General features: G+C 35.7%; 5 protein-coding genes and 1 pseudogene across 6 annotated transcripts; 2 read left to right on the top strand and 4 right to left on the bottom strand.

Annotated features, from left to right (window-relative positions):
* The first annotated feature begins 263 nt into the window (after window positions 1-263).
* Window positions 264-3,269, top strand: LOC143532684 (aspartic proteinase oryzasin-1-like). Its single transcript, XM_077027668.1, has 13 exons — window positions 264-650; window positions 729-789; window positions 867-961; window positions 1,041-1,153; window positions 1,239-1,407; window positions 1,503-1,542; window positions 1,654-1,718; window positions 2,087-2,200; window positions 2,285-2,349; window positions 2,427-2,565; window positions 2,634-2,753; window positions 2,840-2,928; window positions 3,011-3,269. The coding sequence occupies exons 1-13, from the start codon at window positions 309-311 to the stop codon at window positions 3,093-3,095; spliced, it is 1,497 nt and encodes a 498-aa protein (XP_076883783.1). The 5' UTR covers window positions 264-308; the 3' UTR covers window positions 3,096-3,269.
* Window positions 3,270-3,434: 165 nt separating this feature from the next.
* LOC143532683 (wall-associated receptor kinase-like 1) lies at window positions 3,435-6,699 on the bottom strand. Its single transcript, XM_077027667.1, has 3 exons — window positions 5,456-6,699; window positions 5,204-5,365; window positions 3,435-4,724 (listed from the first exon to the last, which is right to left on the bottom strand). The coding sequence occupies exons 1-3, from the start codon at window positions 6,264-6,266 to the stop codon at window positions 3,559-3,561; spliced, it is 2,139 nt and encodes a 712-aa protein (XP_076883782.1). The 5' UTR covers window positions 6,267-6,699; the 3' UTR covers window positions 3,435-3,558.
* Window positions 6,700-8,756: 2,057 nt separating this feature from the next.
* Window positions 8,757-11,650, top strand: LOC143532670 (wall-associated receptor kinase-like 2). The gene is made up of 3 exons (XM_077027654.1): window positions 8,757-10,022; window positions 10,129-10,287; window positions 10,516-11,650. The coding sequence occupies exons 1-3, from the start codon at window positions 9,203-9,205 to the stop codon at window positions 11,574-11,576; spliced, it is 2,040 nt and encodes a 679-aa protein (XP_076883769.1). The 5' UTR covers window positions 8,757-9,202; the 3' UTR covers window positions 11,577-11,650.
* Window positions 11,651-20,632: 8,982 nt separating this feature from the next.
* On the bottom strand, window positions 20,633-22,484 carry LOC143532669 (increased DNA methylation 2-like). The gene is made up of 2 exons (XM_077027653.1): window positions 21,150-22,484; window positions 20,633-21,044 (listed from the first exon to the last, which is right to left on the bottom strand). The coding sequence occupies exons 1-2, from the start codon at window positions 22,162-22,164 to the stop codon at window positions 20,791-20,793; spliced, it is 1,269 nt and encodes a 422-aa protein (XP_076883768.1). The 5' UTR covers window positions 22,165-22,484; the 3' UTR covers window positions 20,633-20,790.
* A 3,747-nt stretch (window positions 22,485-26,231) lies between these two features.
* Window positions 26,232-31,317, bottom strand: LOC143532682 (gamma aminobutyrate transaminase 1, mitochondrial-like). Of its 2 annotated transcripts, none has more exons than XM_077027665.1 (19): window positions 31,158-31,317; window positions 29,851-29,933; window positions 29,674-29,764; window positions 29,501-29,573; window positions 29,259-29,356; window positions 29,079-29,171; window positions 28,919-28,992; window positions 28,801-28,839; window positions 28,629-28,717; window positions 28,473-28,549; window positions 28,307-28,381; window positions 28,165-28,212; window positions 28,009-28,092; window positions 27,697-27,784; window positions 27,515-27,593; window positions 27,113-27,203; window positions 26,959-27,037; window positions 26,586-26,872; window positions 26,232-26,434 (listed from the first exon to the last, which is right to left on the bottom strand). In XM_077027665.1, exons 1-18 carry the CDS (start codon window positions 31,188-31,190, stop codon window positions 26,709-26,711), a joined length of 1,458 nt encoding a protein of 485 aa, XP_076883780.1. In that variant the 5' UTR covers window positions 31,191-31,317; the 3' UTR covers window positions 26,232-26,434; window positions 26,586-26,708. The 2 variants fall into 2 exon arrangements, with proteins under 2 accessions (XP_076883780.1, XP_076883781.1); XM_077027666.1 differs by having other exon boundaries at window positions 29,674-29,758.
* Window positions 31,318-59,023: 27,706 nt separating this feature from the next.
* Window positions 59,024-60,948, bottom strand: part of LOC143532661 (zinc finger BED domain-containing protein RICESLEEPER 2-like) — a 2,124-nt pseudogene continuing 199 nt past the window's right edge.

The raw sequence follows: 60,948 nt of genomic DNA, 5'->3' as shown, positions 1-60,948 counted from the left end.
TCATTTTGGTATTATCATGTATTAATATCGTGTATTCATATTCATACAGTCTTATATATATTTTATTTGACAGCCAGGATTTATTTGTGTCAACTTTAATATATGTAGTCTAATCTGTCTTTTATTTATTTCTTTATTTTTTATTTTTTTTTCGGTTGTGAGTTTTATGCTTTCGACTACATTCACTTTGTGGTTTGGACTACTGTTGATTTACAATCAAACTTTTTTATTGTTTAAGCATTTACAATGTACAAGTTATGATACATAACTAATTTTAAAGAATTTCATTGATCAGGTCATTGTTCATCATGGGAAATCGTTATCTTTTGCTCGCTTTGTGTTTATGGGCTTTGTTGCCCTCAATGCTTGATGCATCCTCTGATGGATTACTGAGAATCAATGTCAAGAAACAACCGTTGGATATCAGTAGCATTAAATCCGCAAGAAAAGGAGACAAATATGCAAAAAGTCTTGAAAACAGAGTACTCGGTTTGGCTGATTCTGAACCCGATTCAGTGCCTCTAACCAACTACCTTGATGCTCAATACTACGGAGAAGTTAGCATTGGTTCTCCCCCTCAAACATTCACTGTCATATTTGATACAGGCAGCTCAAACCTTTGGGTCCCATCATCCAAATGCATATTTTCTGTAAGTTGTGTTTATTTACAATCTGCTAAAATTCATCACTATGTTTTTAGTTTATTAAATATGTTTAACCGTGTGCAGATTGCTTGCTACTTTCATAACAGGTTTAAGGGAACCAAATCATCTACTTACTCCAAAATCGGTAAAGAATCGTCTAACTTTTCTGAATTGATGGTTGGTTTGTCTTTAAGTTACAAGTTACAAATTACATATGATCAGGGGACCAGCTGCAAATAAACTATGGATCCGGTTCGATTTCTGGATTCTCTAGCAAGGATACCGTTCAAGTTGGTGATATCAGTGTTGTAGATCAAGTAAGTCATGCATTCTTGTGTCTGCCACATCATCAGTTCAGTTATTATTGAATCAACAATGACTTGCTTTATGTGTCAGGATTTTATTGAAGTTACTAAAGAAGGAAGCCTATCGTTTATCATTGGAAAGTTTGATGGAATTCTTGGACTCGGGTTTAAGGAAATTTCAGTTGGAGGCTTGCAGCCAGTCTGGTACTAATTCTACTTGTTTAAACTTGATCAGATTCATTTACTGTCTCCTGTATGTGACATGTTATTATGTTCTGGTAATTGATAGGTACAATATGGTCGAACAAGGGCTTGTTAAAGAACAAGTATTCTCATTTTGGCTTAACCGAAACGAGGCTGATGAAGATGGTGGCGAGCTTGTGTTTGGTGGTGTTGATCCAGACCACTTCATTGGCGAGCACTCATACGTTCCCGTCTCTAAAAAGGGTTACTGGCAGGTGCGCATCAATAAAAGTTCTTGGCCACAAAAAATGTTATTTATAAAAGAAATATTAATTGATCTGCAATTTGTGTTTCAAATATATTCATGCAGTTTAATATGGGAGATTTCCTTATTGGAAACCAATCCACAGGTAACCTTAACCATTCAACTCCACTTTGCTAATAATAATATTAAAAATAATTAATACCATCATCACAAAGGATCAACAATCATTATCTTATAATGGTTTCATTTTGTGCAGGTTTCTGCGCGGATGGTTGTGCAGCTATTGTGGATTCTGGAACATCCTTGCTCGCCGGTCCAACGGTAAGTGTTTCACATGGATATTCTATTTCAACATCAGTACATGCATATCACTTGTACTAGGTAGAAACCCGTGTAACACGGGTTGAATAAATTTAATATTATATAGTTAGTGATGAAGATTTAGGAATTATAATACGATATTTTGATATATGATATGATTGAAATTACGGTCAAGTTACTAAGTAACTAATAATTAAAATATATGAAGTCCAATATGTAACATAAATTACTATATTTCATTTAACATATAATGTTTTGTTACTCTAAGTACGAATGAGTGAAATGAGAAAAGCTGGAAAAAGAATCTTGGGCTCACGGAACCGTGACACGTGGTGCAAAAAGTAACTTAGCTACTTTGTACATTTCAGACTATCGTGACTGAGATCAACTATGCCATTGGAGCTGAAGGAGTACTCAGCAGTGAATGCAAAACACTTGTTAAAGAATATGGTGATATAATCTGGGATCTCCTAGTTTCTGGGGTTTGTATTCCGTTCTTTAATCTTCTTACCCTCTTTATGAGTTTTTGATTCTGAATAGTATCTAATGCTGATAATATGACTCAGGTAACACCTGGAAAAGTTTGTTCACAGGCTGGTTTATGTTTCTCGAGTGGAGCTCAATCTGTGAGGTACGTATCTGTTTATGTTTTAAATTATAACAGTTGATACTGAGTTTGATATTAAAATTTTACTTTTATTATTGCAGTTCAAATATTGAATCAGTGGTTGAAGGCGGAGTTGGGGACACAGTGTTATGTGAAGCGTGTCAAATGGCGGTCATTTGGATGCAAAACCAGCTGCGACAATCTGAGACTAAAGAAGCTGTGCTACGCTATGTGGATAAGGTAGGTAACTTTTTTACTATTATTTATATAAATGCACATGAATACGACTTAACCGCTTTTAATTAAAGCTTTGCGAGAGCATACCGAGCCCAGCTGGTGAATCAGTTATAGATTGCAATAGCCTCTCTCAGATGCCCAATGTGTCATTCACCATTGGGGATAAACTATATACCCTCACTCCAGAACAGGTATCATTTTCGTTTTTTGACTTCATCTATGTAACTTTGACTTTTGCAGTCCAAATGATTGTTTATCATGCCTTTGATTATTATAGTATATTCTGAAAACCGGAGAAGGGATTGCTGCGGTTTGCATCAGTGGTTTCATGGCTTTGGATGTGGCACCTCCAGCAGGTCCTCTATGGTAAGTTACATTTCGATCAAAATGGTATATACAAATTCAGTTACAACTAGGCGTGTGTCTGATGCTGTGTATTGGGGTGCAGGATTCTTGGAGATGTGTTCATGGGGGTATACCACACTGTGTTCGACTACGGGAATCTGCAGCTTGGGTTTGCTAAATCGGCTTAGTATGTTTGCTGAAGGTTGGTGTAAATAAGTGAATGGATGTATCACGTTTACTTGAATATGTTCATCACAGGTGTTGGGTTATGTTAGGACGTTTGTTGGTGATCTTCCATGGTCACATATGTAAAAGTGAAGTTATGTATCCTTTGTTTGTCATCTATTAAAAATACTTCCTATCCTAGCATGGAGTTATGATGAGACATTTGCCCTTATTTTGGCCATGTAATAATAATCTTTTTAATTATACAAACATCATATCATAAATAAACACCGTTTCAGTTGGGTGGTACCATTTATGAGGACCTACACATATCCACACAAAAGAAAATGGAAGTATGACAGCTCTAGCATTTAACCATTTATGATTTCATAAAGTTCTATTACATGCATATTTTACAACTATATGTCTGTCTGTGTGCCAACATCATTTTATTTATGATAAAATGAAGACTGACTTTTTTTTGCATCATTGAGTAATCCTATCATTGAAACTCAAAAATGCTGATGTCGATTCGCCATATGTTAGCATGGAGATTTCTTCACTATTCATCACTTGTTCGATATTGGTTTGAACCATAGAGGGAATGTGCGATGTTCTTATGGTTTCCAAGTCTGTAGCTACTTCTTTCATAGTTGGCCTATTTCTTCCAATTGGGTCCAAGCATCGCATTGCAAGGTTAGCTAAAACAAGAAGCTCGTCCCTACTGCCCTCTTTAATCACCAATGACTCAAAAATAGACATAACACGTCCTTCTTCCATAGCCAAAATAAAGTGTGCAACCAAACTTCTATTTTCACCAAATCTAGTTAGAGAAATTGGCCTTTCTCCCGTCAAGAGTTCAACCATAACAACTCCGAAACTATATACATCACTCTTATCAGTGAATTGGCTTGACTGAAAATACTCAGGATCTAGGTAGCCGAATGTACCTTTGACTAAGGTAGTCAAGTGAGTTTGATCAATCGATAAAAACCTTGAAGTTCCAAAGTCAGAAATTTTGGCTCTATATTTATCATCCAAAAGTATATTCGTGGTTTTTATGTCCCTATGATATATTGGAATAGAAGTAGCTGAATGCAAGTAAGCAAGTGCTTGAGCAACCTCTGTAGCAATTTGTAGTCTCATGTTCAAAGATAATGGGAACTCATGACTCTCTTCATGAATACGATCACTTAATGTTCCATTTGGAATGTACTCGGAAACTAGCAAAGGGACCTCTGTCTCTAAGCAGCACCCCAATAGCTTGACCACATTCCTGTGATTGACTTGTGAAAGAATGACCACTTCATTGATAAAGTGTTCTAATTGGCTTTCGTCAACTAACTTTGATTTTTTGACGGCCACAATCCTTCCATCAGCTAACATACCTTTGTAGACTGTACCTTGGCCTCCTTTTCCGAGAATTCTGTTCTCATTGAAGTTGTTAGTGGCCTTGGTCAACTCACGTGAAGTGAAAAGTATGGTTTTGTTAACTAAAGACGGGTCAATCTCTTCTTGCTGCTTCAACAGTAAACCACCATTAATGCGTTTAAAAATGCTCTTTCTTCGTCTTTTGGTTATTGCTTTCTTGATTAGTTTGTAAGATGTATAGATGATAGCTATTAAACCTAATCCAGAGGTTATGATAATACCTGAATGAAGTAACGAACACCAATACAAAAGCGAAAATCAGTTAGTAAGTTGCCTAAAGTTTTAAGATAAATCAATGAGTACTGTTTTAAAGGATATAGACTCTCCTTCAGCTGGTACTACTTAATCTGATTAGAAGTCTCTTAACGCTACAAATTTATTTTTTTTCTTACACCTAATCATATGGCAGTATTAAAGTTGTCCCTAATGGCTTGAATTTGTGGGGCAGATCTAAAAACAAAATGACTAATTGATAATTAGAGACCCAAGCTTTCAGTTTTGGGATACTTCAATCTAGTATTTTAAGTTAACATGGATAAGAACTAAACATTATCAAGCATGTTGTAATAAAGGGGTAAATGATTGATAAATAACGCGCGGTTGAAACAAATAAATAAAACGGTACTATAGTTATGAGCTCCCAACAATTTAAACGAATATGGGATGCAAATGGATTATAAGTATGGCGAACAGGCATTACCAACAATTATGGAAATCGTAACAGCCATGAATGAACCGCCACTATAGCTTGGGATATGAAAACAAGTGAAGTTCCATTCTTTAGCTAAGCCATCAACATCATATATTCTGGTATAGAGACATTCACCCTTGTCACCTTCGCACCTCACGCACTCTTCGGTAGCTAAATGCGCATCAAATAAGAGAAAGTTCCATGTTATAATCTGGAAAAAAAATGAATGAACAAATTAATATTATGTATAGAATTACATACCATTGCATCCGTCAGCTAAATAAGAGGTTCCTACAAAAGGTGCATCATACGAACATTTCCAAGTATCTATTGTATTACTGTTACCAATATCCACTCTGAGTGTTTCTTGGCTTCTATAACTTGAACAACAATTTACGTGATCTTTGTCATGGTCTGCTAGTGTCCACAAAAGTGATACCGGAATAAAAGAGGTATCGTTGGCAACATATGAATTCTTATCAACCAAGAGAGCAGACCTGCATGCTCCATCTCCACCTTGTCTTTCCATTCCTGTGAGATTGATGGTGTATGATTTAAGATGATGCGGAATTATTGTTTCGCAACAAGTGACACCAAGACAGCTGCTTTTGTCGCTCACAGTGTCATTACGACAAGAAGTAGAACACCCTGTGAGTGCGCTCCCATGGTCCATCATGACAGCATTACCACATCCCTCGACAACAAATTTATTGTGTGATTTGGAAAACAGGAAAGGGCTCCTACCAAGATCGATGCTCATGGTCTGACTGCTATTCCTATTTGGGATTTGGCAATCAGATATCTTTGGCGTATTAAGACTGACTATTTGATCTTCCAAGTTTATACCCAAGACTTCTAGATGGTTGAGTGCAGATAGATATGGCTTGGAGGAGTTGCAATCAATGATGTACCATTGATTGACCGAACAATTGGTACCGATTCCAAAAGGGTATGGAATCCTCACGCTCCCGCATGTATCGTTGCAGCCTGGCTTGGAATACTTCGGGACAGCTCCTGGTGCTGCTGCTAATGAAAGAAAAATAAGAAATTGGTAAGCCTGAAACAATTTCATTTTGCTAGGAACAACGATTGATACCAGAGATGGAAAGATATGAATATATACATAGATTAAGACACTGATAATTATTGCAGACCGAGTCTATGCCTTGCATGATAATTATTCTAAACATGGTGGACATTTTTCTACTTCATGTTATAATTAGATTAAGACACTAGAAATATGTGATGGTAGTTATGAGTTATTTAATGATCATCTGTCAACATATTCTTTTTTCCTTACAAATCATATATTCACCTCTTTTGAGTTTGGTGAAGATCAAGTCTTGTTTAGTTACTATATTTAAGTTTAAAGTCATGGAATACGCTGGCAGGTCACAATTGTCGCGATCAAAAGAAAAGTCTAAAGTCATAAAATTATTATCTGTACTTCATGTGGGTTCATAGACATTTGCTAGCCCCTTTATAAATTGATATATCTATCCTGCTGTCCAAGATTTTTATTTTTATTTTTTTGAACGACCAACTAAGTAACGCCGGGTACTCTGTACGCGCCCCCCATTGTCTCAAGGTAGCCCGAGCCGGCTACTAGTCCGGACGGATGGAGCCCCTAGCAGTCCACCTATTGAGGGATTCACCGGATAAAACCCGACCCCCACGCCCGCCAAATGACACGACAGCGAGGAACCGGTAAAACCGGGTGAGATCAGGACTCGAACTCTGGCAAGCCAGAGTCATCCCTCATATCTCCCATATAAATCGGTGATAGTGAGGTTTGAACCCCCTACCTCTCACTAGTAAAGTGAGTGCTCTACCATTGAGCCACATCCAATTTATTCTTGCTGTCCAAGATTAAAAAATAAAAAATAAAATCATGCTGAATATATTGTCTTCTGTAATGGAAAGAGATCAGCTTCCTGTTGCTTTCATTTTGGTTGAAATGGTAAAACCGTTAATTGTTATCACTTAAAAATAACAAAAGTTTAATGATCAGCAAATATATCAGCTAGTGATCTGGTCTACTTTGCTGTCCCAATCGATACATTTTTTTTTATTATTTTTTTTTGGTATTTTCTCTTGTTATAGTCAACCATTTGTGATAGCCAATGTATCAGAAGTCAACGGTAGGAAAAATACAGATCTTATTCAATTAACTATTGTGATATTTATTTCCTTAAATTAAGCTGGTCACCCCTTGCATACGTTATTGTTAATGCCATATTAAACCAAGGATTGTGGAATGAAGTTAGAAGGAAGCAGGTAGGAAAAAGAAAAGGTTACTTACAATTACATTCACTACAAAGTACATATATATTATGAGAGGACATTCACTCACGGACACTGGCGAAGGTTAGTTAGGGCCATGGGTGGCCTGGGCCCCGGTTTTTTTTTGCATAGTAGTTTAAATATACCCGTTTTCGGCCGAAAATTTGAGCCGGCCCTCTCCGTTTGTGAAATTATGTATACATTTTGAGCCCCCCCCCCTCGCGCGGTGTGTTAGTCCAAGTTTCGTCACTGCTCACGAAGTTCCTCATTATGTTACCCGAAAACTTTATGAAGAAAATATTGACTATAATGTAATAAATAGGCGACCTTATATTAAAATAATTATAACACTAACAAAGATACATAAACAAATAAATATACTTAAAACTTACTTGATCAATATAGAAATGATTCTAATTATTGTCTTCTCTGAGTGGGTCTTCGAGTTTGTTCTTCATTGCAACAATTGAACAAACTAAATCCAGTAACATTGCTTGAGGATTCGTGTTAAGAACATGTCCCTCAAAACATATTGCGTGTCTCTTCTTAGAAGAACGCATCAGTCTCCCAAGGTACAACGACCGGAAAATAGGTGTATTACCAGATATTGCTCTCGCACCTTCTCTTTATACTAAAATGAAGTTGAAACCAAAATGCGATAACATTTCCATAATATTGTTGGTGTAAAATAAAACGAACATCTTGAACTATAGAACTAGCCATGTTTTAGAAAGTATTGTTAAAAGATTATCAATTCCTAATGAGATGGATTAATGTGTAATCAACACAAATAAAGTACACTAATATGGATTAAATTGGTCAAACAAAACTGTCAGAATTATTAACCTCCTCGCATGGGAGGTGGATGGACTAGATTGACTCACACTAGGAGCACCACAGTTCATGCGAACAGCCACGTCTTCTCAAACCATCCCACGTGTGCTATGAGCTACAATATGCAGTCCGTAGGAACCACACATAGTAGTCCTTGCGCCAACATGACAGGTTATTAAATAATCCTTTGTGTAGCGATGGCTGTTAGGAACTAAATAAAAAGAATGATTCAAAATACATCAAATGATTCGATGTATAATATTATTTCTATGCAGCAAATGTTAAAAAACAAGCTGCAGAAAGGTAATAAAGAACAAGCTCTGCTTCTTTACCATACAACTGGAGTAACAACTGAAATCTATTAGTTCGTTTGAGTTTTACTAATCAATCTTGCATTAACTTGATGATTATTCCGTCGGAAAAAGAAAGAGTAACCATCAGAGCATCAAAGTACTGTTATACATTAATACTTTTATCAAAATGGGAGCCCAAAATGATAGCTTGGTTTATAATGCTGTTGGGCCAGCCCTTATACATGCAGGAACGCCAAGATTCCATACTCTTACAGAATCGGTGAGAATTGTTCCGTCAATAAATAGGTACATCATTGATTGCAACTCCTCAAAACTGGACCATTAGACTTTTATCTTCAAGATACAATGTGATAGTGATATCAAGTATAGACAAAAGAAAAAAAACAAAAACATTGTGAACTTAACAAAGAAAAATCCACAATACTCCAGGCTAGTTTCGACTTTTCCAATTAAGGCGTCGAATCGTGGGTTTTTGGTTTATTTATGGGCATGTTCCTTCAATCATACATATGCACCATTATAAACATGATCACCCCCTACATTTTCTGCTATATTCCTGTCATTCTTTATTACCAATATGAAGTTTTTTCAACCTTGCCTTCATTTTGTCATTTTTCTTTCATTAACAGCTACATCAGTTGCAACCCCAAAATACGCAAAGACAGGGTGCAATGATATGTGTGGGAACGTGAGGATTCCATTTCCTTTTGGAATTGGTGCAAATTGTTCTGTCAATCAATGGTACACCGTTGAGTGCAACTCCTCCATACCACGTCTCTCTGCACTCAACCACCTAGAAATATTAGGTGTAAACTTGGAAGATCAAATAGTTACCGTTAATATTCCAAAGATATTTAATTGCCAAATCCCGGTTTGGGAGAGCGGTCAGACCATGAGCATGGATCTTGGTAGCAGCCCTTTCCTGTTTTCCAAATCACACAATATATTTGTTGTTGAGGGGTGTGGTAATGCTGTTATGATGGATGCTGGGAGCGTGCTCACCGGGTGTTCGTCTTCTTGTCTGAATGACAGTACAGTTAGTGACAAAAACATTTGTTTTGGCATCGCATGTTGCCAAACAACAATTCCTTATTATCTCAAGTCGTACAACATGAATCTCACACGGTTGGAAAGACAAGGTGGAGATGGTGATTGCGGGTCCGCCTTCTTGATGGATAGGAATTCATCCAATGAGGGAAGGTCTTCTGACTCTCTTACTCCGGTATCACTTCTGTGGACTCTAGCAGACGATGACTACAAGCAAGTAACTTGTTGTTTAGAGGCAACGAGAGAAAGACTCAAAGTGGATACAGGTAATGCAACTACTATGGTTACTTGGAAATGTTTCAATGAAGAGCCTTTGGAGGGAACCTCTTATTTGGAAGATGGATGTGAAGGTGCGTAATTCTTTCTATGTTTAGTATATATTTGTTCACTGGTTTCTTGAATTCTACCGTTTATTTATTTTAACATGGAACTTTCACTTATTCGGTGTGCATTTAGCTACAGAAGAGTGTACAAGGTGTGAAGGTTATCATGGTGTTTGTGACTACACAAGAGTATATGATGTTGATGGCTTAGCTAAAGAATGGATCTTCACTTGTATTCCTATTAGAGGCTATCGTGATGGTTCAGGAGCGATTTTCATTACAATAGTTATTGGTAATGCATAGTCTCTATGCTCAGTTACCTCCTATATCATGTCTCCGTTTAATCAAGATGCCTAACAAAGCATGCATATCATGTCTCTCATGTACTAAGACTGATTCAAGTCTTATAAGGATTTGTGAGACATTTTATACAGTTTTTTGGTCTATGTAGGTACCTTGATTTCATATAATTTTAGGAACCTACTAATAGACTTTTTGTTTTATATTGGTGTTCTTTCAGTTGTTTGCATAACCTCAGGGTTAGGTTTGATAGCAATCATCTATACATCTTACAAACTGATCAAGAAAACAATAACCAAAAGACGAAGAAAGAGCGTTTTTAAACGCATTAATGGTGGATTACTGTTGAAGCAACAAGAAGAGATTGACCCTTCTTTAGTTGATAAAACCATACTTTTCACATCACGTGAGTTGGCGAGGGCCACTGACAACTTTAATGAGAATAGAATTCTCGGAAAAGGAGGCCAAGGTACAGTCTACAAAGGTATGTTAGCTGACGGAAGGATTGTGGCTATAAAGAAATCAAAGTTAGTTGACGAAAGCCAGTTAGAACAGTTTATCAATGAAGTGGTCGTTCTTTCCCAAGTCAATCACAAGAATGTGGTCAAGCTATTGGGGTGTTGCTTAGAGACAGAGGTTCCTGTCCTTGTGTCTGAGTTCATTCCAAATGGGACCTTGTATGATCATATTCACGAGAGGCAAGAGTTTCCATTTTCTTTGAGCATGAGATTACAAATTGCATCAGAAGTTGCACAGGCACTTGCTTACTTGCATTCAGCAACATCCATTCCAATATATCACAGGGACATAAAAACCACAAATATACTTTTGGATGATAAGTTTAGAGCAAAAATTTCCGACTTTGGAACTTCAAGGTTTGTATCAATGGATCAAACTCACTTGACTACCTTAGTCAAAGGTACGTTTGGTTACCTCGATCCAGAGTATTTCCAATCTTGCAAGTTCACTGAAAAGAGTGATGTCTATAGTTTTGGAGTTGTTATTGTCGAGTTGTTGACCGGAGAAAAGCCAATTTTCCAAACTAGATTGAGTGAAAAAGTAAGTTTGGTTGCACACTTTATGTTGGCTATGGAAAAAGAGCAGTTTCTTTCTATTTTTGATGCAATGGTAATTAACGAGGGTACAAAGGATGAGCTTTTGGCATTATCTAACCTTGCAATGCGATGCTTGAATTCAATCGGGATGAATAGGCCAACGATGAAAGAAGTAGCTACATATTTGGAAATCATACAGGCATCGCATATTTCGTCTACGGTTTGAAACTAAATCACACAACTAATATCCATGCCACCTAGCGAATTAAAATCAACGTTATTGAGTTTCATTGATTAACAAGTCAACACTGAAAAAAAATCAGTCTATGTTGGTAGTTTAATAAATTGTTATAAACATATGGTTGTAATTATGTAATGTAATTATAAATGGGCTAAATGCTATAAAGAGCTAACATACTTCCACTATTTCTTTAACAACAATATGCTTGGCATTATGCTTCAAAGATCTGTCTTGGATAATTATATCTAAACCATGCCATTAACCTTAATAAGGTGCATGCATTAAGATGTCAAGAATCTAATGAAAGCATGACCGAAATGAAAGTTTGGATGCCAAAGAGCGATGTTAGGTCCAGGCAATTTAAGCTACGACTGGTGTGAGGTTTATAGCTTAAACAAATCAACGACATGTTTGGTCCGCCTTCGTTGTTCAAGAGGATTAAAAACAGAAGTGAAAAACTCACCTTTACTCATCATAAAAAAAAATCAATTATTGATAATCTCTTTCAAGTTGTAATAGAATAGGCTCCCTATCTCGTTGTAACATCATATAAAATCCAAATTAACATGCTATCATAAATTCATAACCTCATAAATCCACGAGTATCGGTGTATATTTCATTATCGTAAGTAAAGTCTTGATAGACCATGGGATGGATAAGAGGTAGTTAAGTTGTAGGCTCCGATTAGGATCGGTCAACTGTTGGTTCCAAACAAACCTAGCTACCACCATGTTTACATCTAAAACATGAAATGCATCGTATCACAAACCACTTGCTCAAGTAAAAATTAATACTGTAGACAAACAAAAACACAAGATTTCCATTTCTCCATACAGATGTATGAAAGCGAAATAGAAACTTGCAATATAAAAACACATGATATCTGCTAGAAGCAAAATATGAATAGTAGTAGCTGCAAGCAAGCAAGCATGCAACAAGAAGCATAGAAAAGAGAAGTTTCCTTGTCCTTGTTGTCTCCATCAATTTCAAAATGCTTGCATCTCTGTATAAAGATCACCAAGAAAACATAAGTAATCAAACAACCATAAAAAAATAAAATGTTTCATTACTATTAGAATAAATCATCCTCATCTTTTCATTAACAATTCCCATGGGTATAAATAATACAAAGTATCCCGTATAAATGGCAATAATAATCAACTAATAATTACAAGAATAATCAACTATATATAAATATTCTATTACACCCCCGCAGTCGAAGCGGGAGGCGACCGGATGCTGAGACTGGATCTGAAGTCTTCAAACAGAATGCGCGGTAACCCTTTTGTGAAAATGTCAGCAACTTGATAACGAGACGGAACGTGGAGAATTCGAACTTGACCACGCTGGACTTGTTCACGGACAAAGTGGATGTCAAGTTCAATGTGTTTAGTGCGCTGGTGTTGAACCGGGTTACCGGAGAGATAGATTGCACTCACATTGTCACAGTAAACGATGGTGGCTTTAGACAGTGGACGATGAAGTTCCAGAAGTAGATTGCGAAGCCAACAGATTTCAGCAACTACGTTTGCAACCCCTCTATATTCAGCCTCGGCACTAGAACGAGAGATGGTAGGCTGCCTCTTAGAAGACCAGGAAATGATGTTGTCGCCTAAGTACACACAGTAACCACTTGTGGATCGACGAGTGTCTGGACAACCAGCCCAGTCGGCATCGGTGTAAGCAAGAAGCGTGGGATCACGGTGAGAAGTTAGGGTGAGGCCGTATGAGACTGTGCCTTGGACATATCGAATAATGCGCTTTAGAGCATTCCAGTGATCAGTTTTGGGCGCGTGCATATGCATGCACACTTGCTGTACAGCATAACAAATGTCGGGCCGTGTGAAGGTGAGATATTGTAGCGCCCCAGCCAAGCTCCGGTAGAGTGTTGGGTTGTCAAAGGCGGTACCCGAGGTTGCACTGAGTTTGGAGTTCGTGTCGACCGGAGTGACAGCTGGCTTACAAGACGACATGCCGGCACGGTCAATAATTTCAGTCGCATAGGTTTGTTGAGATAGAAACATGGTGTCTTGGCGTCGGGTGACCGAAATCCCGAGAAAAAAACTTAAGTCACCGAGATCCTTCATGGCAAATTCAGTGGAGAGATACTGCATAAGATGCTGGCGGAGAGAGGTAGAAGAAGTAACCAAGAGAATATCATCAACATAAAGGAGAAGATATGCAGTGTCACCATTTTGATGCAGGATGAACAAGGACGCATCGCAGCCACTTTGAGTGAATCCCAAGGTAAGAACATAGTCTGTGAACCGTTGATACCAGGCTCGAGGTGCTTGTTTTAAACCATATAAAGACTTTTTCAATCGACAAACATGATCCGGGAACTGCTTATCCCGAAAACCCATGGGCTGGTGCATGTACACAGTTTCATGGAGATGGCCGTAAAGGAAGGCATTGGTGACGTCGAGTTGATGAACCAGCCAAGATTTTGATAGAGCAATGGTTAGGACGGTGCGAATAGTAGCAGGTTTAACCACCGGACTAAAGGTTTCGCCACAATCAATACCCACCTGTTGAGATCGACCGTCACAAACTAATCGGGCTTTATACCGTTCAAGGGTACCATCAGACCTGAATTTGTGTTTAAGTAACCACATGCTTCTAATAATGTTCATATGTGGTTCACGTGGCACCAAGTCCCAAGTATCATTATTAATAAGGGCGTGAAACTCATTGGTCATGGCAGTGTGCCATTCCGGTATGGACAAGGCTAGGGATGGGTTTTTGGGTACAGGGATGATGTTTGTGGAGTGAAAGGTGAACGGTTGTTTGGGTTTAATGATGCCATCCATAGCCCGTGTACGCATTGTGCGTGTGGTGGTTGGCTGCATAGGTGGGGGGGATGATGGGGTAGTGTGGGATGCGGGTTGAGTGGCGGGTGCCGGGGGTGGGGCCAGGCGGCGCCTGGAGTAGGTGAGTATAGGTCGGGTGGAGGGTGGGGAATGGGAGGTAGTGGGTTGGGCCGACGGTGAGGGCGGGGAAGGAGATCGAACTGGTGTATGAGGGGGTGAAGAGGGTGAGGAGGTGGGGTTATGAGGAAAGGAATATGAGTCCCATAGGAACGAGGAAGGAGGATCAGTGAGAAACTGGTATGATTTTTGTGGAGAGGTTTGAATAAGGTTGGCAAAGGGAAAAGTGGATTCGTCAAAGAGGACATGGCGGGAAATAGTAATGTGATGGGTTTGTAGGTTGTAACATTTATAACCGCGGTGGGAAGGAGGATAGCCAAGAAAAACGCATGGGTAGGACCGCGGTTCGAGCTTGTTAATGGTGGTGGAGGGTTTAAGTGGGTAGCAAAGGCAACCGAATACGCGTAAGTGGTCGTATGTCGGTATTTGGGAGTAAAGCAGTTGGGTAGGTGTGCGGAAGTGATGGGTTTTAGAGGGGGTTATGTTGATGAGGTGGGTGGAAGTTTCAAGAGCATGATGCCAGAAGTTTGTGGGTAAGGAAGATTGGGCAAGTAAGGTGCGGAGGATGTTATTAATGGAGCGGATTTTGCGTTCCGCCTTGCCATTTTGTGGCGAAGTATATGGGCATGATAGACGGTAGAGGATACCATGTTTATCAAATAAGTGTTTGAATGACGTGTTAACATATTCTTTACCGTTATCACATTGAAAAGTTTTAATGGTGCGGTTGAATTGGGTGCGAACAAGGTTGGTGAAAATTTCAAATACGGTAAAAACGTGTGATTTGTTTGAGATTGGATATGTCCACAAGTAATTTGTATAATCATCTAAAAATAACACATAATAGCGGTGCCCGGCGGAGCTTATGACCGGTGAGGTCCAAACATCACTATGTACAATATCAAATGGTTGCAATGTATTATTATTAGACAAATGAAAGGGGAGTCTAGTACTCTTGCCAAACACACAAGGTTCACAAACAGCTTTATTGAAATTTGAAAAGACAATGGAATTAGAATTCTTCAAAGACTGTAGAAGAGCCGGGCCAGGGTGACCAAGGCGTTGATGCCATAGACTGGAGGACTGAGCAGCAGTGGTGGAGGTGGAGAAACAGTGGGCATCCTTGGAGAAGGTGTAGAGATCACCGCTGCTGTCGCACCGGATTATAGGTTTCCGGGTCTTGAAGTCCTTCACAAGAAAACCAAAGGGATCAAATTCCACAGAAACAGAATTATCTCTAGTGAATTGACGAACAGAGATGAGTTTTCTAATAAGGTTGGGTGCATAGAGGACACGGTTTAAGACAAATGGTGGGTAGGGTTTTGGGAAGGTTTGTGGTCCATGTCCATATACCGGAATGGAGGTGCCATTACCAACAATAATATTTTCATTCACACGATTATTAAGAATGGTACGAAAGTTACCTGAGTTAGGGTCCATGCTGATGGTTGCACCGGTGTCCATGACGCCATGCTGATAGTCCGGTGGGTTGAGAGACATGGTGTAAAGTGCCTGTTGAATGTCAGTGGGAGTATAGGTTGCTTGGTGGCCTTGGTGAGGTCGTGGGCCGAGGATCCCTTGGCTGTGGGAGGTGTTCTGTGGTGGGGGGACAGTGGGGTACGGGCATGGGGGTGGTGGAGGAGACCAAGGGAGCCAAGGTGGTGGGGAGGAGGAGGTGGGGTGGGGGGTCGGCATGGTCCAAGTGTAGGTTGTGGGTGAGGTCCAATGACCGTATGGTTGTCCACGCCCAAGGTTGGGATTGCCCCGCGACCAGGAGTATCTACCGCGACCACGGCCCCGGGTGCGTCCGCGACCGCGGGCTGAAGGTGGATTCGGGTCAGGTTGGGCGGCCGAGGGGGGGGGGGGGTGGGTTGGTTTGTGGTTTTAGAGGTGGTAGTGTGTAAGGCCTGACCGGCTATGGTGGCTGCATACTGGGCTTTCTCGGCTTTTTGACTTTCGATCATACAAAGTTGGGAGCGGGCTTCATGAAAGGATGGGATGGGGTCTTTGTGTTGTAGGATGGTTGAGATGCCTTCATATGCATCGGTGAGGCCAGCAAGTAGGTGTAAGACTAGGAGTTTATTATCAAGGGGAGCACCTACGTTGGCAAGTTGATCGGCGATGGATTTGATGGCTTGACAATAAGCAGACATGTTGGGAAAACCATCAAGCCGAGTGGTTGCAAATTTCTGAAGAAGGTATGTAGCTCGAGTGTTCTTGTTGTCTTGGAAAAGGCCTTCAAGAGCCGACCAAGCATCATAGGCCGACATCTTGGGTTTGACAATAGTATTAAGAAGATCATTAGAGATAGTCCCATAGATCCATTGTTTGACAATGGCATCTAGACGAGACCATTGATCATCCAGGGACTGCTGAGTTGTATCTTTTGCAGCATCCGATGAGGAGGATGTTGCGGTTGTGATACGAGGAGAAAGGTGATCACTTACCTGATAAGCATGGCAGTGATTTTGGAAGAGCTCTGCCCACAGTCCATATTGACTGGATTCGGATTCAAGGAGGACTGGAATGGCGTGTCGGATGTTGTTGACAGTAATGGCAGGGTGGAGTTTCTCGGCCATGGTGGTTTCGGCAGATGAGACTGCGGCAGAAGGAGGGGGCGGCAGGGAAGGGGTGGGGAGATTAGGGTTAGACTCTTGATACCATATTAGAATAAATTATCCTCATCTTTTCATTAACAATTCCCATGGGTATAAATAATACAAAGTATCCCGTATAAATGGCAATAATAATCAACTAATAATTACAAGAATAATCAATTATATATAAATATTCTATTAATTACCTTGGTTGCTATTTGGTGTTTGTGGAAGACTAATTAATAAACTAAACTTTTTAAACTGTACGTTTTTATTATCTCCTACTCCTAAATAGGGTGAGTTATCACATCGTGGGGTTGCTGGGATATACTCCAACCAACTAATTACCTCATTTGTCAAAGGTGTTTTTTATTTATATAATTTCATTGGAATTTACGTAAGCCTCCTGCGGTCCTACCACTCCAAATTTTAACTGGTATGTTTATTTTTATTTGTATTCATTCGTTTGTTGGTACAATACAAATAGGCGACCCAGATTTCAAACATACATCTATATATGGCTTCAGATGGGAAGCCCTAACCGACTAACATTAAACACCCCCCAATTGAACAATTGGCATTTCAAACCCAAGATTTGAAGGGGGGTTTTTGGGATTGCTTATTTTAGGCAAAGTTAAAGGTGTTTTGTATTGTGTCGAAAATAAGTTAATAAGTCATAATATTGTGGCTTATTAACTTTTGGTAAAAAGTTATAAGGAGGTAAAATAAGGAATCCCAAACACTCATGGATTGAATGGCTAGGGTGTGTTTGGGATTTCAAAACACCTTATTAACATGCCAAAAGATAATACGGTGAAAGTTGGGAATGATGGTAACTATCCTATTAGTTCATTCAGAGTGATCTCGGCCAACGAGTAAATGTTGTTAAATGTTATAAGTTGCCCCTCCTAGCTGTTTACCTTTTGATTATTTTATGTATATGTCATACATACATAACCCATATAAATAGGAACATATGTCCCTATGTCATTCGAACTTACATAAACTTGTCTTGTAGATGCAATGTATGGTTTTCTCATCAGCCTATAATAATCAAATGTATATGTCATGAGTTCTTTGTAGTAGAGATATGTAGTGAAAAAGCAACTTCTTTGATTGCCATTGACATCATTTAATAGTTGATAAGAGAAACCATGCATCAGACTTTTAATGGGTAGCTCGGTTTCAAATCGTAACTAATGTGCATGATTATTTATCAAAACTAGAGCTTCGTAATGGAAGGTATTGCCGGCAATCAATCTACGCCAACTGAATCTGAGACGGTCTCACCAACACCTTCTCAGACAACGTCTGCATTTGCTCGGGACAAAGGCCATCCAAGTAGGGGTCGTACAGGCCGTCCTAGATTACGTGATAGACCTCCTGCTTTGACCCCTCTGGTTCCAACTACCCAACGACGTCGATATGGTAGGTGTTATATCATGTACCACCAACCATGGGGTGCATGTTAGTAACGAACATGTAAACCTTTGTATACAAATAAGGTCTTACGTTACGGTTGCGTTTTGTTCATGCAGTTGATTCTAGAGGTGTAGTATATTTTTTCAGTACAGCAAATGTACATGTACAATCTTCAGCAACATCTACAATTTCTCAGCCATCTCAGACAACGCCTGCATTTGCTCGGGACGAAAGCCATCCAACTCAAAGTAAGGGTCGTATAGGCCGTCCTCGATTACGTGGCAGACCTCCTGCTTTGACACCTGTGGTTCCAACTACCCAACTGCATCGATACGGTAGGTGCTGTCATGTACACCACCAACCAGGGGTTGCATGTTTGTAACAAACATGTAAACATTTGTACACAAATAAGGTTGATCTTACGTTACGGTTGCTTTTTGTTCATGCAGTTAATTCTAACAACAGAGGTGTAGTATATTTTACCAGTACAACAAATTTACCTGTACAGTCTTCAGCAACATCTAGAATTTCTCAGCCATCTATACCAGTATGTACTGCTCAACGACAAGCACCTGTCCGAACAGATGTGTATCAAGACGAAAACAGACCCCGTACCAATCATACTAACACATCCTTGTTTTATATTTTGATATCTAATATGACATTGATATCACTTGCTTACGGATAACTTATGTTTATTAGGACAAACCACATCATACTGGGGACCACGAATTCTATCAGTCTCATCTATTACGACTACTTATATATATGTTAATTTTGTCTGCATGTCGTATTATGCATTGTTTTTTTTTTCATTCTAATGTTTTTTAAGCAACTGCAGACTGTTATTGATAATGAAGACGAGACAACTCCTGTCATTTCTAAACCAGAAGCTACTTGTGATGATGCAAAAGTTCCCACCACATCTGTTAAATGTGAACCAGATCAATAACATGGAAGACTCAGGCCTATGGACGCCACAACGATATAATGACTAGAGAGCAAGCGCATTTAATGAAATCTGTCACACATTTTGGCTTTTATTTGCCATGTATATATGGTTGTTTTTGATATTTTCTTTTAGCCATACTATTTATGTTCTTATGGTTTAGTAGTCAATGGCTCACTTAATAAAAACTGACAAAAAAGGACACAAAAAGGCTAATTCATAAATCACTTGAGCATGTCAGCACAGGCATGTATTAGTAGACAGAATCGGGTAAAAAAACTAAATAATAATATGATGTTTTGAATAAATTTACGTGAAGTCACTAGTCAAATGGATATATTTGAATTAATGAGAGCTTCATTGTATTCTTTGGCAACTATGGCATTTTGATATCATATAACATTCATAATCCTTTAAATAATCTTGTATTGCGATTTATGATTTATGTTTTTGTCAGAATAAGGACAATAAAAATTATTTTTATTTTAGCATTTTGTTTTCCAAATTTATTTTATCAATATATTGGAACCATTATGACAAAAAGCAAAGATAATGTCAATCCAAAGCTTATGATGGATCAAGCCTAAGTTGTACATGTATAATATATGTTCATTTTTATCAAAGAAATAAATAGGCTTTTACAGCCCACTAAATGATGGTTCACATTAGTGGTGAAGTTTGGACAAGTTCGTTAGGGGACGGACTCAAAATGTATTAAAAATTCATAAAGGAGGGGGGTTGGGCTCAAATTTTCAGGCAAAATGAGTAAATTAACACTACGTATACAAATTTTCGGGCGAAAACGGATAAATTTATACTACTGCGTAAAAAACACCCGGGCTCTCACTAAGCTTCGCCAATGGTCCACATAAAGTAGTAAATACTAGGGGTGAAACTGATTAACCCAACACAGACTCATTGTGTCAAATACATTGACTCTTAACTTGCAGACTTGGAACCGTAAAGAAAATAGGCTCCCTTAAAAGAAGCATTTTGTGTGTTTCGGCCTACACGGAAAAATACTAGTTGTGACACGTTACGTGTAGCTCAGTTCACCAAGTCTAGTAGCAAGTCACAATACCGTCTACCCTATACTAAAAATACAATTCGCGACGAGTACACATGATATGATACCGGTTAATTCTACTCATATCCATAGTCTGTCACTCAAACAACATATAAGGTACCCAACACTATCATCATAATTCATAACTAGTTAACATATCTAGTTAAAAGAAAACACTGATCCTAATAGAAAACCCATGATGCAATACACAAAAGCATACCAGTATATGCATCTTAATCATCTTTTCATCTTTTTTGTTGCTTTCTTCACTATCCCTTCAAGAATCCCATCAGTCCCAAAATTCCCAGAAAACTGTTGCGGGTCAACTGGACCCGGAAGCTTAAACGAGACCGAAAAGTGACCCGGTGGACAAAGGTTCTGAGACTGCATTTCAAATATCTGATCAAATCTACACGCGTTTTTCTCACCAGTAACAGTTACACCCCTCACAGATACTTTACCATCATCTTCAACCTCACAACTGAATTCCCCTGCACCCACAAATTATGTAACAAGTCTTGTAGCGATTTATATTATTATAACTATGATTATTCAACATCACGTTATTCGCTTAAAAACACACATAAAGAACTTACTTTCATCCCTTTTAACTCCAGGAAGAGATACACGAAATAGATACGAATCTTCACATTCCCCGATCTCGATGCTTCCAATATTATGGCCAATTTGACCCTTTGTAGCACTTCCGGTTAACAAACATCCATTTTTAGTTGCACTCAACATGTTGACCAACTCTTCCTGACTTGGTTTATAAGGAAAGAATATCATATCTGACCCAAGTTCAGCCAAGTCACCCGTTTTCATCCCAGTTGGCACACGATCACCAGAACCACTTACAGCTAGTGTACCATTGTTTGTCATAGAGTCCGAAACCGGAGTATTGTTAATATTATTATTACTGTTTCCAGGTGCACTACGCTTCGATGGGGTGTGAACCGTATGATTACAAGATATTGATGTTAATTCTTCATGGCATTCAACCTCCTGCAAGTCGATATTATATAAAACTTTTCCATCAACAGATGTATGACTCATGGCGTCATCTTTATTCAAACAGACATCTTCAAGATTAGTCAACCTCTTAAACCTTTCAAGATACTCAGGTGCAATGTACCGGGTTTTGGGGTCACTGATAAATACAATGTTATTAATGGCTTCATATTGACCTTTGACCATTGAAACTGGGTGCATATTTGGCGGGAAAAGATCATCAAACTGTGGGAAAGTTGGTGTTTTGGTTTTTGTAGAGATTGAAAGATTCCCGTGAAGAAACTGCTGCAGAAAAGGTAGTTTTAATATAACTGACTGATCGGCTTTTCTAAGTATGTAATAGTAAATTCTCTCTACTTCAACTGTTTTCATGCAAGAACCAGCTAGGTTTTTTGGGCTGTATGATGGAAGACCCTTGGCCTGTCTTTGGAAAACGGACCTTTGTGGCTCATTTTTTAGATCGGGCCCAAAATAGGTGCCCGTGATGAAATACAAGAGGAAGGATTGATCGTCTGTAGGTGTTGTTCTTTCACTTAACTTGTCGTCATTATCTGACGTTATGTCGATTAGATATTCTGTAACTGGGCGTACGCCCTCCATTAATCTGCAAACGGAATATAGTTATTACAGATTAAAAACAAAATCTAAATAAATCAATGTTCTAAATCGATACACAATCTGTCAAAGATTTGATAGTAAATTCAATATACCTGTAGAACATAACATAAATTTCAGTAACAGTTTGAAAGGATACAAAATCATTGTCAATATGAAATTCGAACTCAAAATTCAACCACATACGTTTCAAATAATAGAGAGTACACGATTAATGGTGCAAACAAGCCAAGCCGCTTGCGAACTACTCGAGCTCAAATAAAAAATAAGCTCGAAACGGGCCGAGTCCGAGCCTCAAATAAAGCTCGTTGAGTTATCGAGCCTTGCATGGGAAGCTCGTTTAGCTCTTGAGCCTTGTGTATTTGTTAATTTCACCTATTTTGGACTTCTATGTCTTAATTTCACCCTGCACAACAAAGCTCAAGCCGAGCTTAGGCTTATGTAAGTTTTTTTTTTTTCAAAAATATAAAGAAATAATACATATAAATTGATTATTAATTAATAAATAAAAACGAGTCAAGCCCGAGCCCGAGCTTTAAAAAAGGAGCTCTAGCCCAATTTTAGTTCCGATTTCACAGGCCTACCCTAGCCAGGGACTAACAACAAAGGTTCTAATACCGAAGATCATAATAAACTCAAATACGCAGGCACCTGTACCTCGTGACTTGTTTGATGAATATTATTATAATAAGCATCGGTGAACAAGTCAATCCAATTACGCTAAAATAAATATCTATAACATTGAATGTACGGATAATTTCAATCGGAAGCAACAAGGGCATGAAAATTATTCAGAAACCACAATTTGTCATAATACGAATGATTACAAAACAGATTGACACAAATACAAGTAGAAGACATGAATGCATGTTAGAATGCGAGTCCGATTTGATAGATTAATTAGTCGAAATGAATCGGAAGAAAGTATTACTACTAATAATAATAATAATAGCAGCAAGTGAAAGAAAGAAAGAAAGGGGGGTAAATCTGACCTATAAGGAGTCGAATTTGATCGGTTGATAGTTAGGGTTCAGGGCTGAGGGGTTGTGAACTCCGGTGGTGGAGCATTGCTTTGCTGCTGCCGGCAGGTGGAAGGAACCGTATTTATTTATTTATTGAATAATAATAAGCAAGCAAGCAAGCAAGCAAGCAAGCAGTTGGACAACGTGGATCGGTGGATGGATGCTTAATTTGGCCTTGTCTTCATAAATAAATAAATAAATAAATAAATAAATAAATAAGCGTATATTGTTTCTCTTCTCATTTTTTATTATCGGGTAAGTTTAGTTTACATTTACTCTTACCATTGATTGATTATAATAAATACATTAGGAACTACTTCCGTAATCTCTAGTGAATTTAATCTGGATTCATGTATGTCTTTGATTAAAAATCTCATTTATTATAGAACTTACTTTGATAAGAAAAATGTTGTATTCTCTAATCACTTTGTGAAGCCTACCTATGGAAGAGTGTGAACGAGACATTATCCAATAGCAATCGTTTTCGAAAAGTAATTATACTGGAGATGATTAAGGAATATATCTCTCTTGGGACTAGGAACCGGAACCGGTTCCTATATTCAAAACCCTCTTTTAAACCGGTTCCAGGCTCGAACCGGTTAGGGAACCGAACCGGTTCTTCCACCCTCGGACCCCTAATCTATCTAACCGGTTCTTACCGGTTCCTAACCCGGTTCCTGTACCGTAACCGGTTCCAACCGGTTACAGTGTAAATTTTTTTTTTTTTTTCGTTTTTCGTTTGCGATTTGGATTCTAAACTACGATTCGTATTTGTATAACATGAAAAATAAATCCCACAAAACTTGCACCGAGCCTTCAATGAATGGTCATCACTCAATTCAACCAAATCCCAATTGCACCAAATCTCTTGATTACGATTATGAGGTACAATACGAACGAAACTTGGTTCGGCGTTGGAACCTTGACCAACCGATGATTGTGAGGCAGCCATAACAACAAATATGAATATAGAAGAAGAGAAAACAAGAGATTAGAGAACTCAAAACGTTGTAATAGCGTTTTTTTTGTATTTTTTTGCGTTCGGGTTTGCGTTTTGAGTGTTGTGATGAACCCATGACACCAAATACCTATTTATACTAGTAGTGGGGTGCTTGGGGGAGCCAAAAAATGGCTATTTTTGACCCCAACGGTCAAAAAACGGCCAAAAAAACGATTTCCAACGGCTATATTCGATCCAACGGCTAGAACCGGTTAGGAACCGGTTCCGGATGGTTCGGTTCCAGAACCGGTTCCGGTTCGGTTCCGATTCCTACCCGCCCCCACTCAGAAATGCAAGAACCGGTCACGGATCATTGGGTTGAATCAGATAGGGTCCGGTTCCTACAAAAAACGGGTAGGAACCGGTTCGGGTCCGGTTCGGGTCCACCGGTTCAGTTCCAGGAACCGGTTTCGTTGAACATCTCTACCTTATTGTATGTTTTGTTTGGGCTCGTGTTTGGTTTCGTTTTGGGCCGCACGTTGGGCCTTATTCATAATACGAGGCCATTCAAAATAAATAAATAAAAATACATTAGCAAAATCATAAAGGTCATGTTAGAAAATTTTATTTGGATATCTATTATATGGGTAGTGTAACATCAATAAGCACCAGTTATAGGCTACATGACGTTACTTTCATGTGTTGCCCTAATGTCTTGACTACACGAATCTTAGTCGCATTTAAACTAACAATCCATGTAGAATCTAAAGAAAATATATATTTTTAATATTAAAAAGCTTTCAAACGACGATTTAGACACAAACTAATTGACAGATGTGATTGCTATAAGATTGAAGTGATATTCAAAAGATTAAGGATAACACGTGTTTCTTTATCATCAAGGTATGCATTAGCCATATACAATGATAATACATAAATGTTTTATTACATGAGATACTTTATAAAAAAGATTGTTTAAACATGACTATATAAATATATAACTAGAAGTATTAACTTCGTAAGTTCTATAAAACATTCTTCTATGCAATAAACGAAGTCTTAACTTTAATTATTAGTATCACTAAAACTTTTTAAATGTTTTAAGTAACAAAAATTCTATATTAATTTAATTCTAAACACAAGACAATTTTAAGTGTTTTCATTCACATCTCTTCTCTGTCAACAAATGTTTTTATCATATGGTTAAGATTATCTAACGAGATGGTTATATAGAAAGTTGGAAACTGTAGGAGAATAACCATTCACACGTCATCTCCTCCATCATGTACGAACATGTGTACGGAAAATAATTGCAAATAATTGCATTGTATAGAAGAGTAATAAAGAAGAAACAAGGTAATTAACATGCAGAGAAAATCCTCTGATAGAAATTGTCAGGAGAAATGATCAGGTCAAACTCAAAGTGGGCATTAAACCCATTTATAGAGGATAGGCGGGGCGGAATCCTTATGTATTGACACGTGTTAAGTCTAAAATTATTATGTTGGTCCACTGGTCTCAGTTAGACTGTGTTGTGAAAGCGTCATCCATACCACATAAGCAAGATGTCACCGTGAACACCAATCCACTCAAAATAAACTCACCAACCCACTCAAAATATACCCAGGCACCATGAAACTTTTTTCATCTTCACGTTATTCCAATGGCGGCATAATGTTAGCAACTTCTTTGATTCCAAGGAATTAATTGTCCACACCAATAAACGAAATCCACCTCAACCACCACTTTTTCTCTCGTCTTTTTTATATATACACTTTAATTATATTTTGACAAGTTATCCCACAACACAAAATAAACAGATGACTAGTAATCCTAATGGCAATGACGTGGCGCAATAACTAGCTTTTGCTAGTTATCCACTAACACATAGCCTTACATATATCCTCTATAATTATCCTCTATAGTCTATAACACAACTGTATAATAGATGCATTATAGATTTGATGACAGCTATGAGCTATATATATACATAAATAAATCTTAATCTTTATGATCACTAAAATGCATGAAATAGTGGCATCTTTTAAAAAACTACATTAGACACAAGAAGATGCTTAACCTCAATACTAAAACCAAAATATAGAACTTGCATTAGATTTATTTATAGTATCAACCTGTTAACCCGTCAACACAATTTTACACGACCGCTTTACATAAAGGGTTGACTTAAAAGAGTTGAAACGAACAAAAGACCGCTTGCATTCACAATCAAAACTGTTTTGACATCAACCTGTCTTCTACCAATCTTTTCCACTTATATTTGAGCAACTTCCTGTACACAAAAGTTCAAAAGGAAAATCTTTAAATGACCAACCTTGATCCGTATATGTGAAACTTTCACTATAAGACTAGTCTAGAATTGAACTGTAATTATCATAAACTAGATCGTATCTGTGTGTAATATCAAACTCTGCACGAGTTACCTTTGAGCAGTCTCAACTGTGTGCTTAACGCTGAGATTTCAATTCCTCCACCTTCTTTTCAGTTGCCTTCAATGCTTTCCCATAGATGCTTATCAACTGCAAACAACGATCAACTATCAAGCATCATATGCATATACGTATGTATCTATATATTGATATATACAAACATGCCTTGTCAATTTCATCAGGGGTGATTATAAAAGGTGGAGACATCATTATGTTATCACCAGCAATCCGCACCAACATCCCGTTTTCTGCACACTGTGCTCCAAAATATGCACCTATCCCTAAACTCAAATATTATCCACACTTGATACAGTTAAGTTGGTTGTAACAAATAATAGAAGACGGTATATAAACGAAACACTCTTACCCCATTCAGAAGGGAAGGGGGTGTCGGGTGACTTGTTATCAGCAAATTCAGTAGCCAAAATCAAACCCGTTCCACGAATCTACAGAGTTAATAAACATTCAGTAAGTTATAATTGTTACAAAAAACAAACTAACTTTATGGTTGTATTAAGTACCTCTCCGATTATAGGACTTGACGAAAAAGCTTTTAAACCGTCTTGAAACTTTGGGGCCACGCTGTTTACTTGCTCAACAATGTTTCTCTCCCTGAACATACATAAATCATAGTTAAAGGTCAAAATGGGCCTAGTAAAGCTGACTAGGGCAGCTAAACGGGTCGTAGAACCTGAACACGAACCAAACCCGAAAATGATGTCACACGTATGAACCCAAACACAACACGTGTATTCGTGAGTTGACACCACTAGGGCTGACCGTAAAATCTTTTGGAGACGAATCATGTGACTAATATGATGACATAAAATTGTATAACTTCAATACCAATATATTTTTTTAATACAATTATTTACAAGGTTTTATGCATTAGAACAAAAGAATTTGGAGTATGAAGCACATACTGATAAATTTTCAGGGCTTCTAATGCAACAGCACATGCCACTGGATGTCCAGAATAGGTAAATCCATGACTAAATGCACCTAACAAAAGTATAAATGCCACAATATATGATTTAGGACCATGATGAAATTAACCAAAAATAAATAAATAAATAAATAAACAAATGGAAGTCTAGTGATTTACCTAGTTTATTGCTATGGGAAGATATCACATCTGCAACTTCCGGGCAAACAAGAACAGCACCAATGGGCATATATGCAGATGAAAGTGCCTGAAAAACTCGGTTTCAAAATATTTAAAACCCTCAATTATATGAAAAAAGTAGATGTGGCAAGATGAGTGGGTCCCATAACGCGTCAAGATGAGTTTGGGTTGAAACGGGCCATTATAATAATACGGGTGAAAAGAACCAGTTCAGGCTGACCCTGACCCGTTTGACTCATTTGACCCGTTTTTTGGATTAAGAACGAGTTGGGAAGTGTGTGATGATTTTACCTTGGCTACGGAGACAAGATCAGGCTTAATATTGTATTTATCACAACCAAACATAGTTCCAAGCCTCCCAAATGCACAGATGACCTAAATAAAACATGTAAATGAAATATGAAAAAAAAAACACATATAAAGCAATGTAAAAAATTACTGCAGTACCTCATCTGCGATGAATAGAATATCATATTTTTTAACAACCGCCTGAATCTGCATAAAGGTTTTATAAGACCATGTTAGAGAAATTAAGCTTCTGCTAAGTAAATTAACATATTTTATACATAATTTATATTATGGAAACAACCTTCTCAAAATAACCTTCAGGTGGAGGTATTACACCTCCAGCTCCCATTACAGGCTCTGCAATAAATGCAGCAATCTGAAACCAACAAAAGCATACAATGTCATCCACAACAAGCACCAAGAAATTTTAATATATGTATCTCTATAATGATGCATTTTTCTAATACCGTTTCTGGCCCTTCTTTGATGATCAAATTTTCCAAATTGGTGGCTAATCTGGTTGAAAACTGCTCTTCCGTTTCACCTATCACATAATATGCATAACTATTAAATTGATCAAATTCATAAATCTTGATAATTGAATAAATAGGGTAGATACAAACCTGGAAGATGAAACCGCCAATAATGAGGACAATCGGTATGTAACACAAATGGAGAAGGCAGATCAAAATTCTGATGCAATGGTGGAAGCCTGCCAAAAAAAAAATTAAAAATTATTGTCAAGAACAAACCAGAAAGATTTAGTAGATAGTAACATTTTTGTTAAAATCCTACCCGGAAAGACTAGCTGATATGAGAGTTGAGCCATGGTATCTGTGGAACATAAAATATAAAATTAAAATAAAATACAAGCTTCCTAAAAGCCATGATTTGAGAAAAATAATAGCATTACGATTTAGATCGAGCAATAAATTTCTTCTTTTTTGGCCTTCCAAGTGCATTATTGTAATACCATACCAGTTTCACCTACAACATTGAAAAATGAATGAATTACATTGCTAAATTCAAAACATTGTGAAAATACTACATATTAACTGAAACAATAAGCAAACCTGAGTGTCGTTAGCTTCTGAGCCACTGTTTGTGAAAAATACTTTCTTCATTTTACTAGCTGTAAACATTTCAAGAAGTTCTTTTGCAAGATCCTGTATAAAATATCACATTAATCCACCTTATATATATACATATAGACATATGTACATGCATCAACTTCGGAAAATGATTCATTGTACCAGTGAGGGTTTTGTAGTACGGTTCCAAAACGAGTGGTAGAATGGTAAAGTATTTAGCTGTTTGGTTGCAGCATCAACAAGACGGGGTTCACTCCCCCCTGAAAAATTCAAAAATTAAGTGCATTAAAAATTAAAATATATATAATTCTTCCTTAGAATTTTGTTTTTACAAAACACCATGAATAATTGACTAGCCATCACTAGATTAACACGCTAACGTTACTGAGAATATAAAAATGTACCTAAAGCTGTGCACCATAGACCAGCAAGAGAATCAAGATACTTCTTCCCGTTGATATCATAGACATATGAACCCTATCAAAACACGAACACAAAAAAATTTATAAAATAAAAATAAAAGAATTAGCATCATGTCATAAACAAAATACATAAGTATTATGTTCATAACATTTACCTTAGACTTCTCTATCACCAAGGGGTGTAAATCAGTACTCTGCCAGCCTGCGGTAAAAGGAGCTAACATACCATGTCCTTTATACCTACAATTGAAATCAAATGTCAAACTGGAGTCAATTTAATAGAAAAAACAAACTGAATTATATTAACATATAAGAAGTTGCATCAAACATACCCCTCGTCACGTTGAACCGCTTCTGTACTAGCACCCCTTGCCAATAAAATTCTAGAACCTCCATTTTTTGTGTATGTACTGATCTGTGTATTACACACAAATTAATGTCTTGTCAATATATTCGAGTCCAATTTGCAAAGATAATATTTATTTGACTGCATATTACACATTCCAGTAGCTTCCTGATCTCTATTGTGAGTGCAAATTGATTTGCATAAGTAAATTATCATTTTCATTGAGATAACATTAATTCCAAAACAAATTGATCAAGAAGTACTACTTATTCATCTGTCCCAATCATCAGAACCAAATTAGGTTAAGACGGTCCACATACGAATTTTATGTTTCACTCATTATGCCTATTTGTCCGAATCCTATATTGTTCATACAGTGATTGCTATCTATAGTTACGTAAACCGAAAGCAATCGAATTCATTAACAGGATTTACTCATACAACAAAATTAAATCATATAATTATTTAATCATTTTCATTCTGATAACATGTATAATTTCAAAACAAATTGATCAAGAAGTACTACTTATTCGTCTGTCCCTATCATCAGATCAAAAATTAGGTTAAGACGGTCCACATACGAATCTTAAGTTTCACTCATTATGCCTATTTTTCTGAATTCTATATTGTTCATACCGTGATCGCTATCTATAGTCACGTAAACCAATCGCAATCGAATTCATAAACAGGATTCACTCATACAACAAAATTAAATCATATAATTATTTTATCATTTTCATTCTGATAACATGTATAATACCAAAACAAATTGATCAAGTACTGCTACTTATTCATCTGTCCCTATCACCAGATCAAAATTAGGTTAATACGCTCCACATACGAATCTTATATTTCACTCGTTATATTTATACCTAATTTTCTGAATCCTGTATCGTTCATATCGTGATCGCTAACATTTGTTACGTAAATCGACAGCAATCACAATTCATAAACAGATTTTACACAGCGAAATGTAAACCTAACAAAATTAACATCAATTTGAGTTCGATAACGCAGATTTTGACCTGTTCAGAAGCTCTTCGCAACTACTCATTCATCTGGCGCTATCATCAGATCATAATTAGGTTAAAACAGTCCACGTACGAATCTTACATTCCACTCATTATATTTACACCTAATAATATATATATCTATATTGTTCATATCGTGATCGGTAACGTTAGTTACGTAAATCGATCGCAATCGCCTATCATAAACAGTAATTATTTACACAACGAAATGTAAAAGTAATAAAATTGAGATGAATTTGAGTTCGATAACGCAGAATTTGACCTGTGAAGTGGCTCGTCGCAATAGACTGTTCATCTTGTTGTTGTGTATACTGTTTGTTAGTCCAAAAGAACTGGATTAGAGATTCACTGTTTACTTGTAACAAGATATAAGATATTATTGAGATAGAGAGAGTGACCAAGTGGTTTTCGTTGATTTGATTTTTTTTTTATTTTTTATTATTTTTTGATTTGATTTGATTTGATTTGATTTGATGACGGCTGGATAGAATCAAGGAAATGGTTATTTATTATTTATTTATTCACTTAAACAGCTGGGAATCAAATTAGTTACGTAATCTTACTTTTTATTTGTAAAGTTAAAAACGGTTTTGACTTTTTGTAAAACAAACTATTTTACATTATTGGTCCATTTAGTTTGGGATAGCTTACGAACCATGGGTCTTGTTTGGGTTAAACAATTCTCTTTATTAATATGAGAAACTTAGGGAGTGTTTGGGATTTGCTTATTTTTATCAACTTATGACTTATTAACTTTTTGAAAAGTTAAAGGGGGTTTGGGATTGCTTATGATAGAAAAGTCATAAGGAAGCCAAAATAAGAAATCCCAAACACCCCCACTTAAGTTGACATGACTGACCCATACGAGATAGCAACGGTCTGGGATGGGCTAGGATTAGCAAGGAAGGGGGATGCCAACGGTTTGTATGTGTTGGATAAAAAACGGTTGGCTTTTAATTATTATACTATTTTATATTATACTATTTTATTTTGTTTAAAGTTGAAATGATCAATAACGTGCTATCAGGCTATTTTTCTTTACGTTGTGTTCTCGAGTTAATGTAATTATTGAAAAGAAATGAAATGGAATGAAAGAAAAAAAATTGTTGTGCTTCGGAGGTTTTTATAAAGAAAGAAAAAGAAAAGAAATTGGAGAAAATTGTGTTATTGAGTTTATTAAACAAAAGAAAAGAAATTGAAGGAAAATAAGGAGAAATAAAGAATAAGTTAGATGAAAGTGATTTTTCTTTCTAATTGGAAAGAAAGAAACGACATGGAAAATTGGGGAAAAAATTAAAAGAAATTCGGGAACAGAGCGTTAGAAATTTCTTTCTGAAAAAGTCTCGAGTTTGAAACCATGTAGCATCAAAAAAATTAGGGCGATTAAAATATTGTTATATGATTCTAACTTGGGTAATGATGATTGGTGAGCTAAAGGTTTACCACGGATTTAAAAGACTTTCAAAGAAAAATGATCAATAATGTCGAGAGACCATCTTTAACACCAAGCATTTTATACAATATGAAATTTAATAAGAATAATAATAATAATAATAATAATAAGTAATAACAGCTATGTTTCAGTGCCTATCCACTATTTCATATCTTAGCTTTTAGTTTTATATACTTTCATATCAATCCATCATGTTCTCTTATTTTCATTTGTGCCCTTGGGGACACGTGAGGTTCGAAACTTTTGTTCCCCTCGCCTTATAGTTTTGTTTGATGTCACGCTTTTTTTTTTCTTTTTTACCCTCACGACATCTTCGATTCTACATCATCGATATATCGGATGAGGAAACATAGAGAAGTTTTTAATCCTATTATTTCAGCAAGGCATATATTTTTATCTTAGTACAAATTTCACTAAACTCATAACTGTATATGTAATAAGGTATCTTTTCTTTTCTTGCAAGCTATAGAGTTTTGACATGATACGTGTGCCTTAACAACTGAACTGATATCGTGCCAACAATATCGGTACCACATTGTATCTGTACTATTGGAACAATTAGTGAGCTAATCGATGTAAAATACATGCCAATGTCCTTTTAGCACAACACAATTTCAATTTTTTTATTTTCTTATTCGGTTATTATACTGAGTGCTAGTGTTATATCAATATAGTAGTAAGTAAACTAAACAAATACTGAGTGGATTCCCGCTGCAACGCACTAGAAAATTTTACTATCTGTTCTTTAAGAATGAACAATGAACCAAAAACTAACAATAATCATGTCCGGCAAAACTTTTACTTATAGCAAAATGATTGATAGGGCCCGTGAAAGTGGGATGTTGGCAACCCATAGTACCATACCTCTATTCATATTATATAGAGACTACTTCTAGTGAGACCCTAACTCCAAAAGAGTATATTCACCTAAAAATTGTGTTAGACACAAATTAATTCTCATCGAATCCCATACATTTCTTGAGAGAACTTAAGTAGAAATAGTGTGTGTTAAGTTGGTTAAAACAGTAATATCATTACTTGATTAAGGTTATAGTTCGGATCTACTTTTGACACAATTTGTTATATATCGAGATCAATAGTTATCAATCATTTATCTGGCACCATCAACTTTACTTGCATATGTACTAGGTTATGATATTGTAAACCCATAGTTGATAAAAGGTAAAATCTGCCAAAGCTCAATGACACGTTAAGTAATTTCCAACAACGGGTCACACCGTCCATGCCTGACCCGTCCATGCCCTACGTGGCCCCAAGCTAGTAGCGAAGGAGACAGTTGATGTAGGTTCCTAGCATATTAGTTCATCTCAATGGACCGTCTATGAAGGGAATCGAGAGGGCAGGGAAGAGGACAGTTCGTGAGGAAAGATCTATCATGAAAAAGAGATGAATCCATGACGTATGAGTTGAAGATGCTCTTATCAAAGTTTTATAAACAAGCAATAAATCTTTTAAATATATATATATATATATAATTCAATATGCGATTTTTATTATTATATTTCCAATATAAGAAAAAAAATTGTGTTAGCAGAGACGTTTAAAACTCTTTTATTACTCCCTCTGTCCCATTATAAGTATCCATATTTCCTTTTTTATTTGTCACATTACAAATGTCCACTTTCAAAATATATTAGTCAATTTCCAAGTTTACCCTTAAACACATACAACTAACATTAATAAACAATATTGATGGACCCACTTTTCAAGGGCATTAGCGTCATTTGGTAAGAAAAAAAGTAATCATTCAATCCACCTTAAACTTTGTGTTTTTCAAATCTGGACACTTATAATGGAACACAGAGAGTATTATATTTCCTAGTTAAGAAACACATTATGTTAGTAGAGATGATTAAAACTCTAATTGCCAAACTCTCCAACTACGTAAGCTATTAAGACTATATGAACCATGATAAACCTTGACTAAATGAGTCATTTAATGTCACTCCAAATCTTTATTTTTTGAGTTTTTCATTTGAATCACCTCCTTTTAAAACTATAAATGGTTCATAGTGTTAAATATGTATTTAGACAATACCAGAATACCAGGCTCAAACAAAAGCGTGTCCAGTTTGATAATTGTGTTCATTTAGGGGGTGGGGGTGGTCTGTGATGGGCGCCCACCACGCTTATCTTGGCGTGGAACACCGTCGTCGGTCCCCCCATCACGCTTGATGGGGGAGAAACCGTGGTGGTGAACACGCTTAACAATATAACCGTTGGGGTGGGGTGGGGGTTGGGTTATGATCGTTGGAAGTTTAAAAAAAATTAATTTTTTTAAACAATATAAATAACCTACCATTTCAATCCAACTCAAAATCAAATCCAACTCAAATTCAACTTCAAACACTCTTAATCCTCTACTATAGACAAAATTCCAACATCACACAATTGGAGGGTTCAAGGAAACGTGGTTCGGGTTCAAAGAAAACCCAATCCCGACCAAAGGTTTGAGCAAATCTTGGCGAGCCGGCGAGATTCCAGTTACAAGATGAACCCGTCACAACCCAACCATTCCAAGAACAACCCTTTCAACCACAACGGTTTCAAAACCAACCTTTTCAATCACAACCATTTAATCCAATTGGTCGAAATTTAATTCTTGCTACATCCAATTGGTAATTATTTTTTAAATTTATTAGTTTAGTTTTTTTTTTATAATTTATTACTTTATTTTTACAATTTTGATATATATAATTTTCTATTTGTTTTGTAGACCCGAACTCCAAAAAGCGGAGTGAGCGAGGCGATTATCATAAAGAACGCCTTGAGCAATTATATCAAGATTTTCCGACACAAATCTTTTCCCCACTTGGACACGTGGGAGATTGCGAGACATCACCCTAAGTGGGAACCGATTCCCGGGGTCGACATGGACGGACCGACGGCTCCAAGGAAGAAAAGATCTTCAAAAAGATCAAAAACTTCCGAGTCCGGGAACTACACAACGTCTACCGACGGCTTGTCAAGCAACATGCCGAACATGAACTTGAAGGAGCAACCCGGAAACGATCGCGGCGAAGACTTACCCTATGACATTCGTCAATTTCGGGTCTCATCTGTATTTTCGTTTTGTAATTGTTTATTATATAAACCGAACCGTTTTGTAAACCGAAACCCTTAATATATTCAAAATGGTGGATTTTATGTTTCATATTTGTTTTACACTTGTTGGGTCTCAAAAACATCATTTTCGGTCCTTAAAACGCGTTAAAAACACCTAAAACGAACTTCGGGGGCCAAACTGTCATTTTTGAAACTTGAAAAATTGTCCATCCACCCACCCCATCGCGCTACGCGATGGGGGGGGGCACCTTGCGGTCGCGTGGCGCGAGGGCCACCAGACCAGAACCTGCTGTTTATGTTTGTTTGTTGGTTTTATTATCCAAAAATCCAGTTTTTACCCTTTAAATCACTTGTTTAACCCTTTTAAGCTCTCCCTATAAATACAAGACCCTTTCCTACATCCATCCCTGCTCTTATTTCATTTTCTCACTCAAATTCAAGAGTCTTTAAGCTTATTTTTCTTTGTTCTTGGCAGTTTGACTTTCAAAAGTCAAACTGACCATAATACTTGATTCTAACTAACATATTAACACTTATAACTTATGGCACGACATATAAATAATATACACCCCTTGTTACCTTTGGTGGTTACTTCCCCGGTCTCGGTCGGTAAAGTTTCGGGCCTCTTAAGGCAAGGCTACATGGAGGACTTTTGTGGTATTTGATATATATTTTCCGCATCTAACCGTCTAACTTTATTATTGCTTACTAACCATGCTTAAATTCTGCACATTTTAGTTTGTATATCATATTTATGAAGTTCCATGGTTATGGGTTTGAAGAGACTAGCCTCGGTTTAACCGTAAATAGCTCCAAACCGTAAACCGAACTTGTTTACTAGTTTTGTTAAATAACTGTTTAAACATATTTTATGTACATTTAAATTTTCTAAAATCATTTATACAAGTTCTATGGTTATGGGTTCGTAGAATCTTACCTCGGTCTTAACCCGAAACAAGAGCTGGACAGAAAACCGAACTTTCGTTTAAAGACTTTATTGTTAACTTTTTGGTTGTAAAACTTAAGTATCTTCATTTATAAATTATTATACAAGTTCTTTGATATTTGGGCATGTGGAAACCATCTATGAACTTATTGTGAGATGGAAACCAAACCAAACCGAACTAAACGATTTTCACTCGCTTAAGACACACAAGTGTGTTTTTAGCTATCAAGACTTGTATAAATCTTTAAAAATACGCTATAAACTTATTTTAATTATTTTCTTAAGTACTTTGAAATGTTGAATCCAACTTGATCTTATAACAAAGTTTGGACCGACAAAATCGAACACTCGCTTAACGAGCTTTGTTAGTTCTAAAACAATAGAACTACATACTTGGTTAAGTCTTATTAAATTTTATTGAGTTATCTCATAACATGCATTATTTTGGAAAGTTAACTTTGGGTTTGACCAATTATCAAGACCCGATCCAACAACCCGAAACACTCGTTAAAACCCGTTTTAGTATCTATATTATAAAGGGACTTGCATTCTTGCATTTTTACCCACCTTATTACTTAACATAGGTTGAGTAAATATTAAGGACTGGATACTTTAACCCGATTTCGAGCAAACTTATATTTTTAAAAAACTACTATTATGTTTTTCTTAAATATTTACATTTTAAATCTTAAACTTTAAATTGTTTACATTTCCCAGCATTTATTTCATTTAAAGACTTCCTTTCATCTAGACCTTGCTCGTTAAACCTTATCCTTCCGGTTACCCGTCATTTTACCAATCAAGTTTGTTACTTGAATGTGAGTACTTTCATACCCCGTTTTCCATCTTTCATTTTGGGGGTGATATTGCATACTTATTCAAACTAAATGTTTTATACTTAAGTCTTAAACCACAAACTTTATTGTATACTTTACTTAAATAAATGCTCGATTTGGTGTTATATGCTTACATGCTTATATGTTTATGTGTTTACCGCTTTTGGTTGGTAGAACTTTAAACCCTAGTCTATTTGATAACCCCTTATAGCAAGGTGTCGTTAATGTATTCTTATTAACGGTAACTATAAATCCTAGTCTATTTGGCAACCCCTTATAGCAAGGTGTCGTTAATGTATTCTTATTAACGATAACTATAAATCATAGTCTATTTGGTAACCTCTTATAGCAAGGTGTCGTTAATGTATTCTTATTAACGGTAACTATAACTCGTTTCATTATCCAAATTATTGCTATTATTTATTGTTTCGTATACAAGATTGTGGAAAATTTCTTATTATATACATATTGTTCAGAAACTATGAAATTTCTTACCAATCTTTATGTCGACAAATTTTATTTTATACATGTTTGACTTTTGTTAACTTGAGGACTTGACGAAAAACGTTATCAAGACTGTTAGGGTATTAGCAAAATGAAAAATATATATTTGTTTATTTGCATTCAATTTGTTTTGTATGAACAAGTTATGTGATTGTTTATTAACTTATGAAATAAATGAATTGATTAAATATTGTCACTTTAATAGTGTCTTGTGTTTTGGGCAATCGGTTGCACCCCGGCATGTTCCGCCACCTTTGGTTGGGGTGTGACAGATTGGTATCAGAGCCACAAGACTATCGGATAGGTGGTTAGACGTAACGACCTAGTATAGTTTTTGCTTTAGGGTCCTTATACATGTTGCATATACGTGTTTACCCTATTCGATTGTTCATTTCACTTATTTATTTATATACTTATTTATTTCATCAAATCGTAAATATACACAAACACTCGAAACATACTAAGGTATTTTATATATACGCATACACACGTTCTCATAATAATCTAAGGTATCCTTACCTTGCCGCAAAAACATTAGTTTTTATTATGTTTTATGGATCACGAGCTTAACTTGGATCACGTTGTTTCAAAACTCCTTAAAGATTGTCTCATATGAGATGACCACTTTAAGTTGTCGAATGTGAGCGTTCCGGTCGCCATTCTAATTTTCGGTGTTGAAACAATAGAACCACGGTGGTTCGAGGACTAGTGTTTTGACATGACGTTGTATTCCGATTTATTATTTTTGTTACAATCGTTATTTGAGTCGAAAACATGAAAAAGACGCGGTGGTACGTGCATATGTTTGGACTCCAACAATGTATTTTTGTAAAAAAAGGTTTTTAGTGTCGGAATATCAAGTCATGGTGGTTCATGACGATTTTTCCGCCTTTAAATCTTAAGACATTATTTACGAATTTAAAAGATTTAAACAATTTTTCCTTTTACTTTGTCATATAAATTCTCATTTATATAATTCTATTTGACCGTTATGATTCATTCTAATATTTTTGGATTTCACATGATAAAGTTTTTGTATAAATTTTCTCATTTTGATTTCACCGCGATTTTGTTACAAAATTCATTTATTATGACCTCTTCGATGTAAGTTTAAAAGAAAAATATAATAATAATATATATTTTTTTGAACCATTCATAATGATTTTCCCTTTTATATGTCATCCTTGTTCATTTAGACTTTTTATAAACAAAATTTTTATCATATTAATTTCATCATATAAAAAAAGAGGGTTTTGTGATAAATTTTACCTCGAGTTTTCAAGTAAATCCCCATTATATAGATTTTAAATTTTCTTTAAAGTTTTCATACAAGATTTCATAAAATTTTATTTTTATAACGATCTCGTTCATTTTAAAACTATCATTTCACATATATCGATTATCTAAATTCTCACGACGTTTTAATTTCACCATATTATATGATACACATGGTAGAATTTTCATTACCCAAATCTATTTTCATAATAATTTTCATTATGAAATTTATGGTTCATTATAACTTTCACAAATAAAATTTGCATCATACGATCTTCCTCGTTTTAAATTTCTTATGGTAGTTTCGCCTTGATTTTTCAAGAAATTCACAAACTTATAACTTGTAATTTTCTTGAAATTCTTGTGCAAAACTTCATAGAAATTCTATTAATAAAGACAAAAATCGTTTAATTTCGATTTCTCGATTCAAAATGACGATCATTTTAACTTACCATGATATTTTCGTTATACGATATTAAATAACGAACTTGGTAAAAATTTTCATTACGCAAATTTGTATTACCAAAACGACATTCGTCATTCATATGGATGCCTCATAACAAATTTCGACATTCAATTAACTTATTTTAATTTCCTCATAAGAAAATTTTATTTTAATCGTTATAAATATTTATTTTGCTTCCTCATGACAATCGGCTTTTATTTTTACAATAAACTTTAAAATAAGCAAACCTTACTATCCTAGTTTCTCATGATATTCCAACTACTTAATTTTAAGCATTTCAAAAACGATTTACGTTATGTGGGTTGGTTTATTTCCAAGATTTTCTCGTAAATTATTTTTAAACTTAAGCTGACCCGGCTTATCGTAACAACTCTCGTTTTATTGAAAAACTTTTAGCAGAAAAAAAAAATTGTTGCAATTCACAAGCTTGAATCTCAATATTTTATCTTACACGCATTAACTTGTAATTTTAATTATCAAATATTTCATGAATGTTTCAATCATTATTTGTAAATTATGATATTTCCAATTTAAATTATTAGTCAAAATTTCCCGAAACGCAACCGCAAGCTTCTAAACACTCGTATTCCATCTCGAGCTACCACCTTAAATCAAACCACCCATCCACTTCAAAAGTTTTCCCACGTACTCAACCCTTTCCTCAATATGAACAAAACCTTACATCCAAAAGTATACCCTCACCAACTCAAACCTCATGCAAATCCTAGCCGACAACATCAACCCAACAAAAAGCTCTAAATACCGACACTTTTACGCCATGAAAACCTATCAAACTCACTATCCAAATACTTCGAAGACACCAACAAACCCACCCACAAATGCCTTGAACATATACAAACCAAAGTTTACCCAACTATGATTCAATCCTTCGACCCATACTATGTCAAATCACCAACCATGTCGCCACACCGTTTCCATCCAACCATAGAGTTTGATATCAAAATAGCAACCCCAAACACTCCTTGCAAAATACATGTACAAACCAAATCTCAACCCAAACTAGTCAAGACTTACCCAACCCATCAACTTAACCCGAACTCAAATAAGCAAACCTCATCCAAATAGCCCAACCACTACTCACACAAGCCATCTAAGCCTAACCCACTCAGACAACCTAAACTCAACGAACCTCATCAACCCAACTCAAGAAAACCCAATTTCGCAAGACACCCAAAACACACTCACTCTTCACCAAATTTCCAAACCATTCACTATTCAAACCCAAAAAAAAAATCTATCCATACACACGCAAGCTTCATTTTTCCCTTAATTTGTTTTTTATTTATTATACATATACAACTAGTGTATTTATAACGACCTTATGAACCCAAATGTTCATTTTTTTTTAAAAAAAATCATAAACTCTTTCAAGGATAACGATTTACGTATTATGCACATATTTTATAAATCATCTTTGTAGAATATGATATTGTCATGACAACAAAATTTCGATTATGAGGATTTGTTTTCAAATATTATTAAATAATTACATACGTGTTTTCAAGAATTATAAATATTGTCACCTAAGGTGATAATCCCAAAATGACTTTATAAATGCGAGGTTTCATTTTGAATGTTGAATTCGGGATTTATTGAATAACAAATTACAACTTTCATTATTTTTCATAAACTCAATGATCATGGTTTTACAAAATCTTTTTGGGACGCAATCATAAATGTTTCATACGCTAGATATCGTAACATAAACTTTGTTCGATAACGATTTATGCGGATTTTTACTCTTTATTATCACGCGCATCATTTCTTTCATGACTTATTATCATCGCGATAGCTTTATGTATATTAAATTCCTTTAACAACTTAACTTACAAGATTTTCGTTTGATAGCAATATAAACGTCTCTCTAGCTACGCGTTACCGCGATGCTTTGTTATTACATACATTTTATTGGAAACGATAGAATGGATTTACTTGTGACTTCATTTTCGATGCTAATTTTAAAATTTTAAAAGAGCATATAATACGCGATTTACATATTTCGTCATTTCTCCGAGTCTCACTGTTATTACGATGTTCTTTTCAATTGATAAGATGTTTCGATGGTAATTTTATGCACATGAGATTTCATTATGTGTTTTGATTATTCATGACCGAATTTAAGTTATTCAATAACAATTGGTGTACTACTTTCAAACCCTCATTTTCGCTAAAAATTTTGTTTACATTTAAACGTTATTTTCATGACTATGTGTTCATGTTTGGTATTATACTTTTAAAGCAAAATACAATTCTATGCATTTTTCCACATCATTTCAGTCACTCAATCAACGGCCTATGTATGGTTGTCCACATGTTTTGGCGCTATTAGAAACCGTTATATAATCATGATTATGTAAATGGTTCACAATAGAAGCCGTATTCACATTTTATCACATTTCATCGATTGGTTTGTTAATCAAAATTTTATTTTTTTTGTTTGATGCATGTATACATCACCCCATAGAACTCATCTAATTCTCATGTTACCACTCTTCGTGCAATCATATCAGCAAATACTTATAAAGTTTGTTTATGTGTGAAACTCTTCTTACGATGTTATAGTTAATGGTATCGTTGTTTATCCCAACCTCATGTACTCACTATTTGGTTTTAATCTCGTTTACATTTATCAGAGTCCTCATTATCGGGTTTCACTTATCGATTTTATTTAGTACCTCTATTTATAGATTTTGGCAATTATCTCGATGACCTTTAACTTCAAAATCTTATTTCATATTGTTTACCCTAAAATTTTCTTATTTATTCGATCGTCTTTACTAATTTTAAACCGAATTGTTATTTTCACCTTGATTTATATTTTCGGATTTTTGTTATTTCAATTATGTACCCCGTCTTTCTTTCTTATCTTATTTAAAAGTCAATCCCCAAAATTTTCAACCGCTGGTATTGGTTTGTCAATATTGGTAAAATTCAACAGATTTATTGACGTATCCATTATTTAAAGATTTCAAAATAAATATGTCTCTAAAACCACACAATGGGATGAACCATGTGGACCATACGACGATCTAAATAATTATGGGTGCACACTTAATTATCGAAATCCCCGTATGGAAGCCATAGTAAGTGCGGTTGTGTGCGATAACTCAGACCCGATGATGATAGCGGAAAAACGGTAGAAATGCGAGTTATGATAACGGCATGGTGGATACGCCGTTGGTACATCCTATATATAAGTGTCTTTACTATGTTTCTCATTTGTGACGTTTTTCGAGTAATGCAAGGATTTGACGTTTTTCTTTTACATAAAAATTTTCATACAATTGCTAGACTAAAAAAAACGACATTCTTTAGTAATTATATATTTATTCTAAGTTTATTTTAATTTCAGGATGAAATTTTTAAAAAGTTGGGGATACTGTGACATTCGTTAATTTCGGGTCTCGTTTGTATTTTCGTTTTGTAATTGTTTATTATGTAAACCGACCCGTTTTGTTAACCGAAACCCTTGATATATTCAAAATGGTGGATTTTATGTTTCATATTTGTTTTACACTTGTTGGGTCTCAAAACATCCTTTTCGGTCCTTAAAACGCGTTAAAAACACCTAAAACGAACTTCGGGGGCCAAACAGTCAATTTTGAAACTTGAAAAATTGTCCAGCCACCCACCCCATCACGTAGCACCTTGTGGTTGCGTGGCGCGACGACCATCAGACCAGAACCTTCTGTTTATGTTTGTTTGTTGGTTTTATTATCCACAAATCCGGTTTTTACCCTTTAAATACTTGTTTAACCCCCTTAAGCTCTCCCTATAAATACAAGACCCTTTCCTACATCCATCCCTGCTCTTATTTTATTTTCTCACTAAAATTCAAGAGTCTTTAAGCTTATTTTTCTTTGTTCTTGGCAGTTTGACTTTCAAAAGTCAAACTGACCATAATACTTGATTCTAACTAATATATTAACACTTATAACTTATGGCACGTCATATATATATAATATACACTCCTTGTTACCTTTGGTGGTTACTTCCCCGGTCTCAGTCGGTGAAGTTTCGGGCCTCGTAAGGCAAGGCTACATGAATGACTTTCGTGGTCTTTATTATATATTTTCCGCATCTAACCATCTAACTTTATTATTGCTTACTATCCATGCTTAACTTCTGCTCATTTTAGTTAGTATATCATATTTATGAAGTTCCATGGTTATGGGTTTGAAGAGACTAGCATCGGTTTAACCGTAAATAGCTCCAAACCGTAAACCAAACTTGTTTACTAGTTTTGTTAAATTATTGTTTAATCATTTTTTATGTAGATTTAAATTTTCAAAAATCAGTTATACAAGTACTATTGTTATTGGTTCGTAGAATCTTACCTCGGTCATAACCCGAAACAAGAGCCGGACCGAAAACTGAACTTTCGTGTAAAGACTTTATTGTTAACTTTTTGGTTGTATAACTTAAGTATCTTTATTTATAAATTATTATACAAGTTCTTTGATATTTGGGCATGTGGAAACCATCTATGAACTTATTGTGAGATGAAAACCGAACCAAACCGATTTTCACTCGCTTAAGACACACAAGTGTGTTTTTAGCTATCAAGACTTGTATAAATCTTTAAAAATACGTATAAACTAAATTTAATTATTTTCTTAAGTATTTGGAAATGTTGGATCCAACTTTATCTTATAACAAAGTTTGCATCGACAAAACCGAATACTCGCTTAACGGACGTTGTTAGTTTTAAAACAGTAGAACTACATACTTGGTTAAGTCTTATTAAATTTTATTGAGCTATCTCATAACATGCATATTTTGGAAAGTTGACTTTGGGTTTGACCAATTATCAAGACCTGAACCAACAACCCGAAACACTCGTTAAAACCCGTTTTAGTATCTATATTATAAAGGGACTTGCATTCTTGCATGTTTACCCACCTTATTACATAACATAGGTTGAGTAAATATTAAGGACTATATACTTTAACCCGGTTTCGAGCAAACTTATATTTTTAAAAGACTACTATTATGTTTTCTTAAATATTTACATTTTAAACCTTAAACCTTAAATTGTTTACATTTCCTAGCATTTATTTTATTCGAAGAATTCCTAAGACAACCTTTATAATTCAAGACTTCCTTTCATCTAGACCTTGCTCGTTAAACCTTATCCTTCCGGTTACCCGTCATTTTACCAATCAAGCTTGTTACTTGAATGTGAGTACTTTCATACCCCGTTTTCCATCTTTCATTTTGGGGGTGATATTGCATACTTATTCAAACTAAATGTTTTATACTTAAGTCTTAAACCACAAACTTTATTGTATACTTTACTTAAATAAATGCTCGATTTGGTGTTATAAGCTTACATGCTTATATGTTTATGTGTTTACCGCTTTTGATTGGTAGAACTATAAACCCTAGTCTATTTGACAACCCCTTATAGCAAGGTGTCGTTAATATATTATTATTAACGGTAACTATAAATCCTAGTCTATTTGGCAACCCCTTATAGCAAGGTGTCGTTAATGTATTCTTATTAACGGTAATTATTAATCATACTCTATTTGGCAACCCCTTATAGCAAGGTGTTGTTAATGTATTCTTATTAACGGTAACTATAAATCCTAGTCTATTTGGCAACCTCTTATCGCAAGGTGTCTTTAATGTAATCTTATTAAAGGTAACTATAACTCGTTTCGTTATCCAAATTATTGCTATTATTTATTGTTCAGAAACTATGAAATTTCTCACCAACTTTGTGTTGACAAACTTTATTTTATGCAATGTTACAGGTTTGACTTTTGTTAACTTGAGGACTTGAAGAAAAACGTTATCAAGACTGTTAGGGTATTAGCAAAATGAACAATATATATTTGTTTACTTGTTTTCAATTTGTTTTGTATGAACAAGTTATTTGATTGTTTATTGATTTATGAAATAAATGAGTTGATTAAATATTGTCGCTTTAATAATGTCTTGTGTTTTGGGCAATCGGTTGCACCCCGGCATGTCCCGCCACCTTTGGTCGGGGTACCCACACCCACACGGCCGAATCGCAAGAAAAGTGTGGAATCGTTAAGATTAGGAAAGGAAGTGGTGGCTGATGACTTCAACGAATACAAGTTGGCTAAGTTGGCGGATATGGCCGAGGCGAATGAGCGAAAAAAGAAGCTCATGCTTTAAAAATGAAACGTGAGGATACGTATATCTACCATTTGAACGAAAACCAAAAAAACACTGATTTACCTTCCTCCTTCAACCGCACGAAAATCTTGACGAACCCTTTAGATCAATCTTACTTCAACACAAACGCGAGATATGCGGAAAGTGGGGTCGGGCAGCGCCGTAGTTTATTTATTTTTTTTGGTCGTTTTTTTTAACTTATTTATCTTTGTAATATATATTTTATTTAAATCGATATTTATTTAACCTTGTTTTATTTTTTATATAATTTAAAAAACATTATCACACTACACCATCACACCATCTGTAACATTTGTCATTTTTCGGTTTAACTTACATTTGTATTTGTATCAAAAACCCGACCCGTTTTGATCTTTCGGATTCGTCGTTATTAAAAAATGTTGAATTTTATGTTCGTTTATGTTTCACAAATGTCGGGTCAAGAAAACAACATTTTCGGTACGTTAAAACATCTCTTTATGATGAAAAATGACTTAAAACAAACTTTATGGACTATTATTGTCAATTATCAAAAGCTTGTTTGACCATTTTAACCGTCACATGTATTTTTACCCTATTTGAATGAGCCACACTCTTACCATTATAAAAGCAAGGTTCCATACACCACTTTGGTTGTTCATCTTCTCCAAACTCTCTCTCAAATCCAAGTATTCATCTTCAACCTCTTGTTAGTTTGATTACATAAGGTCAAACAAATACTAACCTTGTTTCTAACTAAATTTTATTACTTAAAGCTTTATGTTGCAACATATATATAATATACACCCATTGTTTCCTTAAGCTTTCACTTCTCCGGTCACGATCGGTTGAAGTGTTGTGCTACAAGGCAAGGCTACATGGAGGACTATTATAGTCCTTGATATATACCTTAACTTATGCTTTAATTTATGCAAGTTTACTAGTGTTATTTAGTTTCTAATTACTTTTAGTTTCCAAATCATTTTTTAATAGTTCAATGGTATTGGGTATGTGGCCACCATTTTCGGTTTCATCCCGAGTCAAGAGCCGAACCAAAACCGAACTTTTGTTTAATATTTTATTGTTAACATATTGTATGAAAGATTTGAGTATTATTATTTTTAAGTTTATTTTAATGAGTTCTATGGTATTGGATATGTGACCACCATTTTCGGTTTCATCCCGAGTCAAGAGCCGAACAAAACTGAACTCTTGTTTAAATACTTTATATTTAAAATGATTTATATGTTATAAGTTTGAGTTGTTTATTATAATTTCTAAGTTCATTTTAATAAGTTCTATGGTATTGGGTATGTGGCAACCATCCTCGGTTTTATTCCGAGTCAAGGACTGAACCAAGACCGAACTAAACCGAGTTCATTCGCTTAAGAAACACTAGTGTGTTTTGAGCCACCGAATCTCATATTTTCTCTAAAACTATTTTATAAACTAATCTTTAATTGTTTTCTCAAAGCACTTGGTATGTTGGATCTAACTTGATCTTATAACAAGTTTGGACCGACAAAACCAAACACTCGCTTAAAGGACGTCAAGGTTATTCTTAATAGAACTACACACTTGGTTAAGCTTCTTTTGATTTCATTGAGTTATCTCATAACATTTTGGAACCTCGGCTTCGAGCTTGACCAATTATCAAGACTCGAACCAACAAATCCGAACACTTGTAAAGTCTCGTTTTGGTATCTATTTAACTTTGTAGTATTGCAATTGTACCAAATATTTACTTAACAAAGGTTAAGTAAAAACTAATAAATAGAATACCGAGACCCGACTTCGAGCAAACTTACTTTTCAAAACTCAAATACTTTAATTCCTTATGTGTTTACATTTTAGCCTTCAAATTTTAATTATTTATTTACTTGTCAAGTTATTTTACTTTAAAGTTTTCAAAACTATCTACAGTAGAAACTCTATAAAATAATACACTTTGAATCACCAAAATTTATTAATTAAAAGACTTATTAATTAATCGATAAATTAATAATTATTAATTTATATATTAATTAATATTTTATAAATTTATAGTAGAATACTTAGTTTACAAAGAGTTGGGTTATTTCAATGCAATGGATGTCGAAGATGTTCCGACTCACCTAGAAGAAAATGTAGTTGCACAGTTGTTGACTGATGAAGAAATTATTGAAAGCGTTATTGGAATTAATAAAGATGATATCGATGAAGAAGATGATGAAAATTCTACAACGGAGCCCCCTTCGTTAAACGAAGCTATTAAAGCGGCAATCACATTGAACAATTTCTTGTTGAGCTATGAGAAAACAACACCATAAGTTCATACCATGCTAAGGAACTTAGAGACGAGATTCAAGGGGAAATTGATTTCAACAAAAAACAAAAGACAATTTAGTCATTTTTCAAGAAACCTTCATAAATCATTCATGTAATATGCTATATATAAGGAATTATTAATTTATATTTTATATGGGGTCTAAAGAAATTATCAAAAATGTATTATCTTATAATTTTAGCGAATTATTAGTTTAGCACCCTATCCCCGATTCAGGACCGAGAAAAAATATTATCTTAGAGAGTTTATTAAATAATCGAGTATTAATTTATCGAGTTTCTACTGTACTAACTCAAGACCCTTTTTAATCTAGGTCTTGCCCGTTGAACTTACCCATCCCCCGTTCTATCGCAAACTATCCTTCAAGTTACTTATTTCCTGTGAGTACATTTCATCCCCTGTTTTCACTTTTATACTTTGGAGGTAACATGCATACTTATCCAAAACAAGAACGATTTATAATACATCTTCAAACCACAAATTTTAGGGTGTATGATACTTAGAATACTTACTCTATTGTGTGTTATATGTTTCATATGATTTACGTGCACGAGTGTTTATTTTGTGTTGTTGTGGAATGCAATAAGTATGATCATACGCACCCCTAACTACTTATCCTTGGGCAAGTAGCATAGGGCATCATTATCCGAGTATGTCGGTTGCTACCGATTAGAAAGGGTCCTCATTTACATATGTTTAATATACCACGATTGATGCTTTTATTTATAGTCTCATATTCGTTTGTGGATTTTGCCTCATATTATATATACTCAAAACTATGAAATTGCTCGCCAATATACGTGTTGACAAATATTATTTTATACATTGTTACAGGTTTGATTATTGGTTGATTGGAGTTCGAGGATGCTACTTTATTTTGAGACCGTTTAAGTTATTAGAAATATGAACAATTTATTTCTTATGATTGATGTTATTTAGTATGAAAAAGTTGTGTTATTTGGTTGATTGAATGAAATGAATGAGTTATTTAAATATTGTCACTTTAATAGTGTCTTGTGTTCTTGAGCAATCCGTTGCACCCCAGCATGTTCCGCCGCCTTTGGCCGGGGTGTGACAGACTGGTATCAGAGCCAAGACTACAGGATAGACGGTTAGACGTAACGGCCTAGTATGGTTTTGCTTTAGGGTCCTTATACGTGATGCTTATACGTGTTACCCTACTTGATTGTTCATTACACTTATATATTTATTTGCTTATTTATTTCATTTAATCTCCAAAATATACACATGCACACACTCTTATAGTATTCCAAGGTATCCTTACCTTACCGCAAAAAGTAGATTTACATGTCATTTTTATGGATCACAAACTTAATTTGGATCGCGTTATTTAAGATCCCTTAAAGGTTGAATTTATATCGGGTTTGTAGCCATCATAGAGGGCAAAACACTATGAAACGACCATTTGACAAAAAGATTCCAAGAATCGAAGGTGATTTACTTACCAGAGATGGTTGAATTGTAGTGTTCGTCTTCTAGTCCAACGAACTGTGTTAAAATAAAGACTTAACCAATGTTAGAAGTTCTATTAAGGAGAAACTCCAAACATCATTGTTAAGCGAGTGTTCGGTATTATCAGTCCAATCTTGTTATAAGATCAAGTTGGATTCGACATACCAAGTACTTTAAGAAAACATTTATAATTAGTTTGTAAACGATCTTAAAAAGAAAAGGTGAGATTCGGTGGCCCGAAACACAACTAGTGTGTTTTAAGCGAGTGACCCGGTTTAGTTCGGTTTGTTTGGTTTGGTTGGTTCAATACTTGGTATGTGCCAAGTTTGGGTCCAACAAATCCATATTATAATAACAAATATAAAAATGTAAATAAAATCACTTAAGCACTTAAAACTTACATACAACTTGTTTTAAAACAATTAAATAAAGAGTTAAACGAAAGTTCGATTTCGGTTTGATCCTTGACTCGGAATGAAACCGAGGATGGTTGCCACATACCCAATACCATGGAACTTATTAAGTAACTTATTATAATACACAAATATTACATGTAACACATTATGAAATTATATTAAATATATAAAGCATTTAACGAGAGTTCGGTTTTGGTTCGGTCCTTGACTCGGAAGAAGACCGAGGATGGTTGCCACATACCCATTACCATGGAACTTATCAAAATAAACTTAGGAATAATAATACTCAAGTCTTACATACAATATGCTAATAATAAAGTATTTAAACAAAAGTTCGGTTTTGGTTCGGTTCTTGACTCGAAATTGTAACATCCTACTTTTGATTTTAATAAATAAATGAAATGTCGTCTATTCAATTAAGTGTCGTGTGTTGGCTTCTATTAGATGATGGGCTTGGACTTTAGTAATAGAATAAAAGATGGAATGGGCCTTAGGTCCATGGGCTTAAGGGAGTATAAATACCCCTTAAACCCTAAACCTTTCCATTTTTATCCATCTCTACACCATAGCCTACACCATCAAAAACACAAACAAGACTATCCTTAACCCGAGCCTAGATCCGAAGTTGAAATCCCGAGATTTGTTGGTGCTAGATCATCGTGAAGAACCAAAACAACATCAAGGCTTAACCGTGTTCGTAGTTTGACTCGTTTAAGGTACGTATATAATTAGGAATCGTTCATTTAGGTCCGGATTCATTTAGATAATCTTAGATCTGTATACATATGGTAAAAAGAACCAAACGTGATGATTCTTGCTGCAAACCATTAACGATTGATAGGTTAATTGCCAACCTAAAAAACCCGTAACATATATGCCTAAATCGCACCCCATAAACATGAATATTTGGACGAACAAAGGGTTAGGGTTTGTAGGCGTTGTAATTCTGAATCCATTGATACCTAAATCGTGTTATTTGGTTAAGAAACGAAGGTTTAATTGCAGATTTAAGTTATGTTGACTATATGGTGATCTTGACGATCTTGACTTTGACCTATGAGTCAAAGTTCGGATAATATTGGTGTAATTCGTTAGGAGAAAGTAACGAATTAATTAACCCAATTCGTTATGGCAATGTAATGAATTAGTTCACCAATTCGTTATGTCCAAATAACGAATCGGTTTCCCTAGTTCGTTATGATCAAATAACCAATCAATTGATTCGTTACCCACCCAATTCGTTAGGATAACGAATTAGGCTAGCGAACTATGATAACGAACCAGGTGATTCGTTACGCACCAATTCGCAATGTTATGGTAACGAACCAGACTAACGAATCAGATCACGAAAGATAACGAATTAGTTAACGAATCGGGCTTAATTCGTTATAGTAAAGGAGTTAGCGAATTAGATAATAAATTAAAATCTTAACGGAAAATGTGTTAAGACAGATAATGAAAATAAAATTTTTCCAAGCTGACCTAGCATCTTAACCCCAGCCAGGGGCTCTGCCCCTTGGACCCCGCTAGGGGCTGCCGCCCCTGGAACCCGCTGCCAGGGGCACTGCCCCCGGACCGCCGTTCGTTGTGGGTAATAATTGAACTAGAAAGACGACATGGGTAGTAATAGTTAATTGATACGTGTAATTGTTATACAGTTAGTCGTGCACAGCTCAAGAAAGGGATTACCATAAACGGTGAACGTAACCGCATTCAGGTGAGTTTCTAGCCCCATTTCCTTGTTACGTTTTCAGGGCTGTGTGCGTACTCGATGTGAATGTTAATAAACTTACCTTAAATGGTAAGTGTATGCCTTAATGACGAATGTGATAGTTATGAATGTATGCTTGACAGTACGTGAACGACCTTCGGGTATTGCACGTATTGTTAAGGCAAGTATAGTGTAGTATGTATGATATGTGTATGTGAATAAGGAAGTATGTACGACTATGATATGTATGATATTAAATGTATGGATGTGATAATGAAAGGTAAGGTAAGGTTAAAGGGTTGCATACCCTAATAATATATGCGAAGGTTAAAGGGTTGCATACCCTAAAAATATATGCGAAGGTTAAAGGGTTGCATACCCTAACAATATATGCGAAGGTTAAAGGGTTGCATACCCTAATAATATATACGAAGGTTAAAGGGTTGCATACCCAAATAATACATGCGAAGGTTATAGGGCGTAATGCTCTTTAAAACGTAAGGTATGGTTATGCAAGTATGAAAGTATGAAGTATGTACGAAAGTATGTAGTTATGAATGTGTTGTATGTGTTGTATGTGGTATGATTAACTAGAACTCATTCAGCGTAGCTGACTTTTAGTATGCAAGCAGCTGAGTAGAATGAGACAGCTGGCTTGAGCGGGGGCACATGGCAGAAGAATAAGAGTCTGGCATCTGAAGACCTAAGACGTTTTTAATTAATGTTTTTGATTTGAAAGACAATATGTTCGTTAAAGACAAAGTTATGGATTTGATTGTAATGTTTATGAAAATTTTTAATATTCCGCGAATGTTTTAATTAACTCTGATATTTAGAACGGTGTATGAGTAAATCCAACGTCAAAATGTGAGGCACCGGTAACGGGGCCTTACAGGAATGAAACCGAAGATGGTAACCACATACCCAAATACCATTGAACCGTTAAAATAATTTGGAAACTAAAATAATTAAGAACTAAACAATATTAACAAGCATAAATTAAAGTGTTTAACAAGGATTGCAATAATCCTCCATGTAGCCTTGCCTAGCAATATACCTAAACCGACATGGTCGGAGAAGGGAAAACCAAGGAAACAAGGGAAGTGTGTTTTAAACAAGATATAATACAAGCTTTAAGTAACAAGAATTAGCTAGAAACAAGATTAGCATTAGTTTGACTTTGAGAAGTCAAACTATCAAGAGTTTGAAAGATGAGTTAAGAACTTAGATGGGGAGAGTGTTTGAGGTGAATGAGCAACCAACAAAGGATTAAATGGTCTTGTTTATATATGGAAGGAGTAAAGGTTTGGGTATAATGTTTCTTTTAAGGTTGAGATGCATTTGGATATGTTTAAAAAGTCAAACAATACGCAAAACAACAAGAAAAACGAGCTGGTGACCTGCAGGTAGGCCTAGGCGCTGCGCGACCACCCTACCCTTAGTGGTCGTGCTGCGCGCACCTCGGGGGGGGGGGGTCTTCAACTTTGATTTTTGACGATTTGGGTCCCTGAAGTTCGTTTCAAGTCGTTTTTAGCCATAAAAGGGTGTTTTAACGTATCGAAAAGGACGTTTCACGATCCAACAAGTGTGAAACAAAATATAACATAAAAACCACTATTTTTATAAATATCAAAGAATCCGAAAGATAAAACGGGTTGGGTTTACCGTACAAAAACAAATACGAAATGAACCGAAAATGACGAATGTCACAGTTTCCAAACATGCCACATTTAATAGAAAAATAATCAAACCAATATACGCCTACCCAATTTGTCATCCGGCTCATTCTCCAAATGCTCAAATGAATCCAGGCCCGTTAACTCGATTAATAGTTAAATTAAGCAACCCAACTAAAATATTCTTTAGCTTATGTATATATTCAAACTATATTTTGGAAACATATGTTAGCTTGTGTATATATTATATATTTGTTAGCTTTTGTATATATTCAAGATTGATTATACTTACGTATTCTATCCTTGTCTTGTATATTTTGAAACATTAGTTGTTCAGATTGTAGATTGTCAAATGTTTCTCCAATCTATTTATGTTGTTCTTTGAGTAAGATAAGGAGGAATATTATTGATTGACATGAGTTTTCTTATATGGAGAAACTACTACAAGAATTTTAGTAAAATAAAAACATTTTTTGGGTTGAGTTAAATTTATTAGCAAATTTTTTATAGTTTCTTTTAAGGATAATTGTTTTGTGATATGATTACAAGAATTATACATCTTTGCAGCCATTATTTAAAAAAAAAAACGAAAAACTAAGCAAAACATTGTAGGTTTGTTACAACCCGACTAAACCGAAACCCGATTAACCCGAACCATAATATGGTTGGGTTGCGATTAGTTTTTTTATTTAAAAAACCCGAATAACCCGACCCGATTAACCCAAAACCCGTTCGGGTTAACCCGATCAACACCCCTACCCCCAATGCAATTCAGAAGGTTTGGAAGTGCAGTTAGATCCCCACGTAACACCTTATGATCTTTCCAAATTTAAATAACAATATTTTTTCCATTAAAAAGTCAATTTTAATTGTAATGTAGTTCATCATCCTACTTGTTAGCTATAGCAAAATGACGGAAAAGAAAAATCCAAGAAAGAGACAAAGATAATGGACTAACAATGTAATCAAAATTCTGATATCGTCTCTGGTTGGTCCATAGGAACTAACAATGTCATTTAAGTGTTTTGATGACGTGCACTAAAGAAGTATAAACTAAGACACATATTTCCTTAAATAAAATTTAAATATTAATTCAGTCTGCAAATTTATCCAATAGGTATTAAAAGATAGTCACCAACATTTTTAGATATTAAAAAGATAGAAAAATTATTTACCATGTTTGCATTAATTTATAATAAATATTTCTTTTCATTACATAAATAAACACCTTGCCCCAAGATTTGAATGAAAATCAAACACCTCTAACCCAAGATATGAATGAAAATCAATCAAATAAAATAAATATTTAAATGTGAAAAGTCTACTATAAAAGTAACCTCCCTATAATCATAATATTACATTAGAATGCTAATGAAAACATATTTATTTTTTTATGAACATTAGTAAGAAAATCCCATAAAGTAACAAAAGCCACACATCACAACCAACAACCCTATAAGCTCTGATGTGAATCATACACAATCACACAACAAACCCATTTCAGTTCCTCGCCAACTCCATCCATTGATGAACAACCACAAAAAACTACTTCTATGTGGGTGTGATTTAACCAATCATAGTTGTCAATAACGAATAGTGGTTGATAGCGACAAGCTACTACCCAGTGATAGAGAGTAAATAGCACCCGATATTTCATGTTTAGAAATTCTCTATGTGTATGATATGTGACTGCTATGGCGCCCGCAACGGATGCTATTGACAACTATGCAACCAATAATGTTTACATTCATAATAAGGTAATTGTTGATTAAATATATTAAATAAATGTAAACTTGCAACTTTTTAAACATGTAACTTGTAAACTCAAAATATACTACCAATTATAACAAAAAGCACATGAAATGAAACGTAAACGACTTTGTAATGCACAAGGTGATAGAAACTTATATCTACAAGGAGGAGAATGGCATAGACAGAATGCATGTTAACATCCAACTTAATATAGAATGAAATTAAAGAATTAATTCAAATAAAATTAAAATGAATAAACAAACAAATGTAACAGAATGAATTCCCACCCTCAGTCAAGTTTGATCCTGAAGGATATTCTCCATGGAGGATATTAATAATCCGCGACACTGGTACATTGATTTCCTCATCTCAATACATCCGCTTGAGAACTTGCCCCCATAACCTGGCCCCCATTGTCGAGTGCCTCTTTCACCGCTGTAAATGGTGGTTAACTTATTTTCCTGGCTGTAGAGAATGCTTTCAAGATGATTAAGCGATTTTCAGCCTTTGATGCACTATCTTTTTCAACCTGGCCATCAAACAAAGATAGGTATTTACGTAGTACATATAAATTTATAATGCAAACAACATTTATCATATGTTAAACCTCCAATTTCTCTAGTAATCTTTGTAAGCACAATGCCTTTTTTTATCATAATTCTTACCTTTTAGGCGCTCCCGATCTTCACGATCGTTATCGATGCTTAGCAACTCCTCCAATTCCATGCTAATTCTTCCGCAACACCATTTCCATGCTCTTCCCTTCACAAATGTTTTTTCGTCCGTGTAAACAGTTAATTCTAATAATAAAATTTAGAAGTATATATGAGATCTATGACTGCAATACTCATACTTATAACATAGCAGAAGGGTGGTAACGGAATATGAAACCATTCAATTGATGGGGAATCGATTGCACCATTTAATTAATTGATGGCATAACCTTTTAGTTCATGGCACCATCATTAAGATCACATTCAACACAACTTAGTTATATATTAATAATTATATATATTATTAATTGAATGAATTGGTGGATCATAAAGGATAAGCCATAAAGGATACACGAGTAAATACACAAAACATGACGCTTTATGAACTTGTACGATACGTTTGAAGAATGAATCGTTGGATTGGTAAATTACTTTTCTTTCTCAATTATGAAATGACTCTTTTATCCTTGTCATGTAATTATGAAATTACTTTGTTGCCTATCACTGTTCCTTTATATATAAAATATGGATATAAATAAGACCACTCCCATTAGCAAACAATCTATGGTTTGTTACACTATTTGAAAAAAAAATAAAAAAAATAAAAAGATTGGAGAAACTAGTTTGTCTCAACAAAACAAACTAGTTTGCAAACCCTTACATGGCCACATGTAAATTTTTCTATGGATATTTTTTTTCATTTATTTTCTCTTTTTATTTCACACTAATTAGTTTTATCTATAATATTGTTTTCTTCTAATAACTTTGTGATGTATATAAAAATATACATCTTTTTAGCATCAAATAATCTCCAAAAACTGCAACTTCTATCGTATAATATAGTTAAAATAACTACTTATCATATTAAGATGTATTTTCAGGTGAATCCAAGCCTCAAATGAAGAAACTAACGAAAAACCGAAGAAAAACCACAGAAAACCAAAGAAAATAGCAAAACATGGGGCTGTGCTTCTGGAAGCACGGGGTCGTGCTTACCTATCAGAAAAGACAAAAATCTACAAGAAAAGACAAAATAGTGGATAACTAGACACGGGGCCGTGCTTAAATGGACTCAGGGTCGTGGTCACCTTTCAGAAACGACAAAAAGAATTAGCAAATGTCACTAAAAAGCATGGGGTCGTGCTGTTGGTGCATGATGCCAGTAGTTCATTTATCTCGTGTTTATTTGTGTCTGTAATCGTTACATTGTTCTTATTGTGTTGAACTTGTTAGTTTGCATTTTGTTTAAGAGAACTTGGTGAGTAGCGAAGTTAGGGAAAACTTCGCCTAGTATGTTAGGTGAAGTTGTTGTGCTTTATAACCTAACTTCGGCTACCAGTTTAGCAGACTTGACGGCTGAGTTTGTGACTTTTGGTGTTACGTGTTTTTGGTGTCTTTGTTTATTAACATCGCAATATAACAAGTATTCCTTTGTGTTTGTGTGTTTGTGTGTTTGCGTGTGATTTACATGTTCCTCGTTTTAGCACTCGTATCTTATACGTAGGGGATTCCGCACCCTCGTGTTACGAGATACTCCTGTGTAGATCCGGCCAGGAACCTACAAATGGTATCGTGTTACGAGATACTCCTGTGTACTTTTCCAGTCTACAACTTCACAAGAAGTTTCTTAATCGTTGTTAAATGTGAAAATTGATCTAACCTTGGAAAGTGATAGTTAAACTGATTTTGGGTGCCTAACCGGTGAAGTTATTAGGCCAAAAAGACTCTAGAACAGTCATTGTATGTTATGGTAGCTTTCTATGGTGCGTAAAAGTGAAAGTGATACAAACTAAAACTACTCGATTTACTGTGGAGAGTCATTTTTAAATGTGCATGTCTCCACATATATATCTCAGAATGATAGGCAGAAAAGTGATTACCCAGTCATACATGAGCCTGTGAGTGTCTTGATCCCCCGCGAAGATTGTGTTAGTTTTCTGCAGTGATCCAGATTCGGGACTTGCAGGCATTCGTTATAGTTAAAAAAAATATTATGTTTTACTAAGTTCATCAAGTCACAAATATTAAAGATATAGCATAGAGGTGGCAATTGGGTTGGGTTGGGTCAAAACGGGTCATGGGTCGGAACAGGTTAGGGTTGAAACGGGTTAGGGTCGAAACGGGTTAGGGTCGAAACGGGTCTCTTAAAAAAAGAGTTGTTTTGGTTCGGGTCGGAACGGGTTAGGGTCAACAGGTTCGGGTTAGAACGAGTCAATGTATGAACGGGTCAAAACGGGTTTCGAGTCAGTTTTTTTTACCAACGAATAAGCGTGTTTCCAACACGTTACAGCTCTTTTTAACAGCAAAAGCTCGTTTAAGCGGTTTTTCAGTTCGTTTCAGCACGTAACAGCTCGCTTAAGCGGTTTTTCAGTTCGTTTCAGCGCGTAACAGCTCGTTTAAGCGGTTTTTCAGTTCGTTTCAGCGCGTAACAGCTCGCTTAAGCGGTTTTTCAGTTCGTTTCAGCGCGTAACAGCTCGCTTAAGCGGTTTTTCAGTTCGTTTCAGCGCGTAACAGCTCGCTTAAGCGGTTTTTCAGTTCATTTCAGCGCGTAACAGCTCGCTTAAGCGGTTTTTCAGTTCGTTTCAGCGCGTAACAACTTGTTTGAGCGGTTTTTCAGTTCGTTTCAGCGTGTAACAGCTCGTTTGAGCGGTTTTCAGTTCGTTTCAGCACGTAACAGCTCGCTTAAGCGGTTTTTCAGTTCGTTTCAGCGCGTAACAGCTCGCTTAAGCGGTTTTTCAGTTCGTTTCAGCGCGTAACAGCTCGCTTAAGCGGTTTTTCAGTTCGTTTCAGCGCGTAACAGCTCGTTTAAGCGGTTTTTCAGCTCGTTTCAGCGCGTAACAGCTCGCTTAAGCGGTTTTTTCAGCTCGTTTCAGCGCGTAACAGCTCGCTTAAGCGGTTTTTCAGCTCGTTTCAGCGCGTAACAGCTCGTTTAAGCGGTTTTCAGCTCGTTTCAGCGCGTAACAGCTCGTTTAAGCGGTTTTCAGCTCGTTTCAGCACGTAACAGCTCGTTTAAGCGGTTTTTCAGCTCGTTTCAGCTCGTAACAGCTCGTTTAAGCGGTTTTTCAGCTCGTTTCAGCGCGTAACAGTTCGTTTAAGCGGTTTTTCAGCTCGTTTCAGCGCGTAACAGCTCGCATATCAAGTTACATAACCAATACTTCAAACAAGGTAAACAATGATGACATTTCCTAACCAAAACATCATTTAAGTACTTTAAGATCACATATTTGCACAATGTCTTTATCCAAAATAACAATGATGACATTAAACAATTCAAAACAACTAGAAACCCTACTACAAGCTGCATTCTTGGTGAACACAAGTTGTTCCACCATCTCGATCTCGTTTCATCTAAATATGTAAAAAAGGAAAGTTGTTATATTAATAAACATATACAAATATAAAATTAAATTGCAAAGAGAATTCAGTTTTTAATACCTCTCGGTCAATCTAAAATTGCTACTATTATAACTCGGAATCAACGCTTCAATGTCTTCAGCAAGTTGTTCCTCCATCTCGATCTCGTTTTCATCTAAATATGTGAAAAATGAAAGGTGCTATATTAATAAAGATATTTCATAAAATTTAGTTGCAAAAGAATGAACTTTTAATACCTTGTAAAACATCCAACCAATCTTGAGCGCATAGCAACGCCTCGACATTGGATGGTAGAAGTGAAGTTCGATACCTGCTCAAAATCCGACCTCCAATACTAAAAGATGATTCGGAAGCAACGGTAGTAATTGGGATGCTCAATAGATCACGAGCTATTAGAGCCACTTTTGGATACCTTCCTTGATTATCCTTCCAATACCGTAAAACATCAAGTGGTTGTTTTCTGTCTAGTTGAGGTTCATCTAAGTACAATGTTAACTGAGACTTTTCGTTAACATCATTTCTATATTGGCTTTCAAATGAGTCAAATCCCTCCAACTCGTCCAACGTGTTGTCACCAACATTTGAACTCTCGGGTCTTGAAGAATCGGGCATTGTCTCCGATTGAATATCATACTCCATAAATAGCTTATGAATGCCATCAACGATACTCTTCAATTTCGTTTTTCGCTCTTCAACTTTCATGTCAAGTTTTGAGAAACAATACTCAACAAGCTTAACCTTGTACCGTGGATCTAAAATAACCGCAAAAGATAACACCATACTATCACTTTCCCAATATTTATCAAACTTTTTTTTCATGTCTTTTGCCATGTTACTAATAACATCATCTGTATTGCGAATTGCTTCTTCAATATGCAATTGAATTTTCCACACTTGATGAAAATATAAGTTGGAAGTCGGATATAAGCTTCCAGAAACAAAGTAGTGATATCATAGAAAGGTTTCAAAAATTTTGTGATTACTTCCACCCTTTCCCATTCCTCTTCTGATGGATTACTCTTAAAATTGGAATCAACTAGTGCTAACTGAGAATAAGCCCGACGATAAGCCAATGCACAATCAAGCATAAGATACGTAGAATTCCATCTCGTTACGATATCTTGACGAACATGTTTACCGCACCGTAATGAAAGTAATTCGATGCATTCTGCGAACTTACACTTCCTAGCAGCACTTCCTCTCACATACTTAACCGAATCTCGAACCTTTTCAATGGCTCCTTCAATTACTTTAATTCCAGCTTGAACAACAAGATTTAATACATGGGCAGAACAACGCACATGAGTATAATCACCATCACACACTAATACGTTATTCAAACGCAAAAGACTTTTCAAAGAAGATACCAAAACATCATTATACTTTGCATTATCTAGTGTTACTGTGAAAATCTTTTTCTCAATACCCCATTCTGCTAAAAAGTTGATCATGTGCTCTGCTATGATGAAACCAGTGTGTGGAGGAGGTATAAATCTAAAATTTAGTACCTTTTTTCTTAGAACCCAATCCTCATCAACATAATGAGCTGTCAATGCCATATATCCGTCCGTCGTTAGAGAAGTCCATAAGTCAGAAGTCAAACATATCCTACTAGTCATGCTTTGTAATTTATCTTTAAGAATCATCTTCTCCCGATCATATACTCTTAAGATATGCGACTTTGCAGTGTTTCTTGTCTTGTCCTTCACATCAGGATGTAAGAATTTATGCAAATCTCGTGTTCCCTCATGTTCAACATAACTAAAAGGGTAGTTATGTTTGATGATTGAAATTGCTATCTTCTCTTTATACATTTCTAGATCTAAAGGGGCGCGCTTTATTGGTGGACCTAGCTCATCAATATCAAAACACTTAGGGATATGTCGTTTTAAGT

Source organism: Bidens hawaiensis, unplaced genomic scaffold (genome assembly GCF_021521415.1).
Source record: "Bidens hawaiensis isolate Kalapana, Puna unplaced genomic scaffold, B.hawaiensis_p1.1 tig00009540_1, whole genome shotgun sequence".
NCBI classification, from domain to species: domain Eukaryota; kingdom Viridiplantae; phylum Streptophyta; class Magnoliopsida; order Asterales; family Asteraceae; genus Bidens; species Bidens hawaiensis.
The sequence above is the reverse complement of the archived record's forward strand: the minus strand, read 5'-3'. Positions and strand labels throughout refer to the sequence as shown.

What these genes read in the sequence shown, in the direction of transcription:
- LOC143532684 (XM_077027668.1), top strand. Translation starts at nt 309, where the DNA reads ATGGGAAATCGTTATCTTTTGCTCGCTTTGTGTTTATGGGCTTTGTTG. An exon ending in CTAAAAAGGGTTACTGGCAG is followed by an intron (nt 1,408 to 1,502) that starts GTGCGCATCAAT and finishes ATATTCATGCAG; the next exon opens with TTTAATATGGGAGATTTCCT. An exon ending in TATTGGAAACCAATCCACAG is followed by an intron (nt 1,543 to 1,653) that starts GTAACCTTAACC and finishes CATTTTGTGCAG; the next exon opens with GTTTCTGCGCGGATGGTTGT.
- LOC143532683 (XM_077027667.1), bottom strand. Translation starts at nt 6,266, where the DNA reads ATGAAATTGTTTCAGGCTTACCAATTTCTTATTTTTCTTTCATTAGCA. An exon ending in TTTAGCTGACGGATGCAATG is followed by an intron (nt 5,366 to 5,455) that starts GTATGTAATTCT and finishes ATGCGCATTTAG; the next exon opens with CTACCGAAGAGTGCGTGAGG. An exon ending in TACGATTTCCATAATTGTTG is followed by an intron (nt 4,725 to 5,203) that starts GTAATGCCTGTT and finishes TACTTCATTCAG; the next exon opens with GTATTATCATAACCTCTGGA.
- LOC143532670 (XM_077027654.1), top strand. Translation starts at nt 9,203, where the DNA reads ATGAAGTTTTTTCAACCTTGCCTTCATTTTGTCATTTTTCTTTCATTA. An exon ending in TTTGGAAGATGGATGTGAAG is followed by an intron (nt 10,023 to 10,128) that starts GTGCGTAATTCT and finishes GTGTGCATTTAG; the next exon opens with CTACAGAAGAGTGTACAAGG. An exon ending in TTTCATTACAATAGTTATTG is followed by an intron (nt 10,288 to 10,515) that starts GTAATGCATAGT and finishes GTGTTCTTTCAG; the next exon opens with TTGTTTGCATAACCTCAGGG.
- LOC143532669 (XM_077027653.1), bottom strand. Translation starts at nt 22,164, where the DNA reads ATGGAGGGCGTACGCCCAGTTACAGAATATCTAATCGACATAACGTCA. An exon ending in TGGAGTTAAAAGGGATGAAA is followed by an intron (nt 21,045 to 21,149) that starts GTAAGTTCTTTA and finishes TTGTGGGTGCAG; the next exon opens with GGGAATTCAGTTGTGAGGTT.
- LOC143532682 (XM_077027665.1), bottom strand. Translation starts at nt 31,190, where the DNA reads ATGAACAGTCTATTGCGACGAGCCACTTCACAG. An exon ending in TCTATGGTGCACAGCTTTAG is followed by an intron (nt 29,357 to 29,500) that starts GTACATTTTTAT and finishes TGAATTTTTCAG; the next exon opens with GGGGGAGTGAACCCCGTCTT. An exon ending in TTCTATTCATCGCAGATGAG is followed by an intron (nt 28,093 to 28,164) that starts GTACTGCAGTAA and finishes TGTTTTATTTAG; the next exon opens with GTCATCTGTGCATTTGGGAG.